The 72,089-nt window shown below is 42.1% G+C and overlaps 2 protein-coding genes across 2 annotated transcripts; one reads left to right on the top strand and one right to left on the bottom strand.

Annotated features, from left to right (window-relative positions):
* The first annotated feature begins 21,570 nt into the window (after positions 1–21,570).
* On the top strand, positions 21,571–47,413 carry LOC147637298 (uncharacterized). The gene is made up of 13 exons (XM_086800939.1): positions 21,571–22,229; positions 22,666–23,041; positions 23,142–23,298; positions 23,380–23,599; positions 23,772–23,825; positions 23,925–24,004; positions 42,458–42,735; positions 42,907–43,287; positions 43,380–43,852; positions 43,960–44,115; positions 44,232–44,333; positions 44,418–44,504; positions 44,579–47,413. Exons 1-13 carry the CDS (start codon positions 22,227–22,229, stop codon positions 46,856–46,858), a joined length of 4,647 nt encoding a protein of 1,548 aa, XP_086657065.1. The 5' UTR covers positions 21,571–22,226; the 3' UTR covers positions 46,859–47,413.
* On the bottom strand, positions 40,567–41,119 carry LOC147637299 (uncharacterized). The gene is made up of 2 exons (XM_086799937.1): positions 41,108–41,119; positions 40,567–41,054 (listed from the first exon to the last, which is right to left on the bottom strand). The coding sequence occupies exons 1-2, from the start codon at positions 41,117–41,119 to the stop codon at positions 40,665–40,667; spliced, it is 402 nt and encodes a 133-aa protein (XP_086656063.1). The 3' UTR covers positions 40,567–40,664.
* Positions 47,414–72,089: the final 24,676 nt, after the last annotated feature.

Genomic DNA, 72,089 nt, shown 5'->3' with positions numbered 1-72,089 from the left:
AAACTGAAGAAATCAGTTCACGGGTTAGAGAACACAGTTTCTCCAGAGATTTTGGTGGACTTGATAGAGCCACCAAAGATACCACATGAACCTGAAAAGATTCTAGAGTATCGAGACAGACAAACCCGACATAAAGTGTACCAAGAGGTACTTGTTAACTGGACAGACAGGGATGAGAAGGTAGCTACCTGCTGGGAACGCCGTAGTGCCATTTCCAAGAGGTTTCCCCAGTTTGTTTTCAAGGACGAAAACTCTTCTTAAGGGGGGGTAATGTCACGTAGGCTGTAACGCCTGTGACCGATGGCAGACCGCATGGCAAAGGATGTAGCCATCCGGGGTTCAGTGGGAGAGGATGCCCATGCGTAGTCATGGGCGGCCAGGCTAGTGTGGAGGGCAGGCCACACACTATATAGCCTGTGACCGATGGCAGACCGGATGGCCAAGGACGTGGCCATCCGCCGGGGGTTCAGTGGGAGAGGACGCCCATGCGTAGTCATGGGCGGCCAGGCTATTGTGGAGGGCAGGCCACACACTATATAGCCTGGGGGATGAGGGGCAATCCTCATTCTTCCTCTATGGCTGGGTGGTGAGCCAGAGGCCATCCCCTCTTGTGGTAACGCCCGTAGTGGTGTTACGAGAATCTAACAATAATGTTGAAACTTTTTAACTGTATAGAGCCTGGCCAACCCTTCTCTTTCCATTGTGGTATAATTTCATTCTGCTTCATTTGATTGGCAATTAGCAAAGCTAACACGAAAATCCTTGTTGTGTTCTCCAGGTTGAACCAGCACGCAACCAATTGTGAAAGCACAGGCGTCTATGTGGACATGACTATGATTTCCCAATTTGGGGATCTCAAAATGGGAGCACTTGCCAATGCTTGAGGGTATCATACACTTGTTGGCACTCCTCTATTAATTCTAAAATCACCAAGAGTCCATAAAGGGGACGAGCTATGTTAGCATACATAAAGATGAAACGTTGATAATAACCTACATGCCCCATGAATCGTTGTACTCCCTTGAAGTTGGTAGGGGGTGGTAGCTTAAGAATGAGTCACACCTTGTTGTCATCTATGGAGATATCGTGTTCTGAGATAATGTGTCCTAGGCTTACTCTATGCCATACCCAAAATTGACATTTCAAAGGGTTAAGAGAGATCCTATAGATCCGACGTCTCTCTAGCACTTTTCTCAGACACCACAAATGTGCTTTCCATGTAGAATTGACACAAAGGTCATCCACAAAGACTTCAAGGAATTTCTATAGATACTCCTTAGGCTATGCACATTAGGCGTTGGAAGGTGCCTGGGGCATTGGTCAAACTAAATGGCATGACACGAAATGTATATGTGCCCCATTTAGTGGCAAAAGTTGTTTTATGTTTATCTTTTAGGTTGATTAGTACTTGGTCGTAGCTGGAAAACCCGTCAAGGAAGCTGTAAGCTTCCTTTCTTGCAACCCACTTGAGCACATATTCTGTGAAGGCAATGGTTAGGGATATCGTATCATGGTAGAATTGACCTTTCTGAGTGAAAAGATGCAGGGGGGAAGAGAGCTTGAACTCTTGCAAGCACACACACACACACTCACAAAACCCTAATAGAGAACACACAACGTGAGAGGCTGAAAATCTTCTTCTTCTTCACTCAACACTCAACACACCATATACAAGAATAAGAGTACTCACAATATGAAAGGTACTCAACCAAATACATACACGGGTTCTCTATAGTGTGAACCCGACTAAATGAGCTGGCACTATAACTATGCCAGTCTCTAGAATGGCTGTCACACAGCCTGTCATCTCACTGGCCGCATATCACCCAAGATCTCACCAACCATGCCAGTGGTGTAAGTGTGGGGCCTATCCCCCAGGCGGGTCATCAGTGTCCACCGCCTCACTAGACGAGCTCGATATCTCAACACTCCCCCTCGTGCTCAACTCCATCTCATGTACACCAAGCGAAGCCCTGAATCTGCGGAGCTTCTCTGTACCCAATGCTTTGGTGAAGATGTCAGCTACCTGATCCTCTGTGCTGACATAAACAAGGTCAAGATCTCCTGCCAAGACCTTCTCTCTAACGAAGTGGTAGTGGACCTCTATGTGCTTCGTACGAGCATGAAAGACTGGGTTCCTGGCCAACTGTATACTGCTAATGTTGTCACAGAAAATGACAACTTGTCTATCCACTGATAGACCCAAATCTGCAAGTAGCTTTCTCAACCAAGCTACCTCACATGCTGCCATAGCAGCTCCTCTGTACTCAACCTCTGTACTGGATAGAGCAACCGTAGGCTGCTTCTTGCTGCTCCAAGTCACAGCAGCACTCCCCAAAGAAAACATGAATCCACTGGTAGATCTTCTATCTGAGATACTACCAGCCCAATCAGCATCTGTGTACCCATGGACACATATCTCTGTCCCAGTCTCATAGAATAGTCCATAATGCAAAGTAGACTTCACATACCTCAGTATGCATCTCACTGCATCCAAATGCGGTTTCCGTGGAACCTGCATAAACTGACTCACCAACCCAACAGCATAGCTCAAATCTGGTCTAGTGATCGTCATGTAGATCAAACTTCCTACTATGCGCCTGTACATAGTAGGATCCTCCAAGATCTCTCCTGAATCTGCACTCAACTTGCCATTCTGATCCAATGGCATAGAAATAGGCTTACAGCCTGTCATACCATACTTGGACAACATGTCCAAGCCATACTATCTCTACAGTAATCCAATACCATGTGGTGACCTAATCACCTCAATGCCCAAGAAATATCTGAACTCCCCTAGATCCTTCATCTCGAACTTCTGTCTAAGCAAGATCTTTACATCAAAGATCTCTGCATCATGGTCCCCCGTAATGATCAAGTCATCTACATAGATGACAACAAGCACAACTCCTCTATCACCATGTCTCACATACAACGAGAAATCTGCATTGGCTACATGAAAGCCAATAGTGACAAGATATTCAGAAATCTTGTCAGACCATGCTCTTGGTGCTTGCTTTAAGCCATACAAGGCTTTCTTCAACCTGCAAACATGCTCGGGGTGACCCACATCCTCATAACCAGGTGGCTGCAACATATACACCTCTTCTTGCAAATCCCCATGCAAGAATGCATTCTTTACATCCATCTGATGTAAAGACCATTGCTTTGACGCAGCCAACTGCTATCACAACTCGCACCGTTGCCATCTTGGCAACGAGGCTGAAAGTTTCCTCATAATCAATCCCATATGTCTGCGCATATCCTTTGGCTACCAATCTAGCCTTGTACCTGTTTATGCTTCCATCACTGTTATGTTTAACTTTGTACACCCACTTGCATCCAATGGCTTTCTTGCCTTCAGGCAATTGCACTAAATCCCAAGTCTCATTTCCATATAGTGCATCCATCTCCTCATCCATAGCTTTCTCCCAACACACATTTCCAACAGCCTCATCAATGCATGTGGGCTCAACAACCTGCACAACCTTTGCCATATATGCATAGTGATGTGCCACATAACCATCATAGGTAAATCTCTGCACAGGATTTTTCACTCTCCCAGATCTTCGCAGCTTTCTATTCATGGCTTCCATAGCCTTCTTTACACCAGGTGTTCTCATAGCTGGGATCCCAAGCTCCTCATCAAGGCTCATATCTGAGCCACTAGACTCTCCATCAACATGAGAATGCCCTGCAGAAATGTCAGGCCTACCAAGGGGCTCAACCACTTTCTCTTTTCCTTTACTACGTGATGTAGTAATCACATTTGCAGGGCTGGTATTATGATGCAGCCTGCCACTCCATGGTCTATCAACAGACCCACTAGATGAGGACTCTCCTGGTCCACTCAAAGACTGTGATTGCTGACCTGCATTCTGTGCAACCACACTTCCACTCACATCAGCCCCAACAGCTTCTTTTTCAACAACATACTAGCTGCTCATCTCATCAAAGACAACATCCCTGCTTACCCTCAACTCACATGTAGCAGGGTTATAACACCTGTATCCCTTTTGCTCAAGGGAGTATCCAATAAACACACATTTTTCAGCTTTTGGATCCAGCTTAGTTCTCAGCTCATCTGGCACATGCACATATGCAATGCATCCAAAGACTTTCAGATGAGACAAACCTGGTTTTCTGCATCTCTCCTCTTAAGTTACATCATGTATGGCTGCAGTTGGAGTCCTATTCATGATGTATACTGCTGTAGAAACAGCCTCAGTCCAATAGCAATGCGGCATATTCTTCTCTTCCATCAATGCTCGCGCAATCTCAGCAATGTGCCTGTTTTTCCGCTCAGCAACTCCATTTTGCTGCGGAGTGTATCTGCATGTAAACTGTCTCCGAATACCATTCTTCTTCAAAAATTCAGAGAACTCATTGGAGAAGTACTCTCCCCCTCCATTTGACCTTAGGCACTTTACATATTTTCCTGTTTGCTTTTCAACCAAAACTCTGAAATTCTGAAAGTGAGTGAACACCTCACTCTTCTCCTTCATGAAATATACCCACACTTTCCTTGTGTGGTCATCAATGAAAGGCACATAATACCTGCAACCTCCCATAGATATGGTCTTCGTAGGACCCCATACATCTGAATGCACAACATCTAGTGCATTTCTGCTCACATATCTGTTACGTGGAAACACATGCTTTGTTTGCTTCCCAAATTGGCATGCTTCACATATTTTCTGCATACCTTCCACTTTAAATTTTGGCAGCCCTGTCACAATTCCTTTTGGCAGCCCTGTCACAATTCCTTTTGTCTGCATAGACTTCAATCTCTGCACATTTACATGTCCAATCCTTTTATGCCAAATGTCTGTGTCTGCAACAATCCCTGAACCATTTGCAAACATCGCAGCACTCATCTCAGGCATGTCTACATCCAACGTAAACATTCTACCCACTCTGTTGCCTTTTGCAACCAACCTGCACTTGTCTTTAAAATCTTCAACATAACATCCATCAAGGTTAACCTGCAAACCCTGCTCAATCATATGGCCAACTGAAACTAGATTCTTTGTTATGTTCGGTACATGAAGTACATCTGCAAGGTACTTCACTTTGCCATCCTGCATAGACAATGGCACATCTCCAACATGGGCAATTGGATGAGCAGTGTCATCCCCTGTTTCCACAAAACCTAGTCTTTCCGGGTTTTTCATCTCCTTGAACCACTCTCCATGACTTGTCATGTGGTTCGAAGCACCTGAATCCACATACCATACATTATCTTTTTGTGCTGCATCAACATTTTCAAACATGGCATTCACGACATGCTGCATAACAAACAACCTTTCATTATCCTCATTATTTCTGCTTGAGGATGCATAGTTGTTTTGCTGCACTTTCCCATTTTGCATGTCAGCCTGCTTCTTATAACATTCTGCCTGCACATGTCCAGGCTTACCACAATAATAGCATTCACGTGCATCATTATATTGCCTTTGCCAATTTCCACGGCCTCTTTGACTCCCCCTGCCTCTGAATTTGTTGCCTCTTCCACCTGCGTGTTGTTGTTGTTGTTGATTTTGGGACTGTTGTTGTTGTTGCTGCTTCTGCTGGCCATAATTCTGATTACCTGTTCGGCCACCTCCTTGACCGCGTCCACGGCCTCCTCTACCTCGTCCTCTTCCTGAACTCGTGTAGAAGGCCTGTTGCTCTGAACTGCTTTTGCTTTGTGAAGACTGTTGGTCTTCACCCAAGCTCTTCTCTTCGATAATCAGCATAGACACCAAATCTGTAAAGTTTGGAATGTTTTCCCCTGTCTGAATGGACGTCTTGAACGCCTTGTATTGTGGCCCGAGACCACGTAGACAGACTTCCACCTTGTCATCATCATCTACTGACACACCAATAGATGCAAGGGATTCCACAATACCCTTTATCTTCAGCGCATAGTCATTCACAGACATGCTCTTTTTCTCCATAGTATGAAGTTCATTCTTCAACTATATCTTTCGTGCCTTGGTATTTGTTTCATAGAGCTTTACCAAGGTGTCCCACGCCTCCTTGGGGGACTTGGCATCCTGAATGTGCCCAATCATGGTGTCATGTATACTAATGGAGAGCCAATACATAACCTTCCTGGCTCCTTGGTTCCAGTCTTTAAACTCTTTCACATCTGCAGCAGTCGGATTTATATCCGGTATCTCCGGTGCCTCTTCATGCTCACCTTCTATGTAGTCCCAATAGCGTTTTCCCATCAGGAAATTCGTCAACCTGAACCTCCAAGCATGGAAGTTATTCTTATCCAGCTTCTCAGCCACAATCTGTGTTATGCCATCATTAGACATCTTGCCAAACACACAATTTTACCAGAAACTGCACTCTGGTTTTTCCTGCACAACTGCTGTATTTTCTGCACAGCGGTACTATAGTACTCTCAAATGTCACAACCAGTGACTTCAATGTGCATACATACACCCAATGGCAACTGTAGACCTCTTTGCAGCACCCACAGTGTCTGCACAGTCAATCTGTCTTCCTGCAGTTCTTAAAAGAGAGTTCTGCAGAGAATCGATGACTTACCCGCAGTGTTCGAAATCGCCTGCTTTCTGAAAAATGGAGGTCCAGATGCGCCCGAAACGCGTTTTCGGCCCAAAAAAATTTTGGTCCAATAGGACAGTTTAGTTGCCCTATAGCTTTACTCCCGCGAAGAAAGCTCCTCAATCAGAGATCGTTTGCCGGTGCCTCCCGTAGAGCTCCCGACAAGGGTGTAGTCACCAACACAAATAGGGAAGAGTAGTTGAAGCTCTTACCCTTGTACCGCTTCCTGTGGTTCTCTTGCTTGCAGCTCAGCCCTTAGCACGAACCAGGCTCTGATACCATGAAAAGATGCAAGGGGGAAGAGAGCTTGAGCTCTTGCAAGCACACACACTCACTCACAAAACCCTAATAGAGAACACACAAGGTGAGAGGCTGAAAATCTTCTTCTTCTTCACTCAACACTCAACACACCATATACAAGAATAAGAGTACTCACAATATGAAAGGTACTCAACCAAATACATACACGGGTTCTCTATAGTGTGAACCCGACTAAATGAGCTGGCGCTATAACTATGCCAGTCTCTAGAATGGCTGTCACACAGCCTGTCATCTCACTGGCCGCATATCACCCAAGATCTCACCAACCATGCCAGTGGTGTAAGTGTGGGGCCTATCCCCCAGGCGGGTCATCAGTGTCCACCGCCTCACTAGACAAGCTCGATATCTCAACACTGAGGTCCACACACACTTACTTTTCCATTCTTTTTGGACACTATCACGATGGGGTGAGATCCATTCGGTGTGCTCTATCTCGTAGATGAATCCGGCATCTATGAGCCAATCAATTTTTATGCTCTCTGCTTAACTTGCCTTGCTCCTTCCACCATGAGGATGGTGTGTTTAACCACTTTAGGGGGTACACCCTTCATATTTGTATATTTCCATGTGAAGAAATCTTGAAATTATGTGAGAAGGTTAGTAAAGTCTCTCTCTTCTTCTACAGAGAGGGCTTCCCCAATGTAGATGGGCCTTGGATCTTCCCCTGGGGCTACCAAGTTGATCTCCTTGACCTTGGTTGGACCATCATAATACATTCTTGGCTTCCCATCATGGGTTCTTTGGGCTTTTTTGTATTGTGCAAAACAGTCTCCTACCTTGTAGGCTCTAAAGTGTTCGAGGACTTGTTTGGTCTCCTCAACTTTTGCGCTTTCCTCATCCATTCTTTTTTTGACTTCCCGCTTGGCTAGTGCCAACTTTTTGTTATTGGGGTATCCTATTGAATAGGAGTGTAATTTTCACGCACAGTATGTCTCTAAGCCCAAACTCGTATTTGGACTCATAAATATTCAATAATTAGTAAATTTCAAGAGAGTTGAAGGGATAGGAACTATAATAACGGATCTAGTTAGTATAGCTTGGGCTGCCCCGACGGTGATTTCTACATTCTCCCTCTCACCTGCAGTTTAGGGAAGAAGTGGGTTATAACAAACGGTTAACCATTTCTCTCATAGTCTGATTCGGGGAATGCCAATCGTTGTAGCAGTACCAACGATTCATGTTATCCCTGCCCCAGAATCCTTTTCTCAGTGGGAAACATATATAGTATGAGATACTCTCCTACCCTGTCTTTGAGAAAGAAATAATCTCTCTCTTTCCCTTCAATCTATGTAGAAATGTTTTCGTTCGGGAGGATCCAGCCACAGAAGTTTCTCCCTGTAAAGTATCCGTTGGTTACTCTTTCTAAATGTATCAATATGGTCATTCTACGAATCTACGAATCTAAATTATTAAAAATGATAGTGCCAACTTTTTGTTTTGTGCTTTACGCGTAGAGTGGCAAAGCTTTTGGGGTTCAGTTTGGGAATTAGCTAACTCTTCTTTTTCTTTTTCTTTTTTGTTAACCACATATTGGTTAACACGTTCCTACGACAACTATATCCGCACACTTATGTAATGGGCGTAGGCACTATATATTGTAAATTCCATCATTTGATGAGGGAAACTCCCTAAAGACACTCCCAAAGTATTGAGCTTTGAAGAACAGACAAGAGAATCTTGGTCAATTGGCCAATCCATGGAGAGAAGCCTACTTACTCCCGGGCCCGAGGGATTCACTCTTAAAAAATTGGCCAATCCCGAGACTATGTTTTGGGTGCCCCAGGCCCGAGGGATTCACTCTTAAAAAAATTTGATATCACATGAATGTACATTAGGGGGGTTTTTTGAAATAAGACATAAGATTATAAGGTATGGGTAAGGCCATTTATTTAGGTGAATACTAAATCTTAAATTTAAGTTAGGGGGAGGGGGAGGGGGAGGGGGATAGCAACATTAAGGATATGTCATAAATACTTTTGATGAACATAGTTGTACAAAATTCTTGCAAAGTTTTGGTAGAATTCCATCAATACTTTTAGCAAATGAAATTCTTTGAGGACATAAGCATTCCAAAAACCATTCATTTGTACTACATTGGGGATTCCAAGTAGTTTAATTAATTATGTTAGCTTGATATAAGAAAGGGGGTGACATAGTCATTTTTTAAGGTATCCTTATAAGCTTAAATAGGGGGGTGTTATCATCTTATAAGGATCATAGTTTTCTTGAGGTTCATACATGCAGGTGACGTCCCCCTTTATTGTGAGTGAATCCCCCAAGCTCTCGGGTGGCCTAGTGAGAAAAGGCTTGGAACTTCTCTTGTTTGTAACTCATTTTTCCATTTGTGCAATAGAAGTGGAGTGTTCTCTCTCTCCCTCTTGCAACTCTAATTTAGCATGTGTGGTATGCTTAGGATTAGGGTTTGGGAGTGATTAGTGCTAATCACTTATTCTCTCATGCTTCCCTCCTTCTTCTCCTCTCCCTCTTTCTTGAGTGACTAGGCTACCAACGCGATCATCTTCCGCGGAGATCCCACACGATCTTCACAAGAGAGGTTGCATCACCTCTCATACTTCCCTCCTCCTTCTCCTCTCCCTATTTCTTGAGTGATTAGGGCTACCAACGCGATCGTCTTCTACGGAGATCCCACACGATCTTCGCGCGAGAGAGGTTACATCACCCGTTAGATTAGAGAAATCGCCTCGGGGTGACAACGAGTGTTGGAGGATGGCGATGATTAGTGGCTACGATGGAGCTCTTGAGCCTAGCTCGAGCTCCATGACACGTTAGGTTAGGGTTTCCTTAACATTGTGGTCACGGTGTTAACTGGAATGGGGAATTCATCGAGCTCTTTATGTAGACCTAGCAAAAGTCAGAATGTGTGTTAATAGCTTCCACATATCTCAGCCAATGTTCTTCAAATTCTATTGGGAGGGTGCAAGCTTCCCTTCCTGTGAAGCTGTTTGCTTTATGGGTCTTGCAGGTAGATTTTTCCCATAATTGTCTTTCCTCTTCGATGCTCACACATTCATGACTCGTAGCATCGGGCATACACGCGACGCTAAGCATGTAGAGGGATATAATCTCTTGCCTATCAGCTGTGGCAAATCTTATACCCATGTGTTTTGGAAGTATGTCCATGGCAAGGATGTGCATCTAGTTTTCAAAGTCTTCCGGCTCTGAGAGGTGCGAATTTCATGCTATCCCATTCATCGTCCAACATTTTATGCCACATTTGGCATAAGTGTATTGCCGTGGATCTCTCAATAGTCCCCACTCATTAGATGGATCTTCCAAGTGCGTAGGCTGACCTTTAGCATTCGGTATCTTTTTCAAATATATAAATGTGATCCATGTCCTAATCATGGACCATCCCGATTATCTCATAAAGGGCCATCCTAAAATGAAATCGTAGGAAATAGGCTACTGGCCAAAGTTCATAACACAAAGGTGTGTTGGAAATTGGTTCCGAGAATCTTAATCTTCAAGGGTCCCACACTCATTTGATGGATCTTCCAAGTGTGTAGGCTGACCTTTAGCATTCGGTCTCTTTTTCGAATGTAAATGTGATCCGTGTCCCAATCATAGATCATCTTCGTTTCTCTCATAAATCATAGATCATCTTCGTTTCTCTCATAAAGGGTCGTCCTAAGATGAAATCATAGGAAACATGCTACTGGCCAAAGATCATTGCCACAAAGGTGTGTCAAAAATTGGTTTCAAGAATCTTAATCTTCAAATCCTGTAGAAGACCTATGGGCTTCATGGTGGCTCCGCAGTAGTTTCATGATCAATGTGGTGCCATCAATAGGAGTTTTTTCCCATTTTTCCCAGCATTGTTTGGTAACAATGCTCACTCCTGTCCCGCCATCTAGGATGGTAGTGACTTAAAGCTTATCAAAAGTTAGGGGCACTGCTGTGTTTAGTTCATCTCCTTCAAAATACTACCCTAACTTGTTTACTTGGACTTTAGGAACGTTGGTAATTCAGTCTAATTCTATCGATCCTTCCTTCATTGGTCTCGTTGGAGCTTCCCCGTTCCGCCTGTTCTTCCATTCCTGCTCCAAGCCTTCCTTCCATCCAATCCTTCAAGTCCTTTCATAGACTTAGGCTACCTTGAAGTAAGGTGCCAATGGGAATCTGGACTTGAAAAGACAAAAAGGAAGAGAGATAGAATGGGCATAGGTTCATGAATCTGGCTCCCCCAATTCATGCTTAGGCTTTTCAAGGTGTAGGGTATAGGGATATGAACTTCAATGTCTGTTCTTCTTGGGTGGTCGTCCCTCAAATTCTTAAGATACGCGACAACGGGGTCTTCCTGGGCTGGTGCAAAATTGTTGTAGCTTTTGGGTCTAACTCTCAGGGGAGATTCTTAGGGAGTGCTTAGGGGTCGGGTGTTCTATTAAGCTCTTGGGTTTCCTCGATTGGTTTTGCGTTTGGCATAGAGTAACTTCCCACAGTTTGAACTCCTTGAGGTTTCTCCTCCAATCGAGCTTAACAGTCCTTAAGCTCTTCAACGGCCTTTAGCCTACCCTTCTCAAAGATTGGGTTTGGATATTCAGCTAACTTCCTAGGAAGCTGATTGGGGTCTATTTGCTCTCTTTCTTGAGGGGCAGATGGTAGTATCTTTTCTTTGTCAGATGAGGAATATGACACATTGGTAGTTGCCCCCTCGTCGGACCCACTTTTTATGATGACACGGCTATCTTGCCGATCTTTGTGGCCTTTTTCTTTCAAGAGTGCCTAGTTGCTTGTGCTTATTCAGGAACCTCATTAGGAGATAAGATCCATGCGTGTCTTAAGGTTTCTTGCTTCTGCAAAGTAGACACTTCCAGCCCAGCAACATAAGCTGTAACTCTCCTTCTACTTTGCATTCGTGTGACTGCATTCACAGGCACTAAGTGGATAAAGCCATCTCATATACTCAGCAAGTTAATATTGGCACTTGGTTTAGCTTCATTTTCCTTCCCCATTACACCCATTCTTAATGGACAATCCTTGTACATATGGTCTATCCCAGAACTTGTGCTGCATAAGGGAGTTTAAGATGGGAGCACTCACAGGAGTACTAGCCATCCCTTTCTTGACTGGACATTTGGTATTCGATAAGGTCTAGCACAGTGATAGCATTGCATTGGCGGTCATTTAGACATACTATTCAAGTCTCGTCCTAGTGGTGTCATGGTGGCTGCCAGGTATACAGGGTACATGTGCTCACCCTCCATCATGTAGTGACTCAAGATTTGTGGGGGTGCACTGCTTAGTTGTTTAAGGGGATCAAAGATGGTGTTCTTGATAGCTTCTCCCTCCTCACCTTCTTCGAAGATTTTAATCAAGATCAACTAATGAGCAACACTCGAGGTAAGGGTGGTTGTGGTGGAAGGACTGGGGGTGGTAAGGGTACTTCAAGTACCCTAAGGATTCCTCTCAGAGCTGCTTCATGGCTAGGTGGAGGTGCATTGTGTGGTGTTGGGGCTGGCAAAGCTAGCGGTTGCCTTGGGTTAGGCAGTAAGGCATGTAGTAGAGCCCTCGATTGAGAAGTCTTTGGTGGTAGCAGTTTGAGCTTTCGTGATTGCCCCACCTTTGGCAATAAGTACATCAAAGAGTGGGTATGGGTCTTGAGTGTGGACATTTTGTACTAGTGTGTTTTGCTCGACAAATTGGGCACCACACTAGTTCTCTCTTGGGGTAGAGATGAGGTTTCCCAACTTGGTCGCCGCTTTGGCCTACTCTCCATTGTTGGGTCATTTGTTGCATTAATGCAGCTAACTACTCCCCATTGTTGGGTCATTTGTTACATTAAGGCAGCTACTAAATAAATACTCTACATGTTGTCCTGAAGAGAATTCTTTTTCCTTTCCTTCTGATTTTGGGCTTGTGATTTTAAGGAAGCTTCAGAGGTGCCCTCATGCAATTCTCGGAAATGAGTTTCCTTGAAATTATCTTCAAAATCCATGGCACTTCTACAACATTGTTCAAAAGAGGTATGCCCCAAAGCATATAGGGAGTTATACATGACTACATCTTCAAGTCCCTCTAGGAATCGACCGATCATTCTTTCATTCAAAGAACTTGTCCCTATTGTTACAACAGCAAGAGTGAAGATATCTCACCCGGTTAATATAGTCCTGGATGGATTCTGTTTTACATTGTGCAACTGTTTAATCAGACTCCATTGAGTTCCTTGTCTTGAATATCCTACTTTGAAAGCCTCTTTCAAGGCATCAAAGGAAGCCTTGTCTTCTACTTTCAATGAGCAAAGCCTCTTTCAAGGCATCAAAGGAAGCCTTGTCTTCTACTTTCAATGAGCAAAGCTTTTCCATCAAGGGTGAGGTTGAAAGCACTCACGTTAACTTGATCATCCATGTGGCCAAATGCCTCAGATCTTGTTAAACATCTCCAGATGAGGTATGTGGTCTTTGGACTCGTCAAACTTATTGAAAAGTTTGGAGATGTGGGTCACTTTCGTTCTTGGCCATTACACTGGTTGTCCAAGTGCTGGTGGTACAATTCCTGAAGCTACCCCCCTCCCTATTTCCATGACTATCCTTAACATTTTTGGTGTCAATCTTGCCTTGGGCCGGGGTTAGTGCAGGTTGGGGAATGATAGATGGGGGAGCTAGGGTTGGAGGATAGTATCTCATATGTGGATCATGCCTGTGCGTAAAGTGGTGTGTGCTTGTAAGGATCCGTATGGTATCTGATATACACTCCGCGAGGCGGGTAGTGGCTGTACATGTGTGCTGTGTATTGCTTGGAGTGTCTTAGGTGGACTCTTTCTCTTTGCTAAGAGGTTTTTGGACCTTGGTGAGCTAGCTCTTGGCTTGGTGTTGGCCTATGGTCTTAGTAAGAATCTGCCGTCTCAGTAGTCAGCATCACTCCCCAAACCATTGGATCGATTTGGATTGGGTTATCTGGGCCTTGCCCCACCTCCGGTCTAGGATCTAGCGGAGGTGTGACAATCCTTTCAAGTTGACAATCCATGCTCGTGTCCCTGGGATAAGGCTCTTTTGATTGTGTGTTTTCTAAGATAAAGTTTCTCAGCCTCAAGGTAAGGCTCCTTTGTGAATGTTCAGGGGATCTTGGGTCTTGCTCTTGAGTCAATAGTCTATCCATGCATTGGGCAGCCAATCCTCCTGTCTCTAAGTCGGGGGTGGTTTGACTCGTGCTTAGATGTTCTTCACTTCCATTAGTGCTATCAAGGATCAACACCATTTGACTCCATGTTGTGTTGACTGAAGGGTCAGATCTAGTAAGCGATTGAGCGTATGATGGTTCAGCATCATCAAATAAGGGGTTGTTTCGCACCAATTTTCCTGAGCATACGTGCATGAATATGTCGAGTGATAGTGCTGAATCACACTTTAAACAGGGAAATTTTGGCCCTCTTAGAGCTTAGGAACGATCGTTCATTCATAGAGGAACGAGCATTCGCTCGTGAAGGTAGGGGCATGGCTTAGTAAAAGTTATGGCCGTATATTACCATAAGTACAATCATGGGTTGAGAATAGGAACAGTCGTTCCTTGGTGGAGGAACAAATGTTTATACGTCAAAAAGGTATGGTTGTGGATAGATAGATCTATGGTCGTTCCTTGGTGGAGGAACGGTCATTCAATTAGAAAAATTACAGCCATGTCTTGAGTCAACAAAAAGATTTTCTAGTGGGGGAATACAGGCGTCCTCTCATGAAAGTATGACCATTCTCAGTGGCAGAGTGAAGGAACAAACATACGTCTGTGAAGGTATGAACTTATGCTCACAGACACTAGCAAGTATCTTAATCGCGCCGAAATGGCATAGCTTTTGCAGCTGCCTTCAAATATTCCCCTGATAGTTCAGCTATACCACTTTTATGCCCTTTTTAATGCACATTACTCACATTTATGAGGCAGATTTGGAAATATTCTACCACAGAAAGTGAACAGGTGTGGCTTACGAAGGTACGACCGTACCTCTGTGAAGTGAATGGCCATTCACTTCTCAGAGATACAACTCAAGATTGAACTACGCCCAGCTTTTTCATGGCCTTTCACTGATTTCTCCCCCTCAATGATGATTTTTTGGGGTTTTCTTTATATGGGTGGTTTAGGGTGGTCCCAAGCGACCCAATGATGCATAGAATGCCTAATTAATCTTAATATCCTAAGATTAATTATAGGATTAAGCTAATATGTAATTTTTAACTACTTGAAGAAAAAAACCAAAATTCATAGAATCAAGAGCACGGTTAGGACACGTACTTGTAGCTCTTTGGTGTAGCCTCTGAAGCTCCTCATGCTCCCAATGGTCCATTGTATGAAGTAAAACAAAATCTAATAAATCAAACAAACATCTCATAACCAACTCCTACCGGTGGATTTGCATTCCATCTAGGCAAATCAAGACTCTAGCTTAGGAATAGAATGGGAACCTTAAGCTAAGTGCTACCCCGGCAGCAGCAGCAGCGGCACCAAAGATGTTGACCCAAATAAGTATATTCCTTGTACAAGAGAGGAATAAGATAAGAAAAAAGAGATAAGGCAAGGGTCAGTTTGGGAACATGCACTTAGCTAACCCTAATGAGGGTAAACTCCTCGATGTGAAGCCGCTAGGGGCTCACTCCACCACTTGTGTCACCTAAGTGAAACTTTCCTTGAGCTAGGTAGGGAGCAATGAGAAAAGGAGCTATATGGAGAGCTCAAATCCTATCTCAATGACTTGGTGTGTGCAAGAATGAAAGAGAGAGAGAGAGAGATCAAGAAGAAGAAGAAGAGGCAAGCAAAGGGAGCATCACATACAAGCACACACATACAATCGAGCAAGCAAGCATGCATACACACAAGCTCACCACCATAGCCACCCACAGAGAGAGAGAGAGAGAGAGAGAGAGAGAGAGAGAGAGAGAGAGAGAGAGAGAGAGAGAGAGACTTAATTATGATAATGGGATTGTATATCCTTTTCATATTTCATAAGTCACTTATATACATCAGCTCTCTTTATACAATGGTCGGCCGCCCATTTAACAATTGGGGGCCCAAAATTGGTTCTCTAGCTCTATGTACACCTAGGCTTATTGCTCATGGCCGGCGTCATAAGCATCATAAGCTCGGTCATCCCATATACCTTTTACTTGAAATGCTTAACATGGTTTTGTATAAAAATGGATTACATGAAGCGTAACCACGGTTAAAATAATGTTAATCATTGTGGTTAACATGCCTTAATGATAAGCTTAAGATCGGCAATAAATTCCTTTTTTTTTCTCTTTCTTTAATTTTCTCGATCACTTGAACCTACAATAAGATATCCTAGAATTTGTCAATGTATGGTTGCACATTTTCTTTCTCACTTGGTGTAGAGAATCCCATCATTTGATGAGCTTTAGAACTTGTATCATGAAGGAAGAAAATGTTTCTTCAAAATCTTTCCATGTACTAGGTTGATGCTTACCCTACTTAATCACATTTAACCATAAAACTACATCACTCTTAATTAAATGATTGTAAACACACTTAATCTTGGAAATTTTCATCTGAAAAAATAAGCATCTAACTGACTATGTTGAGCCATGCAATAAGCACACAATTATCTTTCTTCCCATCATAATTCTCAAAAGTGAGCGCCTTTCGGCTAATTCGTGAATCTTTCTGAGAACTTTGGGCATGCAATGTAGCCTCAATAGTGCATTGAACATGATCACTTTCCTCTTCATTAGAATTGGAAAAATCACATTTATGCTTATAACGTTTAATACGACACGCCTATGATCACGCTAAGTTGTTGTTTTTCTTTGAAGTGCAGTAGTTTTGTCTTGCATTGTTAGTGATGCAGGTAAATCAGCCATGTGGTGCAAATAGATATTAAAATAAAGGTGCTAAAGCACTCCTAATGCACTAAACTAACTTCAATCAACATACACATAAGCTTCCAACCAAGATCAAGCTTTCATATAATCAAAGCAAGCAAGAGAACACAAGAGATGGGAAGAGCTTACAAGCTTGATTCAAAATGGGGAGTGATTATATTACATGATGGCAAAAGTTCTTCAAGGTTGACTTAGAACATGGAATTATTTTCACACTCGCTTGGCTAAGGCTTCCTTGGCTCTCTAGATTACGTCCTTCTATGTTGTGGTTAAAGTCAAATCCCCATTTGTCATTTAAGCTCGATTCTTAGACTACTGTATAATTTATAGCACCATTTTAAAATACAAAAGATATGAGTGGATTACAAAGAGTGTGAGCGTGTGGAGGACTTCAGCAAAGTGGTTAGCATAGATATTTTTTTGATTCGTTATAAGAGAGAGAGAGAGAGAGAGAGAGAGAGAGAGAGAGAGAGAGAGAGAGAGAGAGAGAGAGAGAGAGAGAGAGAGAGAGAGAGAGAGAGAGAGATTATCATCTCTGACTCATGGGTTATAGGTGAGTCATGTAAATAGTAGAGTACATATTTCAAAAAAAAAAAGAGAGAGAGAGAGAGAGAGAGAGAGAGAGAGAGAGAGAGAGAGAGAGAGAGAGAGATGCTTTTTGATATTCCACCTTCTTGAAAAGGTTAACATGATATATTAGCCAAAGGCTAGAAGACAATTCACATAATGTCAAGCTTGTATGATCCTTGTAGTTCACAAAAGGTACATAACTAAAGCATGACTACACCCTTGCTTATCTTTAAAAGATGCCAAGATTGATTCATACAACTAATGGTGATGCAAGTTTCTTTGCCCCTTCTATATATGCAATCAATTAGTTATTATAATATGTTATCTCATATACACACATTTCTTTTATGTGGACAATTTCATGCATTAGAAGGATTCTAAAAGTAAAGTTTATTATTTTTCATAAAGGTGGTAGACTTAACCTGCATAGGTCCTTTTTTTTAAAGTATCATAAGTTGGTACTCTAGAAATAGTTCTTGAAAATTTGCGTAGCTTACATTGTTCTTTACAACCCAACTAGCAAAGTGAATGTGCATTAAAAAATCAATGAGTGAAAGGATGGTTGCAACATTATTAATTAAGACTTTTATTTTTCTTTCTTGAGTCTAATATTACAAGATAACTTATTGGTGTCACTTTGGCAACACAATACCACCAAAGTGACTTATAGCTATACCTACTAACTAGCATTTGAGGTGTGAATGGACTTTCCTTTTAATTGTTTTTTTTTGTGTACCAATACATGCTTTTTTCATTTTGCAATCTAGCAAATTTTTTATTTTGTGGTGCAATATCACCAAATTTGACCTGATGCTCCAAGTTACATTTCCTCCTACGACAACCCATCTAAGAGGGCAAACTCAAATTTGGATGTAGCTTAGTTGTGTTCTAGCTTTCAATTTCAACTAGACATATTAACTTATTAACAAAACTAGCTACCGTTGCTTTTATTTTCACATGGCACACTATTAATGATTGTTACATTCATCTTTTATCTCGTCGGTTACCCACCAACATCATTTTCACCCGTGTTGCACAAGTAATAAACTTTACCACATTCAAAAGTTGTAAAAAGATATTTACACATTTAATGGATGATGTAGAAAGTTTCTTTAGAAATTGTGAAGGTGCATGATCTACATATATATGCTCACATGTAACTTTCGAGATAGAAGAAATGAATTTTCACATTTTGCTTGAGTTTCAATGTCCTTTAGGAAGGTTGTCCACATCAAAGTAGTTTGTAACTTTGAGTTATAATTAACACGAGAACCTCTACCACATTATATGTAATGTAATTAAAGACAAATACTTATTTGCTTCGTTTTCTTGATTTTTTTAAAGGAATCATTTATGAGCATCAAAAAAAGGCTAGGATGTATGCTTAGCCGAGATCCTTCCTAGGTTAGCGACAACGGTTGCCAACTTTTGGACTTAATAAGGAAGAAGCTTTGTTGATTTTCTTTTATAATTTGCATTTCAAGAAACTCCATTGCATGCGTTATAACAAAAGCAAAAGATTTGCTACATTTTATAGCACTCCCATGATGTAACTCTAGCACTTTTGCTTATAATCACAGCACTCAAATATGCTTTTGCAATTGTGCTAGCATTCAAAAAAAAGGGAGATACATTGATGAAAAAATATAAACGGTTAAGCTTAGGATAATTTTAAGCACAACTCTGGTAGCAAGCACATTCCTCACATAAGCAATTGAAGTATTTTTATCTTGTACCTTTTTTTCGTGATTCAAATGGTCAAACTCACAATGTATATATTTTTATAATGTGTGGTGTCTTGGAAACATATTTTGAAATGATAAGAGAGATCTCATCTTGTCGATAGCAACCATGATTTATCAGGGGGTGACAATTAATTAACTTTGAATCATCTAGATATTCACTCTTTCTACACATGACTAACTATAAGCATAATCATGTGTTTGTGTTCAATACATACATGTAGTTGTGTGTTTGTGTTTGTGTGTGTGTGTGTGTGTGTGTGAGAGAGAGAGAGAGAGAGAGAGAGAGAGAGAGAGAGAGAGAGAGAGAGAGAGAGGATTCAGGCCAGAGAGAGAGGATTCAGGCCTGAATCCTCTCTCTCTCTCTCTCATTTTTAAATGGAGAATTTCAAATGATTGCTTGGTTTGCCAAAGGCATAAAAGAATCATGGACATGTGTCTTATAATTGTAGACCATGTACACATGTGCACATGTAATCGTCTAAAATCTTAGTTTGAAGTTCTAATTGAATATGATTTCCTTTGAGGACTTTTTAAATGATCATCAATAACATGCTTTAACTTATTTTATACAAATTTCCAATGCTAGCATGTTACATATCTAGAGTGTCCTTGGGATTTGGACCCTTTCTTATGGCATTGTGCTTGCAATTTTATAAGCGAAACATCCCTTGTTGTGGAAAGTGCCGTTCCAAGGTAAAGTGTGAATCTTGAGGGTCTATTTGAGTGTAGTTTTTTTTTTGGGTGGTTTCATGTTAGGCCATCGACATCAAGATATTGCCCCCTCTTTATAATGCCTTTTGCATGAGTCAAATGAAAGTGTCTAGAGTGGAAGTTGTTGCATATGTCTTTTATGTGCAATTGCACAATGAAAGATTCAAAATACTTCTCGTTTGGTAGTAGTTTGATAGTAGAGTGATAGTAGGTGGGAGGTGGGGTAGAACAAGAGCTATCTTTACCACCATATTGCATTATCGTTTTTTCATACAAGAAAAGATGAGAACTAGCTTAAGATGGATGTTGGTATCATGGGTAAGGCAGTTGGTATGTGGGGTGGTGAGAGGAGAGGGGCCAACTACCATTGTTCTTAATAATCGGAGTAGTTAGAGAGGGGCAAAACATGGTGCAATAATAGGGATAGAGTGTGTTTTTCACGATTGAGGTATGAGATTGGTGGCTTGCCTACAACATTATGATAGAAAGATGTTAACATGATGAATAGATGTTGGATTGATGAAGATTCTTTTTATGAAGGAAAATGAAATCCACCTTTTCATGAGGATAATAGGAGTCTTTAAAAAACCCAAAACATTGAAAATATATAGTAGGCAATGTTTAAGCCTTAATTTGCCAAATAGTAGCAAAAATTCATCTTTAGTGATGGAATTTCTAGGGGTTGAGAAATGTGGTCTATTGCATCTTCAATTGGTCCCACGATTTAGGGTTCTTAAGCCAATGGGAATCACTTCTTTCTATCAACATTATTTTTGTTTTGAGAGCTTTTTTTTTTTTGTTTGATGGGAATGGATAGAGGACTTCATTTTTTGGCTTTATTGGGTTTGTTTTTGCTCACAAGGTGTAGTTGGGCAATAATACATTTGTCCATTGAATATCATTATATATCATATACCTAGATATTGAATAGGTATATCATATATGAGTGCTTGAAAAAACTTGGTTTGTGGTGTATTTTTCCCGATTGATATTAGAGGCTTAATATATTTGAAGCCCCCCCCCTCCTCCCAAAAAAAAATTTCACCTAGAAATTTGTAGGCGGGCAAAACACGATTTTTGTGCTTGTGATGTGTTTGTGCAGGCTAGATGAAAACACGATTTTTGATGTTCCTAGGGGATGGTTTCCCCTTAGAAAATGTTGGTTGAGATTGGCATTTTCAAGGGACAAAAAACATACTACAATTTTCCTATTTTTAGTATTGAAACTTTGAAGCATTGTTTGGTTGGGGGCCTACAATGAGTGAAAAATCAAAATCGATTAATTAATCCGGGGAAGTTGGGATAACCTTTGTTAAGAGTTTTGTAACCATGAAAAGGGTCACCAACGATAGAGGTTTTTTTTTTCTTTGCATGGTTTATTTATTGTACAGGTGGCGAAAAGGTAATAACCATACCCTTTGGAGAAGTTGTGGTGTGCTTTTTGGTTGTGAAACGTGTCGTTTCATGTGATGTGGGGGCCATGCATGGTGGCAAAAGCATTTGTCCGGCCGTGGTTGACTGGTTAGGTCAATGGGCGGAGATGGACGATGGGCAAATGGGTGGGCACCGGCGCCTGGGAGGTGGAAGAGGTGAAACGCACGATGGCATCATGGGTGATGGGGATGGTCATGTGGTTCATTGCCTCGTGCGGGAATGGACTTGGACTTGGAACAAGTAAAAAGTTTTGATCGAGTAGCCTAGCGCCGTTGGATTGGGACCTGGTTTACGGAGGCCGGTCACACGGGCGGCGCTATCACGCTTTTGGAAAGAGTCCGCTGGTTTTTGCCCTCTCTCTCCCCCGTCCCCATCGGTTTCGTCGCACAAACACTCACCGCGGCTGTTTTGGCTTTCTTTTCTCTCTCTTGCTTTCGTCTCTTTCGCTTCTCCGCGTTGCTGCGCCTGCCTGCCCTTCCAAGAGGGGGGCGACGACCAAACCAACGTATTTCTGGTCGTCTTGCCTCCGTTTACACACTTTCAACCAGCCGCCTGCCTGCAGGTAGGGTTATATTCTTCTGTTTGTTTCTCTGCCTCTCCCCTTCTGCCTGTGTATGCGCCATCGACCTCAGTATCCCATCATAAGCGAAGTTCTGCGGAAGGATTGGTGACTGTAGCCGGTAGCATTTCTTCCTTCTTCCCGCCGTTCTTTCCCTTTTGTCCTCCATCGCCTACAGGAAAGATATCTTCACAATGCTGCTTCGCTGATCCCGGAACACGCGGAACGGCAGATCTGGCTTCAAGAAAAACAAGGCCTTTGGGAATTAGACAGGTGGGTTAAGGCGAGAACCAGTTTAAAGCAGGCGCGGAGAGCAGCGTAAGCAGATGAAACCAGGGTGAAAAGGAGGCGACATTAGGATGCGGAAGGCTTTTTGCTTCTTTTTCCAAGGACGGTTGGACCTTGCTCTAGGCAGAAACGGGCCAAGTCGCGACCATTCACGCGGCCTGTTACAGCATCTGGCCTTACAGTGGACTTTCCAGAATGGTAAGTCCTTGTATGTTCGATGCCTCTTTCATGTCTGAAAGACATACAAAATTTATGCTTTGAAGATCAGGTACATGAAGTGCATCAACAAAGCATCGCTTCATCCTTCTTTGGGAAGTTTAGGTCCGCCTTCGTACATTCTTTGAGATGTCCTTTATACCTCTAGAATGTTAAAAGATTGTGCTTTGAGGATCAGGTGAAATTTAGAGAATGTGGTGGTACAGGTGGCACGCATAAATACCTCCTTTGCCCTTCTGGGAAGGACTTTTTTTTTGGGATTCTTTGGTTCAGGTTCATCGATTTTGCCGTCACAATTGATTATCATTGTGTTTGATTTCTTTTCTGCTCCCATTGTGAGTGTGCTTGATTTTCTTTGCTTCTACCATTTTTTGAGTGGCATTGTGCTTGACCTTATTTTATTACCTCCATACGTCAGGTGAAAGGAAGGCTGAGGTTGAGAGGAGAGGATAAGAACGTGCTGGAAGCTCTCAATAAGAAAAACGTTATCATGAAGTACGAGATGAATGTGGATAAGAGGAGCTTTTCTTTATCCTCTTCGGCACGAAGTGGTGGTGATGCTTTGAAGCAACAGGGGCCACTTTTGCAACCTAGAGATGAGAAATCTAGCAAGCTGAAAGATTACTGGAGTGCAAAGAATGAGGCAGTTAAAGTCAAGATTGACAGGCATGGAGCTGGACAGGTAGACTGGATTGATAACATTGCATCATGCCCTGTATATTATCCAACCAAGGAGGAGTTCACAGATCCTCTGCAATACATTCAGAAGATAGCTGCTGATGCCTCCAAATATGGTCAGGCTTTTAGCATCTTTTACAAGCATGGCTTAATTTTTGGAAGTTACCCCTCTTCATTGCAGCGTGCTCTGTCTCATGATGTTTGGGATTTCTGCAGGCATATGCAAGATTGTCTCTCCTGTGGTTGCATCTGTACCAGCAGGAATGGTTTTGACCAAAGAGCAGTCTGGCTTTAAGTTCACCACTAGGGTACAACCAATGAGGCTTTCAAACTGGGATAAGGATGACAGAACTACCTTCCCTATGAGTGGACGGTGAGAAGAACATTCATCTCATGACAGGTCACTACTTTTACGAGGCAGTGATTGAACTGATTGTTTGCCTTATGACTGCAGCCATTACTCCTTGACTGAGTATGAGAAAGTGGCCAACAAAGTTTTTGCTCGCAAATTCTCAACGGCTGCAAGTCTCCCCACCCGATTTGTTGAGGCTGAGTTTTGGAAAGAACTTGTTTTCGGAAAGACACGCACAGTTGAATACGCTTGTGATGTTGAAGGCAGTGCCTTTTCAGGATCTAGCATGGACCCTTTGGGACAAAGCAAGTGGAATTTGAAGGTTTGCCTTTGTTTCTTCTCTCATTAATTTGAGTACTGTCTAGCTGTGGACTGTTGTGTCTGCAAAGGAAAAAAAAACATGTCTGCAGCTAGTTTCCCTTGATGAATGATCTGAAGGTTATGTGTGCTATTAAGTTTGGGATTGACCTTTCTTGTTTGACTGTTTAATACAGGGGATATCTCGACTGGCAAATTCCACTCTGCGCCTTTTGGAAATTGCTATACCAGTATGTCTTCACTATGTTTCAAGGGTTTTTTTTCCAGTGGTTTCCTTTCACATATGTAGGCCAAACAGCTCAAAATATACTGGTTGAAACTTTTTGTAGGGTGTAACAGAACCTATGCTGTACATTGGAATGCTTTTCAGTATGTTCGCATGGCACATCGAAGACCATTATTTGTACAGGTGTACTATTGGAATTTGTGTTTTGAGGACTGCAGTAGGGTCTTTAAGTTGTTTGTTTTTTAGCGTTAAGTTGCAGATTCATTTATTAGTCTATTACACCCTAGATGTGAGAGAGAGCACAAAAGACATGTTGCAAAAAATAAAAGAAAATAAATCTAAACTAACCTTACTCTACACACAAAAATCGACAAAGAGCTACATCTTGGAGAGCTGCATGTAAGTACTTATACACAAGAGGAAGAAAACTTTCTAAATTTATAAAAAACATGTACAATGCTCCTTATAGGAGTTCCATCATGCTAGAAATAGACTAGCATCTAATCTTATCAAAAGTTTCCTAAAAATAAATGCATGAGATCCGACTATCGTTTCAACCATATAATATCCAACTTATCCAACAAGACTTTATTGAAACACAACATTTATCATTGAAAGCGAATGACCATACACAATCTTTGTGAACATTCTGTACAGAGAACGTTTTTTTGGGGAGGAAATTCTAATTTCTCTCAAGGTCTTTGTCAGAACTGGCCTATGTGACTCAAACAAGGTGGTTCCAAATGTAGTGAACGATACGTTTAGTACGTTTGGAAAACGTGTTGAAAAGATTCCAAACATAGTGAACGTTGCCCTCGATATATATATATATATACAAAATTTATAGCTTACTTATAAAATTTTGAAATATGAAGTTTGAAGATTCATCAATGAACATTAAAGCACTTACTAATACTATACAACCTTTAGTTTCAATTTTGTGAGAGAGAGAGAGAGAGAGAGAGAGAGAGAGAGACTTGAGTGCGTGCGGGGGAGAGAGAGAGAGAGAGAGAGAGAGAGAGAGAGTTGAGCGCCGCATAGAGATGCCCGCAGGAGAAGACTTGAGCGCCGCACAGAGGTAGCCACACGCACGTAAGGAAAAGCAAAAAAAAAAAAACGACGTTGACTTGCGTTCGTTTTTTTAACTCTGGATGTAACTATGGACTCAAACATGCAAGTGTTCGTTTAAAATAGGATGTCCTGCACATGTGGGTACTCATGGATGTAGGGCAGCAACTGTAACGGGTGTCATGGGGACAATAGGCAGTATTCGGGCAGGTTGGACATCCAATAGCTGTCCTTTAACCTTACATGCCCAGGAGAGGCACCCAAGGGCCGGGCACATTTTTTGCCTAAATATGAATGCGGTAAATGACTTTTATGAAATTATTTTTGGGCTTGCAAAAGGCTAGCTGACTGGAGGAGTTATGAGCCTACAAAAAGCAGGGCTGGGGTCAGATCTTAGTTGGGTTCAGATCTTAGCATTGAGTCATGGATCTGCAGTGTCAAGTTCCCTTGGAGCAGCCAAGCCTGGATCAACAGTTAGCAGCCCTAGCACAGCAGGCTTTAGCCGTGTACATGTTGGAGCAGCAAGAACAATCAAGTCACATGTTGCAGTAGCTTAGCACAGTGTTCAAGAGTCCAGATCTTAGCAATCATTGTAAATATTCATGCTTTGCTTTTAATAGTTTAGTAGACTATGTGAATCTTCTCTTTGTCTCTCTGTGCGTGAATCAGCGTTAATTACAGCACATAGTCAGCACGCTCTGTCTAGCATGTTATACTTCCCTTTCGTGCGACAAGAAATGGACAGATGTCAACTCATCCCTCAAGGATGGATGTTAGGGAAGTGTGAAGCTGCACATTATGGAGCATACCCTCTTTGAATTAGATTTGCCATGCCATGGCCCGTGCGTATTGCAGATTGTGGACATTGGCAGCCTATGGCTTGCCAAGTTGTACATTCTTTTAGTACTAAATGAATATATTGAAACTCAGCTATCTCTCTCTCTTCTTTCCCATCTCTTGCTTGAGTTTTGCATCTTCATGTTCCAAGGTGTATAGGGCTGAAAAAAGATTCCCAGAGCTTTCGCATGTGATAATTCCTATAATAGAACCTTCAAAAGGTTGTCTTGACTCAGCACCTATGGGCTTCCCTCGTGCTCAGATTTCAGCAATAAACATCAGTTTCCAGCATTTACAGGTCTTGTACCTGGGCCTACATGTGTGTTTTCTATTTGCTTCACTTTCTTTCAAGGGCTGTCCTACAACCTTATGAAAAGGTTAAATTGGGCCTGACGCTCAAGTCTTGGCCACTTGCACACACACTGAGGAGTCGGTTAGGTCTCCTGATTACATAACCACCAAAGGCCACAAAGCAATCCGCTCATTATAGGATGTGTAGCAATTGGTAGATCTATTTGGGCTTTGCATTGATTAAATTTGAAACCATGGTGCTTAACTGTGCTAGGCAACAGGACATGTTGGAAGGTCATGGCCTGGCCGTTTACATACCACATGCATAATAGAAGACTAGGGCCATTATCATCCCTCCACCAGTTTTCGTGGCTTGGAAGGGATTAGAGTGGTGGAGGTTAAGCGCGTAGTGGCGTGAACACTACTGGGATGGGTGGCCTCTCGAGAAGTGGCCCCAAATTTCGAACATGGTATCAGAGCCAGGGAGGGCATGTTGGGATGATGTTAGCGGAGCTGGTTGACTTGCCAATTCCTCTCGGTGGACTTGAACGAAGGCCGAATGCGTGTATGACTAAGAATACGTCATGCTGGTATGCCTGGAGTAATCACTAGCAGGCAGGCATATGCTGGAATAGCCGGGTGACATGTTGCTAAAGAGAATGTGGGGGAGAGGGAGAGCTTTAAACCCTAGCAAGCAAACACACACACACAAGAGAGAGCAAGACATGAGAGATGGATAGCTGAATTTTCTTCTATCTTCTTCTTCTCTACTCAACCAACATAACATAAAGATAAGAGCACACTATATGGGTTAGTACTCAACCACTACAACTGTAACTCGCGACGGGTGCCCGGGGGGCTAGGGCCTTTGACACACTTGTTGATACCGTCAATGCATATTAAAACATTTAAACATGGCCACAGCCGTAACACATATCCATCATCACTTTGCATAAAACATAAAAGCTGGATAAAACATCCACAAATGCTGAAAATGGAGCTTGCACATGTGACACTGCATAGAGGCCGGACTGGGCCGCCCCCCCCCTCCCCCCCCCCCCCCTGAGTATTTTATTACCCAAGGAGAAATATAACATGTACAAGCTTTGAGGGCCTTACTCTCTCCACGGGAGATGCCGGATTATCCATATACAAATGCCATAACACAGCCCAACACGAGGCAACCAAGCCGGAACATAGGCTGTAGAAATGCGAGCCAATAATATAATCCATATACCTCCGTGTGGATACTGATTCTTCCCACGGATCTTCATGCAATAGAGCTGGTACAACAAGTACAACGCTCCATTCAACCGGTATAGCAGGTACAATGGTTGTTACAGTTGGTACAGTGGCTGTTACAGTTGGTACAGTGGCTGGTACAGCAAGTGCAGTGGTTGGTATAGTAGGTACATTGTTGGTACAACAAGTACAAATGACTGGTACAGTAGGTAGTGGCTGGTACAGTAGGTACAGTGGTTGGTATAGCAAGTACAATGGTTGGTACAAGTGGTACAATGGTTGGTACAGTAGGTGCAGTAAGTACAAGGATTGGTACAACAAGTATAGTGGCTAGAAATTATAATAAAATGATTAAATACCCTTGCCTTCAGTATTTCTTCGCGATGAAAGCCTCCAAAACAGTCCCCAATAGCTGGTATTCTTCATGGGCAGCCTTTAAGAAAGAGAGTAGCCATCATTAGGGCAGCCTGTAACGGTGGTAGAGACTAGTGTGCAGCAAGAGAGCCTCCATTAATGAAGAGAGAGGGCTCCAATTTATAGATTTGGGCTCCCATGAGTGAAAATGGAAAGAGAAGGCTATGATGACAAGTGGAGAGCCACACAATAGCTGGAGTGACAAGTGTGAGGCCACTTGTCTCACTTCGATCCACTTTCTAACAAGTGTGAGGCCACCTGTCTCACTTTGATCCACTTTGTTGCCACATGTCCTAATCTAAGAGATGGGTTCTCCCATAATCTTTACTTGCCAACTAGTAGACATTCTGTCATATGCACTTTGCCAACTCTTGGTATCTGCTCAATTCCAGATGTAATGACGTCAGAATTTCCATCGGAGTTGGGCTAAAAATAGGAACTCTCCTAAATTTTAGGAGTGTGGTCCTTTGTATTCTAGGATAATCCCCCATTCCCAAAGCTTGTCCTTTCCAAATATTTAGATATCTTGGAGTCCACCAGACTCTTTTCATACTGGGAAATGTCCAGGCTGGTGACAACAACATACAAGGGTCGGTCCATAATGTGAACCCGACTGAGCTGGCGCTATAACTATGCCAGTCTCTAGTAATCCAAAATGGCTGTCACACAGCCTCTCATTGCACTGGCCGCATATCACCCATAATCTCACCAACCATGCTAGTGGTGTAGATGCGGAAGCTATCACCCAAGCAGGTCATCAATGTCCGCCGTAGCACTAGTTGAGCTCGATATCTCAACACTCCCCCTCGAGGTCAACTCCACACACTGCACTCCAAGTAAGCTCCTAAACCTGTGGAGCTTCTCTGTGCCCAATGCCTTCGTGAAGATGTCAGCTACCTGATCCTCTGTGGTGACATATACCAGATCTACATCTCCTGCAAGAGAACCTTCTCCCTCACAAAGTGATAATGCACCTCAATGTGCTTCGTTCTAGCATGATATACTGGGTTACTGGCCAATAGTATGCTGCTCATGTTGTCACAATATATGACAACTTCCCTATCCACGGGCTCTCCCATGTCACCAAGTAGCTTCTGCAACCAAGTTACCTCACAAGCTGGCATAGCAGCATCCCTGTACTCTGCCTCTGTACTCAACTTCTTGCTGCCCCAACTCACAGCAGCACTTCAAATGAGAACATAAAATGTAACACGCGGAAGCTCTGATAGTCTTCTTTCAGCCCTAAACACTACTGGAAAACATCTGATGCAAAACGCAAATATGGAGAGAGAGTGGAGAGAGAGAGATGTGCTGGAAAATTCAGTATATTTCATATAGTACAAAAAGGGTACTCTAGTTCTACAGCCAGAGGCTGCCTTATAAAAGGTGAACATAACCAAAATCTAGCCTAATACTTGATCCACTCCATAGGGGAGAGAATGATTCTAATAATGAGCACTCTTCCTTTTATAGTAGGCTTGGACACTTTGGTGTACTGGTTGACTGCTGGTCGGCCAATCTTATATGCTTTAAATGCCCTTTTCAATGCTGCCCGACTGGTGGTCTTCTTCGATCCTTAGTCGCCACTGCCGCCTTGTCCTCTGGAGTGCCTGCAGCCGCCTTGCCCCCTCTGGTACAGCCGACAATGTTGGAATTAGGGTTGCAGGAATGCACACACAACTTCAAGAAGATGAGGAAGCTTGAGCACAACACAGTAGTGTATTATGAGTGCCAAAAATGAAAGATTAACAAGCCCTAGAAGATAATGGGCGTATATACAATGCACGGGGGAAAAAACCTCCTAGTGAGGGAAAAAGTGCCCCGGCGGTCCTAAGTGTGTTCACACACATCACTACTATAATATGGTAACAAATCCCCCCTGGAGTGATGCGGTGAACAAGAGCTAGCACTCATGTATAGGGAAGTGTCTAGCTATGTGGACGAATCCACAAAAGGGAGTAAGCCCAAAGCTTTGCGAAAAGCTTCGAACTTCTCACGAGGCAGATCCTTTGTGAAAAGGTCTGCAAGGTTATCCTGTGTTGGCACATAAGCCAAACTGATCTCTCCTGCAGAGAGTCTCTCCCTGACATAATGGTAGTGCACCTCAATGTGCTTCGTACGAGCATGGAACACTGGGTTCCGCGCAACTGCCAATGCGCTCTGACTGTCAGTGAAGATGGTGGTGGCAGATGGCTGCCCAACACCCAAATCAGCCATAAGGCGTCTGAGCCACACACACTCAACCGTAGCTGTGAAAGCTGCCCTGTACTCAGCTTCACAACTAGAAGTGGCCACAGTAGGCTGCTTCTTGCTCAACCATGATATGCATGAGCTTCCAAGCATGAAGCAAAAACCACTCGTGGACACGCGTGTGTCATAACAACCAGCCCAGTCAGAATCTGAAAAAGCATGTAAATCTGGCGGCAATGATCCCCCCTTGGGATAAAACAACCCAAGATGCCGAGTACCACTCAAATAGCGAAAGATACGCTTCACTGCCTGCCAATGCTTAATGCCTGGGCTATGCATAAATCTGCTCACCTGTGAGACTGCAAACTGAATGTCTGGCCTCGTAATGCATACATAAATGAGGCAACCAACAGCTGTCTGATAGAGTGTGACATCAAAGTGATCTCCAGCATCATGAAGACTCAACTTCAAACCTGTCTCCATTGGAGTAGCAATAGGCTTGCAGTCTTCAAGGCCAAATCTCCGCAACAATGTTTCAATATACTTTGTCTGACACAAAGCAATACCTCCATCACACTGCTTAAATTGTATCCCCAAATAATGATGCAAATGCCCCAAATCTGACATCTCAAAAGAGGCATTCAAATCAGCCTTAAAATCAGCAATATGACTCTCATTTGGTCCTGTGAGCAGCATGTCATCGACATAGAGAGCAATGATTAGATGTACACCATCCACACGTTTAACATACAAAGTGCTTTCTGTTGGACTATTCTGAAACCCATGTGCAGTCAAATATGCATGTATTTTTTCATACCAAGCTCCTGGAGCTTGCTTTAAACCATATAAAGCCTTTTTTAACCTGCACACTTTGTTTTCCTGCCCTCTTTGAACAAAACCACGAGGCTGCGATACATACACCTCCTCATGCAAATCTCCATTTAAGAACGCAGTCTTTATGTCCAGCTGATGTACATTCCAACCATTATGAGCTGCTAATGCACAGATGCTACGAACAGTGGTCATACGACATGTGGGAGCAAAAGTCTCATGAAAATCAATGCCCTTCTCTTGAGCATAACCTTTTGCAACAAGCCTAGCCTTATGGCGATCCACTGTGCCATCAGGCTTACGCTTCAATTTGTATACCCACTTAGTGCCAATGGCCTTCTTGCCAGGGGGCAAGTCACATAAAGACCATGTACCATTCTTCATAATAGCATCGTATTCTGCTTGCATAGCAGCCATCCAATTTTCTGAACTTTGTGCCTCATCAAATGAAACAGGCTCACTTTCATCGCACATACTAGAAACAGCCAATGCATAACAATCTGACGCATAAGAGGCACCATGAGAGGCAAAACGAGTGCGACTAGACAAAGGGGCATCCAACTTGCTGTCACGCAAAGTCTGCACCAGCCATCTAGGCATATTCCTAGAGCCCTCAATCTCTTGTCTCTCATCCTCAAGTGCATCATGCACATCTGCATCAGATATAGGCTGATCTGTGCCATCATTTAAAACTTGCATAGGCTGAAAAATTGCCTCATGAGGTATTGCACTTGACTGTGCACCACTGAAAAGAGGCAACAATGTATCATAGACATCACGTGAGCTGATATCTGTCTCCTTAGTACATGAAACCAAGGGCTGAACTGCATCTTCCACAAATACAACATCACGGCTAACCAAAATGCGCTTTGTCTGTGGATGATACAAACGATAGCCTTTGCTCTCAGCACTATATCCAACAAAAATACATTTGACAGCTTTGTCATCCAATTTTCTGCGATGTTGCACAGGCACTAATGCATATGCCAGGCAACCAAAAACACGTAAATGGCCAACAGATGGCTTGCGGCTATGCCAAGCCTCATATGGAGTGACAACCTGTAATGCTTTGGTGGGACACCTGTTTAGTACATAAGTGGCACACATGACAGCCTCAAGCCAAAAACCATGTGGTAGACTTTGACTCTTAACCATACATCTTGCCATTTCCATGAGAGACCTGTTTTTTCTCTCAGCCACACCATTTTGCTGTGGTGTATACGGCACTGTACATTGGTGTTTTATCCCACGCTCAGCCAGAAATGCATTAAATTCTGAAGACATATACTCCCCCCCTCGATCTGAACGGAGGGTGCCCATCTTACTTTCTGACACATTTTCAGCCATAACCAAAAACTGTTTGAAGCACAAAAACACTTCGGACTTTGCCTTCAAAGGATATACCCATGCATGCCTGGTAAAATCATCAATGAAAGTCACGAAGTAAAGGTAGTTTCCAAATGATGGAGTTTGCATGGGACCACAAACATCACTGTGAACAAGCTGCAATCTGCGTTCAGCTCTCACTGATCCATCTTTGGGAAAGGAAGCACGCTGCATTTTACCCAATATGCAGCCCTCACAAACATGCTTGACAGGTGCCTCAAGCTTAGGCAAAGAAGACACCATTTCAGATTTCTGCAGGCGCAGCAAACTTGCAAAATTCAGATGACCAAAACGTGCATGCCACAGTTTTGCATTTGAAATAGCCTGCGTATCCATAATAGCACATGCTGAATCCTCTACACATTTGCCATCCATATTGAGCTTATACAGCCCTCGACATAGTGAACCAGATGCTACAATGATGTCACCACAAGAGAGATCATGAACAGTACATCTGTCATCCACAAATTTTACAACCAAACCTGTTTTGGCAAATGCGGAGACTGACAGCAGATTCTTTTTGATCCCTGGCACATACAATGCATCAAAAAGTGTAAAGGTGTTGCAATTTGCAACATTCAGCACAATCTGTCCAACTCCTTTAACGGGATAAGAGGAGTTATTGGCACAAGTGACAGTATTCTCTGTGGGAGCAGACTCAAGGAAAGTGAATAAACTGCGCTGCGAGGTGATATGCTTAGTGGCACCACTGTCAAAGTACCATACATCTGAATCTACTGCAGACATACATGTGTCATGCAAAGATGGGTCATAACTGCACTGCGCATTGAATGCCCATTCTGTATCTTGAACAACATTAGCAGATTCATTGTTAGAAGGAGAGGCATCTGCAACAGCCATACCAGCCTCTTTCTTCTTAGCCTCTTTCGCAGCCAGCTTAGGACACGCTTTGATGACATGATCATTTCCCTTACAGTACTTGCAAAATGTCTTCTGTTTGTCACCCTTCTTCTCATCTTTGTCTTCCTTCTTTGGTTGCGCAGCATTTGCAGATTTCTGCTTACTAGAAGAAAAGACATCTTTACCTTTCCCGCTTCTCTGACTAGCAACGAAAGCTTGATCTGCGACACGCATAATATTCCTGTTTTGCCTTGACTGGTCTTCTTGCAGCAAAACAGAAACTAACTCCTCAAATGATAAGGCATTGGGATTGCCTTTCATCATCAAGCGAAGAGTGGAAGCAAAACCCTGATAAGAATCGGGTAGACCATTCAAAACAGTCTGCACAAGTGAACTGTCTGACAGGATTTCATCTGCAGAAATGAGCTGCTCTTTGAAATCCTTGATCTTTGTCAAAAAGCTATCCATAGAATCACCTTCGTTCATATGCTCACTCTCCAACTGTTTTCGGAGGTAAGCAACACGAGCCTCATTTCTTGCCTGATACAATGTGGCAAGTACATCCCAAGCATCCTTAGAAGTCCTGCAGGAGCGAATATGTGGGATAATGGTACGTTTGACAGACAGCGCAATCAAGGCATGAGCCTGCGCATCTCTACCATCCCAACGAATCTGCTCTGCTGAAAGTGGTGGTTCTCGAACAGCTGCTACAGCACTTGTGCCTGCACCATCATCAACAGTACCTGTTTCTGATGTGTTTGCAGCATTCCCAGCCACAATAGGACGTGCATCAATACCCTGCACAATGTTCCATAACCCCTTTGCTACCAATACATGTCGCATCATATATGCCCACAATGGATAGTTGGTGCCATCCAACTTATCCTCAGCAGCCAACATGCGGAATACATCATTGTTGTCAGCCATGGCCAATGACTGTACTACTAGATGTAAATGCTGTCTGTAAGAGGTAAACCTGTATAAAATCGACCTGTGCTATGCAGCACAGCCCAAAACAGACGAATGGGCACCTGTCCTGCAGATTTTAATCTTGACAGAAAATCTGCACAGTAGGACGATTTTGCCTGCGCAGTACTTGGAATGCAAAAACGGAGGGCGAAATGACTTCAGATCAAAATTCTGAAACGAACGAGCCCCACGGGCTCTCCCACGGCATATACTAACCTGCAGACGCTCGTGAAACCTCGTCGCAATCGGAGGAGATGAAGCGGCAGGTGCCGGTGATGCTGCCCGGGAGGAGGAAGCCTGCTCTGATACCAATTGTTGGAATTAGGGTTGCAGGAATGCACACACAACTTCAAGAAGATGAGGAAGCTTGAGCACAACACAGTAGTGTATTATGAGTGCCAAAAATGAAAGATTAACAAGCCCTAGAAGATAATGGGCGTATATACAATGCACGGGGGAAAAAACCTCCTAGTGAGGGAAAAAGTGCCCCGGCGGTCCTAAGTGTGTTCACACACATCACTACTATAATATGGTAACAGACAACACCAAGTCATGCAGCCGACAGGGTTTTTTCCCTTGCTCATCATGTGCCGGCTCCTGCCTTCCTCTGGTTCAGCCGATCCCATGTCCTGGCTTCTAACGCATGGTTATGAAGCTCCTCCAGGCCTTGCTCTGAATGCCTCTTGTGCTCCTATCTGGTTCATAGTCTTTATCTGGCTGCCTTTTCTGGATCAGCGTCTGAAGTTTGTCCATGGCATTGATCATGCACATGACATAAAACCACTGGTAGATCACCTGTCTGCAATACTACCAGCCTAATCAGCATCTGTGTACCCATGCAACTGCATCGCTGTACCGGTCTCATAGAAAAGTCCATAATCAACTGTGGACTTAATGTAGTTGAGGATCCGTCTAGCTGCATCCAAGTGTGGCTTCCTAGGGGCCTGCATAAACTGACTCACAAGTCCAACAACATAGTTCAAGTCTGGCCTTGTAATGTCATGTAGATCAAACTATCCACTATGCGCCTGTATGTAGTGGGGTCCTCCAAAAGCTCACCTATATCTGCGGAAAGCTTTGTGTTCTGCTCCAATGGCACTGAAATAGGCTTACAACTTGTCATATCATACTTGGACAATATGTCCATGATGGGGAGAAAACAGAATTAGGGTTTAGAGTTCATTCATGGGAGACATACACAGAGAAGCAAGGGAGAGAGAGAGAGAGAGAGTTGTGGGGATAAGTCAACTCATGAAGCATGAGTGTGTGACTCCCCTATCACACATGTATATTGCACTAGTACACATAGTGCACTTAGTACATTAAAAGTACTAAGTGTACTATGTACTATAACTTATGGGCTTGTACACACTATAAGGGTGGGCATAACGCCTTTACCCCAACAACCTCCCACTTAAAGGCAAAGTGCCCTTAAGTAAAGGAAAAGAAAAAATCAGCATGTACATGATAATATACAAGGCCATATCAAGGCTGAAAATGGCCTCATCCAATGCCCATCAAGTGTCTGCAATGAGCAAACCGCTCCGGAGGCAAACTCTTCGTCAACAGATCAGCCGGGTTGTCATCCGTATGAATCTTAACAAGCTGAATTTGCTTGTTCTCTATCACCTCTCTGATGAAGTGATACTTCACATCCACATGCTTCGTCTTTGCATGAAAGACAGGGTTCTTTGCCAACTGGATGGCACTCTGACTATCACAATGCAACAATGGAATATTCCCTGTATAGCCCAAATCAACCACTAACCGAGATAGCCATAATGCCTCCTTGCAAGCCTCTGTGGCTGCAATGTACTCGGCCTCTGTAGTAGATAAGGCAGTGCACTTCTGCATCCTGGATATCCATGACACAGCACCTCCTGTGAATGTAAATACATAACCGGTAGTAGACTTCCGGTTATCTGGATGACCGGCATAATCCGAATCCGTGTAACCATGCACTAATGCATCCTGTTTGCCAAAACATATGCACATATCCTGTGTGCCCTTCAGGTATCTCATGACACCTTTCACTGCTTCCCAATGCTTCTTGCCAGGGTTGGCCATGTATCTAGAAACCACTCCCACTGCAAATGCAATGTCCGGCCTAGTAGCAACCATGGCATACATGAGACTGCCACAAGCTGAAGCATACGGAATCTTGGCCATATCAGCCCTGTCACTATCCGACTATGGGCTGTCCATAGCACTGAGTTTCACATATGGAGGCAAAGGAGTACTAGCTTTCTTCCCCCCGTCCATATTGAACCTCTGCAAGACTTTGCCAATGTATTCCTTCTGAGACAAATACAACACATGCTGATTTCTGTCCCGAAGTATCCGCATACCCAAGATGTGATTTGCATCACCCAAATCCTTCATATCAAAGGTTTGATGCAGCCTCTGCTTCAAGGCATCCATCTCTTTACGAGATTTCCCGGCAATCAACATATCATCAACATACAAGATGAGGATCAATAGACTGCCATCCAAAGCTTTCTTGGTGTACAAGCAGTGATCTATGTCACTTCTCCTGAATTTCTGAGATTTCATGAATGTATCAAATTTATGATACCATTCTCTTGGTGCCTGTTTGAGCCCATAAAGACTCTTTTTCAGCTTACATACAAGCTTCTCCTTTCCACTTACTGCATAACCCTCTGGCTGCTGCATATATATCTCCTCATGGAGATCACCGTGAAGAAAAGCAGTCTTCACATCCATCTGAATCAAGTCCAGATCATCATGTGCAACCAAAGCCAACACAGCTCTAAGTGTGGTCATTTTGACCACTGGAGAGAAGATCTCATCAAAGTCCACACCATATTCCTGCTTGAAGCCCTTAGCCACTAACCTGGCTTTGTATCTTGGCTTTGCATCTGATGCAACTTTGAGCCTGTATACCCACTTGCATGGCAAAACCTTCTTGCCTGCAGGCAAATGCACCAACTTCCATGTTTCATTTTTATGCAGAGAATCCATCTCTGACTTCATGGCACGCTCCCATAGAGCTTTGTCTGCCCTCTGTAAAGCCTCCTTATAACATGAGGGCTCCCCACAGTCAGTGAGCATCAAGTAGTCAACCCCTGGAACAAACCTGTCAGGGGCTCTGGAGGGTCTAGTGGACCTCCGTACCCAATGACCATCATTTGCAGGTTGCTGTCCAGCCTGCATATCACCCATTGGTGGCTCCTGTTCCATGCCATAAGGCTGAAAAATCATGCCCGGTATCTCCTCCAACTGTGGTATATCCATAGGGATAACTTCTGCCATCTCTGGCTGTCCATTTGGACCATTTTCAGCACCATTTAAGGGCTGGTTTTCCTGCTGTAATGGCTGATTTACAGCCCTTTGTTGTTGTCCATGATGTCCATCATCATCAAAGATGACTCTGCCAGGCTCCTGTTGCCTTGCAGGCTCCTTATACATGCATGTTTCATCAAAAATGACATCATTGCTGCGTATGATCTTTCTATTCATGGGATCCCAAAGTCTATACCCCATTTCACCTCTGTCACCATATCCTAGGAATATGCATTTGTGAGACTTAGGATCAAGTTTGGTGCGCATTTCCCTGCGTATGTGCACGTACGCAACGCAACCAAACACTCTCAAGTGCTTGTATGACGGAGGCTTCCCTGTCCATACTTCTTCTGGCACTTTCCCACCAAGCCTCGTGTTAGGTGACCTGTTTATAAGGTGAACGGCTGTCATAACAGCTTCAGCCCAAAAACCATGAGGTAATGCAGCATGTGACAACATAGAACGGACCTTCTCCTGTATGGTCCTGTTCATGTCCTGAAACTGTTTGGACGTATACTCTCCACCATTGTCGGAACGCAAAGCCTTCAGTGTTTTGCCAGTTTGATTCTCAACAAGAGCAACAAACTTCTGAAACACTGAGAATGTATCACTCTTCAAACGAAGAGGATAAACCCACATCTTGCGTGTGGCATCATCTATAAAAGACACAAAATATTTTGCCCCTCCCAAAGAAAGCTGAGGCATCTCACATACATCTGTATGCACAAGCTCTAACTGAGCATCTTTCTGACCAAGAGCTTTCTTGTGGGGGGACTGTAGTTGCCTACCATATATACAATGCTCACAAAACTGAAAACTTGAAAACTTTAGAGAAGGCAAGTAACCCAAACGAGACAATTGCTCCATTCCTTTGACACTCATGTGTCCCAGCCGGCTATGCCACATAGAAATTTCCGGCAGCTCGGTTGCATTTACATTAGCATGGTGACAAACACCTGCATGCATGAAATAAAGAGTGTCCACCTTAGAGCCTCTGGCAACAACCAGTGAGCCCTTACTAATTTTCCACTTTCCACTACCAAATGTGGTAACATAATCAGCATCATCAAGCTGTCCAGTAGAAAGCAGATTCTTCTTGATCTCAGGCACATGCCTGACATCATGGAGCATAAGCTGTGAGCCATCTGAAAATACAAGCCTCACATCACCTCTGCCAAGTATCTTGCATGCATGGTTATCACCCAAATAAACCACTCCTTCATTGCCAACAGTGTACCTGACAAACAAGTCTCTGCAACCTGTGACATGAAAGGAGGCACCTGAATCAATGATCCATGAGTGCATACCATGACCACCTGTAAGAAGTGAATGGGCATCAAGTGAAGAAGTAAATAGGACCTCATCCTCACTGCCACCTGCATGTGACACATTGATTTCTTCAATCTTGACTCCACTTTTGCCCTTTGGCTTTACATCTTTGGCTTCATCCTTCTCTTTGTCTTTGCCTTTTCCCTTTTCTTTTTGATCATTTTTCCATTTGTAGCATTGCTTTTTAATGTGTCCCTTCTTGCCACAATAATGGCATTCCAAATCCTTTTTGGAGCAAGACTTGCTCCTTCCCCTTTCTTGGCTTTTCCCCCTTTGCTGGGATCTCCCACGTGCATTCATTGCATTGGACTTTCCAACAGAGTTGTTCTTCCTGTTCATCTCTTCTTGAAGAAGAGCACCCTCAACATCTGCATATGACAGCATAGCATTCGAATTGCTAGTGGCTGTCCTGAATGTGTCCCAACTCTCTGGCAAAGTGCATAACAAAAAAGTGGCTTTGAACTCATCGTCCATTGCCAACTTTTGATTAATGACTTGGCTGACAATACCATTAAACTCATTGAGATGGGCTGTCATAGATGCCCCTTCCTTCATCTGAAGACCTATGAGTTTCTTCAACCAATACACTTTGCTTGAGGCACTTTGTTGGGCATACAAGTCCTGCAATCTCTGCCACATTCCCCAAGCTGTCTTCTCTTCACGAATGCTGAAAAGTAATGAGTCTGACACAGACAACATGATAGTAGATCTTGCCAGCTCATCCATATCTTCCCACTCTTCAGCAGTAAGAGAAGCGGGCATCACACCCCTTTCTTTGATAGGCTTATGCTGCTTTTTCTGGAGCAACACATTGTAGCACTGGGTTTGCCAAATATCATAGTTATGCGATCCTTCAAGCTTCTTGATGTGAAGCAATGAAGAGCTCTCACCTGTGGTTGCCATAGCAAAATGCAACCTGTCAATGCCTGACTCCCTGCAAATGTGCAAACACTGCACCAAAAGCACACAAAGTGCTCACAGTTTTTTTTTTCTCCCAAAGTTTATCTCCCACTGCGGAAGCAAGAATGCAACTTTTCTCCCACTTTTTGTGATGAAATCACCAAAATCTGGTTGCTGCAGATTTTGGACAGCACTTTAAATGTGCTCTTTTGCCCTTCCAAAGTACTGTACAGCAGTACCAAGTGCTCACCAATGATGTACCAAACCTGTCCCGGCAAGTACAGCAGTTGAAATTGAACCTTTTGGTCACTCAAAACAGTGTACAGCCATGCCAAAACTTGCACAAAGCTGTGCCAAATCTGTACCAGCAGGTACAGTAGCAATAAATGCTCTCCTGGCTGTCCAAATGAGTGAAAATCAGATTTTTACAGTCCTGTACACTGCATAAAACAGTCCCGAACAGAAATTGGGCAAAAGCTCCTTGACTGCAAGCTGATTTTTGAGGATTCAAGGCATAAATGTCTTGCCTGCTGCTTTGCCAAGCTCAACAAGCATGAAAACTTGAAAAGCCCCTTGATTTAAGATCAATTTCTGATCATACATGGTACATTGACGCACATGAAGGCATCCAGAGTGTTCACGATGCTTCCCCCTGGCCACATATACATCCAATACATGAAAGCCCCTTGATTTACAGGCACATTGAGTGCTTGTAAGGCATCAGCACATTATCCACAGCATCAAATGCGATTGCCTGCATGCAAATCAACCAAATCGGCACAAAAGCCCCTTGATTTGCACTTCAATGTGCTGCAATTTTGCTAAAATGTGCGATTTTTCACATCATACAGCATGTATGAGTGCTTAATTGCACAATTACATCAAAAGCCCCAAATTTCAACATCCAATTTCCTGCAAATTGATCCTGATTGTGACCAATTTCCTGCAAATTGATCCTGATTGTGACCAATGTCACCCAATTTTGCCAATTTTGCTCAAAATTGAGCAATTCGACACCTGTATCTGCTCAATTGTTGATTGTACTTGCTCAATTGCAAATCCCAAAAAAAATTTGAGGAAAATACCTTGTAATTTTTTGATTTTTTTCTCTGATTTGCAGGCGAATTTGGTGCTGTAGTTCGCTTCTGGCCTCTTCACACACAGGCTAATGGAGAGTCGAGATGCTGCCTGCCTGTGTCAGAGATTCGAAGGACACCTGCTCTCATGTCTTGGCCTTGAGGGAGTTGTTCTCCTTAACTCTCCTGCGGTTGTCCAGCTTGACAAAGCGCTGGAGCTCCTGCATGGTCATGACCTCGGGGTTACGACGCTCGAGCTCGCTGAGGGGTAGAGGACGGTGGAGAAGGGTGAAGAGCCAAGCAAGATAGTCAGCGTCGGGGCGGATGGAAGGGTCGGCACCCTCCTTCAAAATGTTGGCGCCCAGCACGGCCTTGGCCCGGATCTCCTTGTCCACGGTCGGGCCCACGGGGGTCTCTGCTTTGACCTTCTTGGACTTGGCAGGGGAGGCCTTGGTGGCGGCCTTGCCACCGCCGGCTACCCTCAGGCGCAGGCTGGACTGTACCACCCTGCCGCGAACTCCTCCGCCTAGACCTCGCTACACGTGTTTGTTACCACACTCGCCTGACAGCTTCGCTTGCGTATCTTTACGCCATCGCTCATAGCGCCACTCGCCTAGGTGTGCGCTTATGTTCTCTCCAACGCCCGCCACTTCTGTTTCGGCTCACCTGCCTGCACTTCACGCCAGGTGCTATAGTCTGAGTATAGACCCAGCAGCCTTCGCTTCTACTCCAGTTGGCCAGGCGTCTAGCGTTCAACGCTCAGCCAGACAGCACACGCCTGTTGTTGGTGCGCTTCGTTCACATCCACAAAGCTGAGAAGAGAAGAACTACGTGCCTGATTGCTGCCTATTGCGCCTGACTCCTTGCTCTGATACCAGTTGATGGGGAGAAAACAGAATTAGGGTTTAGAGTTCATTCATGGGAGACATACACAGAGAAGCAAGGGAGAGAGAGAGAGAGAGAGTTGTGGGGATAAGTCAACTCATGAAGCATGAGTGTGTGACTCCCCTATCACACATGTATATTGCACTAGTACACATAGTGCACTTAGTACATTAAAAGTACTAAGTGTACTATGTACTATAACTTATGGGCTTGTACACACTATAAGGGTGGGCATAACGCCTTTACCCCAACAGTCCAAGCCATCCTCTGCAATAGAAAAATGCCATGAGGTGATCCCACCACCTCTATGCCCAAGAAATACCGCAGCTCATCTAAATCCTTCATCTCAAACTTCTGCTTCAAAAGCGTCCTGACATCATGTATGGCTGCATCACTATCACCAATGATAATCAAGTCATCCACATAGAAGACTAATAGCATGATCTCTCTATCTGTCTTTTTTACATATAGTGAAAAATCTGCATTGAAAATCTGAAATGCAATGGTAACAAGATACTTCCCGATCTTGTTTGACCATGCTTTGGGTGCCTGCTTTAAGCCATACAAGGCTTTGCGTAACCTGGACACAAAATCTGGATGTGCATCACTCTCATAACCTGGTGGCTGCATCATGTACACTTCTTCTTGCAAATCACCATGCAAGAAAGCATTCTTTACATCCATTTGATGTAAAGAACACGTGTAATCACATTGAGATCAGGCCTCTCAACTAGATACGTTGGTACAAATACGGAACTTCATGTAGTGGGATAGTAGGAGGAGGGGATGCTATTTTCAAGTTTGCTAACGTTTTTATTGAGTTAAAACTATAGACTCTATTTATAAAAGTAGGTTGCTTTCATCAAACTTGCTTTCTTGGTTTTGCCTTGCATGCTGTCATAAAACAAGGGGCAGCTTTAGCGTTTGGCCGTTTTCTTGAGCACAAAGGGGTTTTAAACATTATTTGATGACCTACTCGATCGTGTTTGCTAGTCAGGTCATACTTTTTTCTTCTTTGACTATGTTTTAATTAGGTTCTTATTGATTTCTTCAGCATCAATTATCATCACTGTGGTGCACCAAAGACTTGGTATGGTGTCCCTGGAACTTCTGCTCCGGATTTTGAAAAGGTTGTGCAAGAGCACGTGTATGATTTGGAAATGCTGAAGGATGAAGGAAAAGGTGCAGAATTTGATCTTCTTTTAGGAAAGACGACAATGTTTGCTCCAAAGCTTCTTTCAGAGCATGGTGTGCCTGTTTTTAGAGCTGTACAAAATCCAGGGGAATTTGTCATCACTTTTCCCCGGGCCTATCATGCAGGATTTAGTCATGGTATGGAATCACCTTGAATTTTCTTAAATCAATGATTAGTAATCAAATGCCCGGCTACTCCCCCCACTTGATTCAGCAGGCATTGAAATTTTTGACAGCAGATGTTATATGCTTTACAAAAGTTTGTTCTTAGTGTAATCATTATTGAAAACTGGGTGGGTTGCATTTCAGGCTTCAATTGTGGAGAGGCTGTCAATTTTGCAATGGCAGATTGGTTTCCTTTTGGAGCTGCAGCTTGCTTGCGGTATGAGTTTCTTAATCGTGTCCCTCTGCTGCCCCATGAAGAGCTTCTTTGCAAAGAAGCCATGAGCATATATCAGACAGGCAGATGTTCTCATGAAGATCGAAATTGTGAACAACAAAATTGTGTGAAAGTGGCTTTTGTGGCTTTGATGCGGTCCCAGATTCAAGTTCAATTGTTTCTTAGGCAGCGAGGAGCTAAAATAACCACCTCAAATTTTATCAATGTGCTTTGTGACCTTTGCAAGCATACTTGCTATGTTGCTTATACCACTTGCAAGTGTTTTCCTGAACCTACATGTTTCAATCACGGTAATATTTCTTGGACATGGCATTAGTCAATGGTGTTTCGGGGAATGTGCTAATAGTACATAACTGTAATATTTCTGTGCTTGTTTTTACAGGCAGAGTTTTTAGTAGTTGTACTTGCGGAGATGACCGTTCTATATTCATACGAGATGACTTGGCAGACCTTGAAGCAGCAGCGCAGAAGTATGAGTGCGAGGATGGAATAATGAGTCAAGTGCTTAAGGGACCTTCTATCAGTGATTCTTTTGTGGTGGATGATTGCAGCCCTGTATTCAGTGAGGATTGTGAAGGAATGCACTCGGAAAGATCCTCATCAACACAACCAAAAGCCTCAAATGGTCTATGTAAGATCCCATTGCAGGGAGAAAAAAGGCGGAACTTGTGCTATGAAAGTAGTTTTGTCCAATCAGAATCTTGTGGTGGAGCAGCATCCTCAGATTGCAAACAAGGCCAAGAAGAAGAGGAGTCCGATTCAGAGGCTTTTAGAGTGAAGCGAAGGAGGGTGTTGCCTCTACGCAGCAAACGGTTCCAAGTTGATGAACAAGGAATTACACCGAAGAAATCTTCGGTATGGACAGCTTTTTTTAAACTGTAGTTCAGAGTAAGATACATTTTGGTCATGTCTTTGATGGGTTTTTTACAGTCTTTGAGCTAATTAAGCGTTCAATCAAACAGATTGTGGTCTTGGATAGTGAGAAGAAGCTCCCGATTGACCATGTTAGTGTACACAGAGATGGAAACGGAAAAACACCTGCTTCTATGATCAAAGGGTACCAAGTTCTAGTTCACAATGTGATTAGTGAACTTGATATTAAAGGTTCCACTGAAGAAGTAAGCCAACCTTCTTTTTTTTGGTCCGTGTTCATGCACATTAGTTTAGCTGTGCCGCGTTGCTCTGCAATGTTGATGTCTCTTCTCTTTTTTGGTCTGTTTTGAATGTATTACAGGTGATTGGCCGGTGGCAGCGTGATGCTAGGAGCCTAGGCATGACCTTGAAGACTAAACAGGTCACATTAGCAGGCAAAAATGTGGAGGCCTTATCATTGAAGGTAAGGTTTTGTGGTAGACAACTTGCAGGGCAGATTCCTTTCTTGGCAGATTTTGAGTGTTTGTGACAATTTATCTTTTTGCAGAGTTGTAAGTGTTTGAAACAACTCTTGTCAGAAGAAGAGGCAGGGAAACTTGAGATGCTGATGCAACGAAACAGTGGATTTTCCAAGGTACTTATGGTGATTGAAAGCAAAGATGTAGTGGGGAACATATCTTGGATTCTGAATTTATTTAATTGTTCCAGGTGGATCCTAGCTGCAGTAACCAGGGAAACTTTGTTGTTGAGCGAACTTCCTCCAAGCCAGACCAACCAACTGTAACTAGTGCTGACGAGCATGCATCGGGTTCAGTTGCATACAAAGAGAAGTTAGTTTGGGCTAGTCAAAATGATGCCAATCAAAGGATTGATAGAAGCAAGGAAAGAGGATTGCCCAAAAAAAGGCAAAAATTACAGGGTGCATTTTCAGAAACTAATGTTTTGGACTCCTGTGATGTACTAAAAAGAGAAAAGGCTACCTCCAACATGGAACAATGTTCCCCACCTGAGTCGTCAGAAATTAACAAGGAAAAGAAGCTGGTTGTAAAAAACAAAAACACAGATTTTGGAACCTCATCCAAGCCAATGTTGGGCTCAGCAATGTCCAGTGGAGAAGCTATGAATGATACTGAAAGCCAAGACAGGAAGCAAGATCAGAAAGTTAGTCGCTTGAAAGTGAAAGGTCCTTCACCACCTGTCTCGACTGATGGGATTGTACCCATGGTGAAGGAGGCAAGGCAAACTGCAGACCACGGACCTTCAAATAAGGATGATTTGTTTAAGGTTGAAAGTAATGCAGAGCTGAATACACCTACAACTACATGTGCTGACAAAGGGATAGTCCGGTCTGTGAATGGTGATTTCTCCAAGCAACTTCTTGGTGAAGCGGTAAAGACCGAAACAGACCTTGCAGTTAAGAATAGAAGAGACTTTCCATTAGGCCCAACAGCTGACACAAAGCCATTGCAAGCCCATGGTAAACCAAGGACAGACAGTACCTTGGAATCAGAGCCAAAGAAGGTACTTGTCATTCATCTTAACCGAAAGGTTGAGCAATCGAAGAGAAAAATGGTTGCATGCAGTGTAGACAATTTGCATGATAAAGAGGAGGAGAATAGCATTCTAGGAAACATATTGGATCAGGCAGAGATACGTGAAGCAAAACCAGTAACTTGGCATTTGAATCAGGAAGCGGAAAGTTCCTGTGTTGGTCAGGGTGGGGATGGTAGGTGTTCTCCTGTGGAGCACTATGCAGTCGATGGATCATGTTTATATGGTGTCTCGGTGCAAAATGGTTCAAAGCATACAGCTATGGCTGAATACTGTTGGAAAGAATCTGATCTACCACCTGAAGGCCTGTTAGAAGAGGGAGAGCTGAGAGAGGGGCAGAGAGGAACTGGAAATTCCGTGGGTTCACAGTATGGTGATGGTTTTCTGTTAAATGAGGTTGGTCATGAAGTTAGCAAGTTTTCTTCAAATCTTGAATCGGAAAGTTATGGGATGAACAGTCAGAAATCTATGGAAAGGAGCTTACATGCAGATTGTTTCCTTGCAGCGCCTGTAGACTGTTCAGGCTTGAATGGCCATTCTCCTTTTGCCACTAAGGGGGAGAATGAACACTGGCCTTGTGAAAGCTTGGAGGCTATGTCACAACAATTTGATGCTGCTAAAACATGCTCTCCTCATGCAGAAATGGAAAATTACCGTGCGGGATGGTGTTACCGGCAAAAAAGTGAGCTTTCTCTGCAGGTAAGGGATGGATCGTTTAGAGGATTGCCTCCTACAGATGCAGGTCTGTCTAGAGAGTATGCAGATCCTGTTTTTGAGAAAGATTTTTACAGTGCTGGATCAGGTGGCTGTCTAGTTTACCCAAGTGATAGCCCATCTAGTAATTTTTTAGATGAATCGCTATATGAGGCAGAAGATCAAACAGGCGCTAAGGATGAACTGCATTTAGGCCAGGATATCAAGTGGAGTAATTCTGGTCAGGGACGAGATTTTCCTTCACCGTATTCTACTAATGTTATTGACAAGACTGGACCAGCAGCTACTCTGAGCAAAAGCCACAGGTTCGGACCCATGTCAAGGCTTGCTTCAAGGAGCATGCCATCGTTCAAACCCAAGTCTTTCCATCAAAATCATCATCCCCACATGGATAGTTTTAGGTCTTTCAAGTATTCTCGTTTCTCTCAAGGGAAGGAGAAAACGCCATATAACTACGTTGGAAGCAGGCCACAGAGGTCCTATACCCATGGTTGGAGGAATGATGACTTTAAAATTGAAGGAAGTTTTCCTGCCAACAATCTTAGAATTAAGGGAGCGTTTGACAGATCACTGATAGGATTTGTAGCAAGCAATCCGGCAGGATCATGCTATGATGAGGCTTATGACCCTGCAGAGTGGGAAATATCTCCTGTGCAAAACCGTCGGCAGTATTCTGCTGCTCGAAATTATGTTCCTTCTGCACGGTCTGGAAGGAGGCTTTGAGGTCTCTGGTAGCATCCATGTGACTTCGGCTAATTATTCTGACTTTAAAAGGTAGCATGCCTGTATATTTCTTGAACACAGATAGAAACAGAAGCTAACACTAACCACAATTCTTCAGAGGTCTTTTCATGCAGGATATGGCTACAGTATCAAGAGTGCCTTTTGTTGGTCTAACCTCCGTTCCCCATTGTTAGAAAGTCCCTGGGATAAATATCCTCTTATACTTGGGTCATTCTTGAGAAAAAGAATTCTTTGTTTTTTCCGCAGTGCTTAAGCACTTGTATCTGAATAAGTGCATGACAATCATGCACAATGTTCGTGGATTCATTCCATGCTCCAAATGGAACATGTTGCTCACTAGAAGTTTGCAGATTGCTGTTGATGATGAACACTTCATTGTATGATGATTATGAACGAAGATGATGAGGGCACCATTACCATTTGACATGGAAAGAAAAACTGGTTCTTCCCATTCAGGGTGACAAATTGGTTCAAGTTGTAATTGTTTCCTCATACACAATCGATTTCAATATTCAAGATCATTCTTAAAAGAAATTGAGATCAGTAGTACACGCTTTTTAAATGCTTACATGTTCTCTTGATCATTCTTACACCCGCTTGGATGCCTGTGTATGTGTGAAGCTGAAGTTCAGTAGCTTTACATTTACTTATGTAAGAAGCTTTTTTTCAGATTTTCAACCTCATGTCATGAAGCTCGCTTTTTGTTAAGTTTCTTGCAATATAGCTGATATTTTGAAAACGTTATGCTGAAGGTAAGCTATAACATTCTCATGTTGAGTAGAGATGGGGAATTGTTGTGATGGTCAACTGTAGTTTCTGGGTTATAGAGGAATGTCTGGTGACACCGATGAGGGGAAAAGAGGTATATTCATGGACTTGCAAGGTTTTGTCACGGAGGAGGGATCTCAGGTTGCTACTCGGTTTTGGTGTGCCACGCATGAAGCTCTTTGGCAAGCTTCCCATGAGGTAATGGCACTCCATGGGCAAGTCACTAGATGGGTTAGAATTCAACACTGATATTTGATGGGGTAAAGTAGGATCTCCAACTATATTTGGATTATACATTGATGATGTGAGAGCATTTATTGAGAGTTGGGGAGGGGGGGTCCGGCTCTCTGGTAGGCCATGCTATTATATCCATCCTCTTGTATGGGGATAACATAAGCATGCCTTGAGACACCTTCCTTGTGGAGTCCTCGGCATAACCTCCAGATATTTGGCTGCAGCTAGATGCCCAGACTTGTTTGAAGACATCTCTTCACAACATTGGAACATACCCATGATTACCTAAACGAGACCATAGAGAGTGCATAAGGAGATTATGGCCATGTTTTGTTGACACAGAGGGATCACCATCTCATCCATTAGAAGATGAAGCTCTGGACGTCCTTTGTAGCTCATTCACCAAGAGTCACATTGAAGGCTCTAGCATACGCGCTCTCTCAGAAAGTCGATTGCTGTTTTGTGGTCTTAGTGGGCTTCAAGAGTCAAATGATCTTCCCGAGGTGATAATGGCTTTCTATGACTATGCTCTTGGACGCACGCATCTGATGAAATTAGAAGCAACATTAGTATGACGCAAGGTTTTCCACTATCTCCAGGGTATATACAGGCAGGCAGAGATTGATTCTTCAGTGGAAAAGGAGACTAGGTCTCCTTTGCAGTGGTGTGCCATCTTTAATGATGGGATTCTCGTGGCCTTCAGTTTTTGAGAGAGAGAGAGAGAGAGAGAGAGAGAGAGAGAGAGAGAGACTTCTTTTGGCACCCGTGCCATTATATTTATCTGCTTGTACCCTAGGGACTTCTCAGCATATTCTCAAGTCATTTAGATGCATCTAGATGCATATAGACTTGTTTGAGGATATCCAGTGGAGACCATAGATAAGGGGACTATGATGCATATAGACTTGTTTGAGGATATCCAGTGGAGACCATAGATAAGGGGACTATGATGTTTCGAGGACACATGGAGGGCTCATCCTATGATGTTTCGAGGACACACATCATCTCATTGATTGAAAAGTGAAGTTAGCTGCCTTTGTAGCCTCATTAGAGATCAAGGGGGATGTTGAAATTTGATCTTGCAATCTTATATAAATAAAGGGAGAGCATAACTCTTTGTGTGTGGTTGGAAACTCAAAGGTCATTTGCTAGACTGGTGAATGAAAAGGAAAGTCACATGGGTTGGACACATATTATGTGCTAGTCACATGGGTATTCTATGTTTATTCCCAAACTCATTTACTAATGAGGCATGGTACTTCTCTTTTGAGTTTGGCAACGAGTCCATCATGTCGTCCAAGCATAGAGCTATCACCATCTGTAGCTATTCCAATTAGTCGTTGCTTGTTAAGGCCAATTTGGGTCATCACTTCCATAATGGCATCAAATTTTGTTTGTGCAGTCCCATCAGAAACAACAACGAGCTTTCCAAACTCAATGTTGCGTACACCCATTCCTTTCGATGAAAGAAAAGAAATATAGATGATCAAGTGTTTCTCTAAAGCTCTATCAGTAGATTCATCTACCATTAAAGCATAAAAAGGACTCTCCAATAGTTCTTCAAGTTGTACTTTGTGAAGATATTGTGATATAGAGAATAAAAATTCCTTTCCAGCCATCATATTTGTGTAAGATGAGTAATCGTGTTGAAGAGGCATACCTTCCACCTTTAAAGTATAAGCTAGTTGGCACACCTTTTCAAACTTTCTGATTGCAAGATCTTCGTCACTTGTGAAATACATCAGCTTCATGCAAGTGATCACCCTTTCTTTGTTTCTATCTTTAGTTACCATAGCATGCTGTGGAAGTGTAGTCCCCTTTGTTTCATGATAGTTTCGCATTGCAGCCCATTTGTGCTCCCGTGATCGCATGTGCTTTCTTATTGCATTCCTCTTCATAGTCTTGCACCCTTGGCCAACACCTTGGCCAACACCTTGGCCAACACCCCATGGCAAGTCCTTAACTCTAAACTTTTCACACCATTCACACTTCATGAATTCTCGTTCACCTTTAACAAGTCAAATGAGAAACGGATACTTTGATTTCCACTCTGTACGAAACTTTCTCCGCCTCACTTGTTTCTTCTTCTTACTTGTTGAGGGATCTTCATTATTGGCTGGCAAATCATCTTGGGGCATACCCGAAAGGTCCATGTCTTCAACAACTTCGTCTTCACTTGATTCACTCTCTGAGTCCTCATTAGACTCACTTTCGGAGCCAAATATATTGTGCAAGGTTTCTTCTCATTCTCTCTCTTTATCTTGCTTACTTTGAAGCACTTCAAGGAGACTACGTTGGCGGGCCATCTAATTAAAAATAATTTTCTATTATAGTACATTGTTTTGTATTTCATCTTAGCTTGAATTAATGTTAATCTCTTTCATTTTATAGACATTAATGTCATGCTACAACCATATAAATTATAGATTCAAAAGAAAGATAGGGACATGCATGAGAATCATACATTTCTTTTAGCTATTCATATGAGTGTAAATAAGCACCAAAGATGCACGAGAATCATGCATTTCTTTTAGCTATTCAGATGAGCGTAAATAAGCACCAAAGATGCATGAAAATAAGAATACAATGATTGTAAATAAAAGTTTTGGTACCTGGAATGTGAAGCTTGGAGTCACTAACTTGAAATCCAAGATGGCACACAAGCAAGACGATGTAGGAAATTTAGGGCTCTTGTGTTCTAAAACCATAGAAAGATTACGAAGTTAGACATGAACATGCATGAATTGATCTCAACAACTAGATACTCATAAACCTAAATATACACTTAACATGAAATAAAACTTGATGTGATTATTACTATTAGATATTACCTAGTAAAAGACTAAGAACCAAGAAGCTTGAGGAGTTTAGATTGCTTCAGACCATGTGAAAGCGTTGTGTTCAAAGTGGTAGAGGTCTCTCATTATATAGCATGCTCATCAACCTTTGAAATACCCTTGGAAGTTCAAAGGTAGAGGTCTTTCAGAGACTCTTGAGCCCTTTAATGCCCAATTTCAATTTATTTTAATGACTCAGAAAAAAACCATCACGCCTAAAGGGAGGAAGCAAACTTCTATGTCAAACAAAGAGAGAAAGAGGGAAAGGAAGGCATGCCTGACGATCGTGCATAGCTCCGAGGCTGCTCGCAATCATGTATAGCTCCTTGATGCTCCCGAGCTTGATGCAGGGGGCTGGCCACTGCTCGCAATCGTCCATAGCTGCTGGCAGCTGCTCTCGAGCCTCGCTTCTTGTCATGCACAAAGATACAAGCAGCCGCGCGCGCTCTTTGCCTGTTTAAACTTTGCGTAGCTTAATTCTTTTTGCCCTATGTATATTATACAGTTGGCCTTTTCATATTAGTCCTGCTCCAGCTTGTGTATAATATTTGGCCTTTCCATATTTATTATGTATTGTGTACTATATTATATATATTTACTATATTATATATAGTATATAGGATATATACCCATGGTCACTTAGACCCCTAAGGCTAGGTGCCATTGGGCAGTTCCCTTGTTTTTTCAAAGTGCCACGTTGGCACTTTTACTAGAAAACGGAGGTGCCATTTGGCACTTGAAATTGTGAAAGGCTCCCGTATGGGTGCCAAATTTAAAGCCTGGTCAAGTGTATGGTATAGTTGGTGATTCCTATTGCTTTTCTATGCATTGTTTATGAATGTGTGTGTGTGTGTCCAAGCACAAGATCTCAAGGTTGTCTCAGTTGGTATAAGAGCCAAGGCTTGCATAAAAAACAAAATAGAAATTTGACGTGTACGTGTTAGTTCTACGATGAAGATGACGTACGATTTTTAATGATTTGCAAGGAAGTGATTAATTTCTTTAGGCCTTAAAAAGTAGAGGAGACATTTTAACTCTCGATTTATTAAAAACGTAAGCAAACGGATTTCTTTTTCCAAAGAATTGAGTCAGAGTTTGTATTGGTGTTCAAAATCACGTGCAAGAACCACCCGCCGCCCCCCCCCTCCCCCCCAAAAAGAAAAAAAGAAAAGAGAAAAGAAAAAAGGACAGAAAGCCTACCTTGTGTGACATCAAATACATTGCATAGACCATGAGATGTCCCATTCTACATTTTCTTGCTTTCCGTGTTGTTCTCACCTTGCCAAGTTTTCCACACCTGTACCTTTATGCTACTGGAGGATTGCGAGAGTCAAAAATCCATCAAATCCATGCGGGTGCATTGCCTTAAGGATGGTATAACGATGTTTCTTTATAGGACAAGTTAGACAAAGCCAAGCCGATAGTCAAAGTGGAAATTCTTTGGTAACTACTAACAATTCAACGAAGAAGCAATAATGCGATTGTCACTTATTGCACCTAATCGAAGAAAATTAGTATTCTTAAACAATAAAAGAAAAAACTCTTAGGACAACCCAAATATGTTCCATAAATGTTGTTTTCGTCATTCAATAATTAATTATCGTCATTCATTCAAAATTGTCATTCATTCAAAATTAAACACAGGGAGGAGCTTAGGCAAATAATGGTGAGAGTGGACGCATGTCAGCATGATCCTGACATGTGTTTGGTTCATGCATTTTTTACACGTGTCACGACATGCAGTGCATGAGGTTACATTGTATTATATTCGTGCTGTCAGATTTCTCTTGATGCTCGGAGGAGGCATGCATGTTGTTCGCATGTCGCCGGGATTCCTGTTTCCGGATGCCCTTCGTGTCTCTTCGTGTGCATGGCAGGTATATGCATGCGGTCGGACTTCTCTGGATGCCTGGAGCAGGCGTGCATGGTCGTTGCATCTCCTCGGGATTCCTGCTGTCGATGCACTTTCTGGTCCTGTTAATTTAGAGAAAGAAGATACAGGACTTGTCCGTTTCCTGTACAGGTCGTCCGGCCGATGGTCCTCCTCCCTGTCCGAAGTTCCAGACTCATGGGAATCTCAAGATGCTCGAGGTGTCTGTGACCATTGGCATCGGCAACACGGACGTCGACACTTCCTTGTGGGAGAACCTAGTCGAGTTCTCTCGATAGCAGTGCACACAAGAACTTTTCTCCCTTGAAAGAGGCGGAACACTTCACCATTTGCACTTCCAGATGGTTGCTCGCATCATCCTCTCTACTTCTATCATTGCTATTGGGCAAGTGTGTGAAGCAGCACCTCATGTGGAATGTTAGCAAGCCGGTAGGAGCAATTGTCATGTGCCGTGCGCTTCGCCAGATAAAAATGCACACTTGTGAGGGAATGGTGGGTTACTGTTTGAAGGACCTGCACAAACGTCACTTTTGTTTTCATGCTCATAACGTGTCTGTAAATGAGATGTCCAGAGGAAGGACACTCTATGCACAGTTCGATCGCCAGGGAGACCTCAAAAACCGTGTATGCCTCACACCCGTCATCAATGTCTTTGAACGAGCTTTCGTGTACATGGAGAACTATATTCTCAATAAATGGTACGTAACTCTCAGCGTCACGCTCTTGAAGATGATGAGAAGTGGAAAATACTTCCCTAGTGCACAGTGGATAATTCCTGAAATGGACAAATCACGAAACCCAAGAATGCTTCCATTGCATTAGATATCTAAGGGAACAAGGAATGAAGCAACCTACGAGCTGCTTGAGCTAGAGTTGTTTGGAAGTGTCAAAACTCCATATTTGGCTGACATCTCTGATATCAAGAAAGTCTTCTTCCGCTGATCACTACATAGAGGGGGAAGCAGTCAGGTACTTTGTGAATGAAAATCAAGACAAATAGGAGCAAGCTGACCATGGAGATGAGCATTTGCAGCACAGCAGGCGACCTACTGACATCTCTAGCGAGGAGCCTGGTGCTCTGGCCAATCCTATCTTTCTTGAAGAAAGTCCACCTAACGTTGACCCCAACGAGCCCTACATCAACTCATCTGAGGAAAGGGCCGCAGAATTCCTCAAAGCTGTGAGCGAAGGGGAAGAATTCATATCCGTTCCTCCACGGCATGATCTCAGTGGCGAGGCTTTTCTATAATGCAGTCGTTTTACCGCTGTGTTGTAAATAAAAAATCTGTGTGCTATGTACAAAAGTTTTTCTCCATCAATAAAACTTCTTGTACTTCCCTACTTTTTCTTTGCGTACCTTATAGTCAATTTCCGTAATAAAATGTCGAAAAAAGTTTTCTTTCATATGCAATAATTTAATCAACAGTACCATGCAATAATTAATAATCGTGTTGCTATACTTTCCCCGCCTTCAATTTCCTTAATCCTGACATCTTGATGCTATGCACACTTGATGATTTCACACTTACAAATTAATATGCACACTTACAGATTTTCTTAATATGCACACTTACAGATTAGCCAAAGTTCAAGTAGCCCCGACAGAGAAGGAAAGTGGACGTCTTTTGTAAAGGGAGAGCCTTTATTTCTTTTGGGTTCTTTTTAGATAAGGTATTTTTTGATGCCAATATAGATTTCCCTTTGGGTTGCTTATCTTCGCCTTTTCTTTTTAAGAGTAGAATTTCTGGCATACTCTTGAGAAAGATGGCATAGGCTTTCAATTGTCATATACGATAAGGTCTCACACAAAGTATCTCGTGGGCTTTACTTTTTGATTTCTCATCTAATTTTAACATGTTAAGAGAAACAAAGACTCAATGATATGTAAAAACTTTGAAGGCTTAAGGAGGGAGGAAAATAATGATAAGGAGTATGAGAAAAAAAGGAAAAAAGAGTGGGGAAAGAAAAAAAAACATAGGAAAGATAGGAAGGTATATTAGAAAACAAGGTCAAGGGGAAAAAAAAATATTGAGGAGAAGAGGGAATTAGCAAGTTTATAGATGAGGCTAAACAGATGGATAGCTAGGCTAAGGTGGTCACAGATAAGGGGAAAAACACAAAAAATCAAGGGACAGGCTGGGGGTGAGGTACAGATTTAGTAAGCTAGCCTTTGGAAAATTCCATCTAGATGTCACAATTAAGGAAGGATCTGAGATCTCTCTTTAACTCTTTTGGAGTACTTAGGGAAGAGGGTAGTGATGACTCTTTACTAGAAAAATTTAAATGGCATGGCAGATCATGGAAGGAAAAATGGTGGCTCATGCCTATAAAATACTAGAAACTACTAAGAAGCTCGAGGATGTGCCAGAGGTGGAAATGGATCCATCCACAACATTGGAATGATAAGTGGAGTGGACTCGATAAAAGGCCTTTCTTGGAATGTGAAGGGCCTAGAAGAAAAGTGCTGCTTTCTGGAGCCTAGTAAATGAATGGAATCCTCACTTCATGGTTGTTCAAGAGCATAATCTCTTTGGTCCAAAATGTTTGAGAAAGAGAAGATTTAGGAAGTGGGAAGTTTTCTATGGGGGTGTTGCGAGTGGATTCATTGGAGTAATGTCTATAGTATATAAGAAATTAATTCATGCCATCATATCTAACCACCCCAATGGTAGGATCCTATTGTTTAGAAGTCTAGATAGAGCAAGATAAGGTGTGGGTTATTAATGTCTACAGGGCTCACAAGCATAAGGTGTTAACACCATTTTGGGTTAACTTAGCATCTCTCCATTACATAGGAGAGATATCACAACAAGTGTCATGAAATGATACTATAAACATTGTAATTATGAGAATGGTTGGCAATGCCAGAAAACTATGTGACTTGTAAGCTTTTAGTTCATCTTTCATTAAGTTTTGTGTGCCCAAGTGTGAATTTAAGGGCCAATTGTATAAATAACAACATCCTCATAATGAAAGACACAATCCGCCTTTGTGCCAATTGAGTCTAGTCTCATCTCCTTGCTCTCTTGTGTCTATGGTGTGTGAGAGAGAGTTGAGAGGAAAGAGAGCTACATTCTTGCTGCATGTTGCTCTTATGCTTATGTTCTTGAGTGTGAGCGTGGAGAGGAGTGAGCGTCCTTATATGGAGAAAGGTAAGCTCATGGTGACAGCTTGAAGAGGAGGCAAGAGAGTGGAGCTAGCTACCACTATCATAGCTTGGAGTCTACAAAAATACGAGCTTGGATGCCACCAAGTACCCCATGACAAGTTAAGGTAAGCATTGTCCATTGCACTAGGAGAGGGATGGTGTAGCTTGTAACATTTGTGGCGCCGCTGGGGCTGAGGAACCACTGATCTTTTTCTACTCTATTTGCACTCCCTGTCATCTTCTTACAAGTCTCTTTTCCCTTAATATGGCTGTTTGAAGTGTGTGATCGGTAGAGAAGAGAATAAGATGTGGATAAGGTTGTGACGAAAGAGGAAAAAAGAGATAAAGAAGGGTTGCTTTTCACGGTTTTAGTATTTGCATTGTTTGAGAGTTAGGAAAGCAAGAAAACAAGCATTTGCATCACTACTTGCATGGTGAGAACTCCATGCGCACGACCGTGATTATGTAGGGAACACCCATTTGCTGCATTTTTTCAAAATCTTGAAAAAAATAAAATAAAATAAAGAGCCATTTATTCCATTGTTTGATATCATTTGAACATTCATGTCGCAAAGGAACAATTTGGAAAACTTGAACTGGAAAAATTAAGATTTTTGGTCGAAACTTGCAGAATCATGCCATTATGATTCTGTAGTCTGCAAAATCACGCTTGTGATTCTCTGATAAATCGAGTTATCCCACCTACCCCAAGATTACACATTAAAATCAGCTTATCTTTGAAAAAATTCACCTTATCCATTCATGATCACGGATCATGCATGTGGTTGTTGATTATGACCGTGATTGTTGCCATGCCACCAATCACGGTGAATGAACTTAACAAATTGATAAGATAGACATCTGAACCAGTTAGGTGTAGGGAACTCATTTGAACAAACATTAAAGTTGTTTGGGTGAAGACCATTACCCTAATTTTGCAGAGGATCACGGCCGTAACTTTGAGCCCTGGAAAATCACGTCAATTGATATCTTGAGAATCAACAAGAGAAGTGCTTAGGGATGTTTTTAGGGGATTCTTGACACTTAGGGAAGCTCTCATAAGTACTTGAGAATAAACAACAATATTGATGTGATTTTTATCGTGATCACGTCCGTGATTTTTGATCACACTCGTGATTCTGTAAAAATATCTTAATTATAGACTTGATAATTCCAAGTGTGTGCAAATCCAAAATTTTAGCCAGTTAAAAACCATTTCATGCACTTAAGGTTGGGAAGGCTTGTTGGTGATGTCAAGCATTGTGCTCGTAGAGATGAACTACTTTCTTTTCATCAACATCAAAGGATTTGAAATGGCTTGGAACCTTTTGCAAGTCCGGCTCCTTGTCATTCTCCTCCTTTCTTGCCAAAGCTTTTTTTGCTTCCCACTCAGCTTATCAGCCAAGGCTTTGTTTTGCTTCCTTCTTAACTAATCTTGTGAGCTTAGGAGGGTCTTGGATCACTTTTGGCTCTTGCAATGTTTGCAACATTACCCGACGAAGAGGAAAATACACGATGTTCTCTTCCTCTCTGATGCTTCTATGAGTTGCACATAGTTGCACCAAGAAGGTGGTTATGTCTATTGTTTTTGAATAATTTCCAGACAACCCCCCATCCATGGGATGCGTCTTCCAAGTTTGCACGTCTACTTTTAGGATTTGTGAATCCTGCTGTAGTAGGTAAATGTGATCTGTGGCCCAATCATGTATCAACTTGGCACTTCTCATCTTCCAAGAATCACATATATGAATCCACGTATATAGTAAAATTCACGACTGTAAATATATGGGAATACAGAAATGAGAAGACTTTCATCTTCAAGTTCTGTAGAACTCCCATAGGTCGCAACATGGTACCGTTAATCATTTTTACAATGAGGTTTGTGGGCTTCCTCCATTTTTCCCAACATTGCTTTACTTACACCGGCTGCACCATCAAGGATTGCAAGAGCTTGATAACCCTTATGCACCAATGGAAGTGTTGCATTCGTGTTGTCACTCTTGTAATACTTTCCCATCTGATTAATCAGAATTTGGATGAGTTCGGGTAGGTCATCCCTTCCTCCGTCCATGTCTACATCCTCCTTGAGAGGCAAAGGTATTCCCTTGTTGGTTGGTGGATCGGCTTGCATTCTTCCCTCCATCTAGTCCTTTAAATTAGTCCACAGTTAGGGATTTGCTCTTAGCTAGGTTCCAATTGGCATCTTGATCTTTGCGGAGAGAAATGCTGTTAGTCCCCGACCACATCTTTGGGCACTCGATTTTGACCAACATCATTATTGTATGATTCTAGAATAGGATTTTTCGAGTCATACACAGAGGATATTCTCCTCCTTTCTCAAACATCCTTGAGAGTAAATATTTCTTTCCTTATTCTTCTGAGTCAGTCTCAACTTCATTATGTTCTGACACAAGCTCCAACACATTCAGCCGTTTGGCTTCCCTTATGGTTTTTTGCCCATGATAGATTGTCACTTCTTCTTTTCTACTTGTCAATACATTTTTCTGGCTTGACTTAGGGGTAGCAATATTGATCGTTCCTCTTCCAAACCATCCTCAATCACTACTGCAAAGTCTCCTCATCCCACCTTCTTCACTCTTCTTTTCCTTCCCATCGTACGCATAGAAGGTTTAGCTAATAGCTCTCCATTGATCCCCGGGGTCTTTAATGCTTGCACACAAGTTATGACATTGAGTGGTGTTGCTACTGCCCTTCGATCACACCCCAATCATTTGGAGTCTCGTGATTGGATTAGTGGTGGGTGGGTGTTAAAGGCTCTCTAGTGCCTCTATAAGGACAATCCTTGATTAGATGGTTAATTCCTCACTTGACACAACTAAATCCTGGGTATGTGATGAATTGGATAGTTTGCAGACTCGTGTTGATCTTATGGGGACACAACCACACGGTTATTAAGATATTGAGCTCAACTAGTTCTACGGCGGACATTGATGACCCGCTTGGGTGATAGCTTTCACACTCATGCCACCAGCATAGTTGGTGAGATTATGGTTAATATGCCGCCATTGGATGACATGCTGTGAGATAGCCACTTTGGTGTATTAGAGCTATGGGTATAGTGCTAGCTCATATAGTTGGGTTCACACTATGGACCGACCATTTTGTATGTTATTGTAGGAGAGTACTTTCCCTTTATGTATGTACTATTATCTTTTAGCTATATGGTTGAAGAGAAGAGAGGAAGATAGAAGAAAATTCAACCATCCATCTCTTTCTTGTGTCTTGCACTCTCTTGTGTGTGTGTGTGTGTGTGTGTGTTTGCTTCCAAGGAACTCAAGCTCTCCCTCTCCCTTGGATTCTCTTTATGGTATAAGAGCTCCGATTCGTGTCAGAGCTAGGGAGGCAAGCAGAAGGCAAGAAGAAGCAAACAAGGAAGAGGTACATGGGTAATTGCATCATCGTCTCTTCCTCTTCTTGTTTAGGTACAACACCCCCTTGGTAGCTCCGGGAGGATACGTATAGGATGCCAACACTCCAACAGTTGCATGGCAGAATCAGGTGTAGATGTTCTAAACCAATACAAATGCAAGGAAACAATAGCTAAAACAAGAGTTTCATATTGAGGAAAAGACAAGCATGTCTATCAATGAGTATGCTTTAAAGATTAAGGGCATTGTTGAATCCCTTGGGTCTATCAATGTATCAGTTAGATGATGATTTAGCGAGTGTCTGTTTGAATAGGATTGGCAAGGAGTACAAGCCATTCAAGACCTCCATTATTGTAGCCAGAGAATGTTCCTAACTTTCGGGACTTGGTGTCTATGTTGATATAGAAGAAAAGTCTCTAGGTGAGGACTCTTCTTCACAAATCAAGTACACATTAGAATAGGTCTTCTACTCTAATTCAGGTAGAGGCAAACGTAGAAGTCATGGTTGAGGCCAAGGTGGTGCCAGATAAGGAAACCAAAATTCTGGACAACAACAATCCAATGATTTGCAAACAACAGAGTAGAGCAATCATACATAGGTGGAAGAGGCCATTCTAGTGGTGGCAGGGGGAGCCAAAGAGGCCGAGGTGGTTGGCAAGGAAATTAGAGTGCAAATAGCAGAGAGTGCTATTATTGTGAAAAACTAAGGCACATGGCAAAGGACTGCTATAAAAAGCTGAATGACATTAAAAGTGTAAAGTTGCAGCAAGGCAACTTAGCATTATCTAGTAAATAGGGTGGTGATGACAAAAGTGAGCAGTTATTTCTAATGCAGCACATGCTTAGTTCTACAACAGAAGATGTGTCAAGATCTCAAGATATAATGGATGTGGATTCTAGCACTTTAAGCACATGACCAGTCATGGTGAGTGGTTTAGAGACATGCAAAAAATGGAAAAACCAGGTTATGTAGAAACAGGTGATGATACTGCACATCCCATTGTGCCTGTTGGTAAAGTGCCATTGTCTATAGATAATGGCAAAATAAATTACTTGGTAGATGTACTTCATGTTCCAAATATTACAAAGAACCTAGTTTCTATTGGATAGATGGTTGAGCAGGGTCTGCAAAAGTGAGGTTTAATTCTCAAGGATGTTTTGTGGAAGACTTTAAAAATCAGTGTCGCTTTGGTTGCAGAGGGTAAGAGAAATGGCAGGATGTTTACTTTGCATGTGAACATGCCGCCTGAATTAAAGAAAGCCATGTTTGCACACAAAACAAGTGTCATTGAAACTATTGACATATGGCACAAGCACATTGGTCATGTGATTAACACTAAGATAATGCTAATGACAAAAGTGAAGCATAATGAATAACGAGACAAGGCAAGAGGTTTAGCTCAAAAGCTTATATGTTTGATCCACTAGATAGAGTGCCTTTTTATAGGCTTGAGTATATCTCCATTAGCCATTAATCATGGCCCATAAGCTTGCTTAAGCATCCCCTAGTCTTTTCTAGACTCAAGCCACGAGTCTCCCTTGAAGTGAGCACCCATGAAGCATCTCTTCCCACTTGTTCTAGGTGCCTGCTTCTTTTGGCCTCCACATGGGATGGCCATTCAAAATTTTCCTCATTTTTCTTCCTCAATCAAGGCTTGGTAGGTAGGTTCTTCAAGGTAGCCACCAATGGGCTAAAAGCTTCCAAGGTCATGCTACTGAGAAGGATTGCTATGGCATTCTCCTCTTCCACTAGAGACCTAACACAAGGTACATCTCCTGACATCATTTCTTATGTCAAAGTATACAAAAATCTAGACATTATTATAACCCTTCTAAGAGGTTTTTCACACACACACACACACACACACACACACACACACACTTTTCTTCTCAAAAATCCCTTTTATTAAATATTCCTTGAATTTTTTTTTTCAATAAACTCTCATATTGAGTTCTTTTTGTTTTTTTAAGAAATAAACTCTGAACTAAAGGGGAGATGACTTATTTACTGCCCTGATGGTGAGGGGTCTCTTTTATAGTTGGCAATATGAGCACCATTTTGGGAGGATTGTCATTTATTATTTGACTGCTAGTGGTTCTGTTTCTCTCTTGTTTGGAGTCGGGATCCCGTATTTGGTTTTTCTACAAATACCCTATCCTGGGTGGGGCTCTGCTTGTGTTTAGAACTTCATGGCTTGGAGGTTGAGGCTCTGGATTTGCTGATCTAACCTGTTTTGTGGTGGTTGTGGTGTAGCGCATTTAGTAGATACATGCTACCATACATTCTGGAGGGAAACCTTTCAAAGAACATCTCCTATATAAGTTAAGGTGAGTGATCTATTCACTCACTTAGTCTGCATTCGGCTTGCTGTCATGACTCTACTCCTTGCATGCGGTGGGAGACCTTCCAACCAGGTGCTTTTTTCTGCGGTGGGAGACCTTCCAACCAGGTGCTTTTTTTTGTTCTCATGTAACTTGGCTTACATTTTTAAATGGTTCATTGCAAGTTGATGCAATATTATGCAGATGCTAATGATCTGTTGGGTCTGATAGAAGCATGATGGATATTGGTTGTTAGGATATTTAGTGCATGGGCTTGATGCATGGTTGAGATTTTGCAGTTCTCTAAGCTCTATTTTTGTCTGGGTCACCTTCTGATCATCAATGGTTTTCATTTGCTGCCTATAGATTTGTAAAATGTGAAGTAAATGGTTCTTGGTGTAAGGTATTATGCTTTGCTTAGGTTTCTACATCTACTGTAGGTTTCTTAACTAATAAATTTGGAAGGTATGGAATGCCTACCCTTCTGATACAAACCTGAATTATACTAGTCTTGGGAGAACACATCATGGCTTTTTCTAACTAATTGTATTGGAAACATTTCCTTTATTGTTTTCACCTAGTCTTGGCAATGTTTGGGAAGTAGATTCACTTCTCCTCTACTCTTTCTATCTGTGAGATTCTGAGTCTCCTCTCCAACTTAACTGACGTATTGCTTAATCTGCCAAAAACTATCTATTCAATATATACGGCAGATATCACTCAATGCTATGAAAATATACCACTAAACTAGTGATTCAAGATTGATTAATATTTTAAATAATGTATGTGATTTAGTGTTTGAAAGAAGAGAAAACCTTGGTTTTTCAAAAATCACTGTCTAGAAATGCAAAATGGGTGAAAAGATCTATTTTACCTTTTCCCCAATCTATGGATAATTATGAGTTTCAAGATGTCTTGTGCTTGTTGTTTAACCATAACATTGTTTAGCTAGGAGACCAAGCTTTCAAACAAATGAAAGGTATCCCCATGGGATTCTCTTGCTCTCCAGTAATGTGCAATTAATATTTTACCTTTTTTGAGTATAACTTTTTTGTTAAGCATGCTTCTATGCAACATAAGGATATACTGCAAAAGCTTAAGCATTCTTTTAGATATATGGATGATATTTTGCGAATAAACTGTGTTGAATTTGAGCATCTTTTGAAAGATATTTACCCCTTGGATATTATATCCATAGAAACTACGTATCTACAGTTTTTGGATTTTGGAGATTCCAAATTCATCACAAAAACTACATATCAAAATTTAGAAATAATCTTAGATCCTCCTTTTCTCGGAGAGTATTCTACTAAATACTCATGGAAATGGGATAAATTACTTGTGATCCCAGCAGAGTTTGTCAAGAGAAAAAGTAATAGACCTTTCATACAAGCCAGGAATACTATCCTGGGACCATTTCACTTGGTTGTGTATTCATGTTCAGAAGTATTTACTACCTTTGAAGATGTTTCCAAACTATAAGTTTTGTTCAAATGGGTTTCAGCAGGCTGACATAATTAATTTGCTGACTAACAGTTTAGCTTCGAATGATTGGCCAGGGCTCAGATTCAACCCGGCAACTCTCCTTTCTCTCTTGAGGTAGTAGGCCCATACTCTTGGGGCCTACTGCCTTAGATAGAGTATGGTGCTGCCTGGGTAAGTGTGGACACACACACACACACACACACACACACACACACACACACACACACACACACACACACACACACACACCTCTCTTCTAAAAAATCCTTTTTATTAAATATTCCCTGATTTTTTTTCAATAAACTCATATTTTTTTAAGAAATAAACTTTGAACTAAGGGGGAGATGACTTATTAAGTTCCTTGATGGAGAGGTCTATTATAGTTGGCAATATGAACACCATTTTGGGATTGTCATTTATTATCTGACTGCTAGTGGTTCTGTTTCTCTCTTGTTTGGAGTCGGGATCCCGTATCTGGTTTTTCTACAAATACCTTGTCCTGGGTGGGGCTCTGCTTGGTGTTTATCACTTCATGGCTTGGAGGTTGAGGCTATGGATTTGCTGATCTGGCTTGTTTTGTGGTGGTTGTGGACTGGCGCATTTAGTAGATATATGCTACCATACATTCTAGAGGGAAACCTTTCAAAGAACTTCATCTCCTATATAAGTTAAGGTGAGTGATCTATTCACTCACTTAGTCTGCATTTGGCTTGCTGTCATGACTCTACTCCTTGCATGCGGTGGGAGACCTTCCAACCAGGTGCTTTTTTCTGTTCTCATGTAACTTGGCTCACATTTTTAAATGGTTCACTGCAAGTTGATGCAGTATTATGCAGATGCTAATGATCTGTTGGGTTTGATAGAAGCATGATGGATATTGGTTGTTAGGATATTTAGTGCATGGGCTTGCTGCCTGCTTGAGATTTTGCAGTTCTCTAAGCTCTATTTTTTTATGGGTCACTTTCTGATCATTAATGGTTTTCATTTGCTGCCTATAGATTTGTAAAATGTGAAGTAAATGGTTCTTGGTGTAATGTATTATGCTTTGCTTAGGTTTCTACATCTACTGTAGGTTTCTTAACTAATAAATTTGGAAGGTATGGAATGCCTACCCTTTTGATCAAAACTTGAATTATACTCATCTTGGGAGAACACATCATGGCTTTTTCTGACTAATTGTATTGGAAAAATTTCCTTTATTGTTTTCACGTAGTCTTGGCAACGTTTGGGAAGTAGATTCACTTCTCCTCTGCTCTGTCTATCTGTGAGATTCTGAGTCTCCTCTCCAACTTTTGTATTGGTTAGGTATGGATGCCTTTTGTCCTCTGTTTAGTTTTCGAGGTATTTATTGCATTTTTGGGTTCCACCTCCACTTGGGACCTGATTGCTTTTTGGCATGTAGTTTTGGAGTGGTCTTTTTACAAGACCTGGTATCCTTTTGAGATAACAGTGTTACCTGGTGTTTGTATACACTAGTAGAAATGTTGAGTTCTTGAATGAAGGGTTTTCTTGAACTAATTTACAGGCTAGAAAAAGGTTATGACTTGAAACTATGCACCACAAAAGGTTCTGACTTGAAACTATGCACCACAAATGATGTTTTTTTGGTCTATTTTTTGTTACATTGTTGCAAGGACAACACTTGTTAGGTATGGCCTCAGGGCTTCTTGCCTCTATCTGGTTTGACCTTCATAGGGAGGTTTTCATCTAAACCCTCAGATTTTCTCCTTGGATTCTACCCATGCTCAGTTTTTTCCTTGTTGGTGATCATCTTGAGTAAATGCTATCCATACAGTGGGCATTACCTTGTGTTTTTCTACTGGTACAGAAGATTTTAGCTTTTTTCTGAAAATTTCCATATTGGGCTATGACATGTGATGAGACTTTTTACCTAATCATATTTCTTTTTACTGACACAGCAGAGGCATCCCTTGACTGGTTTGATTATGGGTAGTTTTTGCCTACACATAGGCTCTACATGCTTTAATCTAAGGGTTAATGTGATGTTCTTTGTAGTACTGATTTTGGGATATAATGAAGGAATGAAAAAACATGAATCGAGTATTCTGATTATAACTCATAGACATTTGTTGAGTTCACGTATAATGGTCTGAATTTGCATATTTGGATCTGGATCCTTCTGGTGAAGTATACAGTGTAACTTTGAAAAAACTAAAGTAATTGTGCCTCAATTGGCAGATTTTTGCATAGAGTATAAAAATTCTTTTTCATTAACAAAAATGAAGCATGTGTGTACTTTACAGTTACACCTTTGGTATTCATTGGTCCATACACCATTATAAATCATTTGAAATTAAAAGATAAGTCATCATATCTAGGCTTGACCTAGCATGATAATAAAGAAGTTGTAAATTTTTGATGGGATATTCTCTCAACTCCCTGATTAGATAATTGGCTACCCAGATTTGGTATAGCTTACCTCTTGATATAATTTCTGTTAGTGATTTTTTACTACATAAGAGACCTATGACATGTGTAATGTTGAGTGACATCGATGTCAAGTGGATGAGTCCCCTGACACCTATAAGGCATATCCAAACTAACACATTTGTTTGTTTGTTTGTATGGATGTAGGTAACAGGACTCACCTTCTTTGGATTGCTGCATGTGTGAAAAAGGGTTTCTCTGCTGAGGATCTGCCTTGGTTTGTTGTGTTTTTTTCCATCACTAGATCTAAATTTCATCTTGAAGTTTTACTTGAGACTCAGTGCTCCAAAAACATGATGTATTACTACACGGATGATGAAATATATCATGTTTCCATTCATATCTTGAGTATAGAGTGTCTTTTGAATTTGGTATTCGACTGTAGGGTATTGTATTATGTTTAAAACGAAAACACACACTCTAAATATGAGGGCTACTCTATTCGGAGATAGTCCAGATACTCATACTCAAACTCTTTATACCTCAGCCGTATACAAACTTTCAAGATATGAATAGGCCCCAGAAGGAGGTGTATAGGTTAGTGATTTTTTACTACATAAGAGACCTATGACATGTGTACTGTTGAGTGACATCGATGTCAAGTGGATGAGTCCCCTGACACCTATAAGGCATATCCAAACTAACACATTTGTTTGTTTGTTTGTATGGATGCAGGTAATAGGACTCACCTTCTCTGGATTGCATGTGTGAAAAAGGGTTTCTCTGCTGAGGATCTGCCTTGGTTCGTTGTGTTTTTTTCCATCACTAGATCTAAATTTCATTTTGAAGTTTTACTTGAGACTCAGTGCTCCAAAAACATGATGTATTCCTACACGGATGATGAAATATATCATGTTTCCATTCACATCTTGAGTAGAGAGTGATACGGCTGAGGTATAAAGAGTTTGAGTATGAGTATCTAGACTTTCAAGTTTTACTTGAGACTCAGTGCTCCAAAAACGTGATGTATTACTACACGGATGATGAAATATATCATGTTTCCATTCATATCTTGAGTAGAGAGTGATACGGTTGAGGTATAAAGAGTTTGAGTATGAGTATCTGGACTTTCAAGTTTGTGCTTCTTGTGATCCAGAAGGAGGTGTATGGGCCCCAAACTTTCTAGATTAGACTGATTTTATGTGGATGAGTGGGCTTGTGGATGAGGTGGCATGGTTGGTATTCTAGAGAATTGGTCAGTTTACCGATGGAAAGTGGGTTCTATTTGTGCATGCGGCTGACCCACCAAGTGTTCTAGGTGTTAGCAATGTTAACATACTCTAGGTGGAGTACTGTAATACCTTTGGAGAATTCACTGGTGGAGATATAATAAGGCATAAATGCCTCTTTATGTCTTCTTTGTAATTACTATATATACAAGCACCAAGCACTCATTATATACTAGAGATTTATACAAGGCATAAACACCACTTTAGATCTTCTTTTGATCTTCTTTGTAATTACTATATATACAAGCGCCAAGCACTCATTATATACCAGAGATCCATACAACAGATTCATTGTAATTCAGACAATTAACATTAATATGTCTCGGCGTTACTCTGTGTAATTTGTTATGTCTCCATTCTTTGTGTAAAACTCAGTATAAGTAGTTGACCTCCAACAATGTGCTTGTCTAATCTTGTGTATGTGTGTTTATAAGAACCTTAAGTTCATCCTCTTCCCCACATTCTTCTCATGGTATTAGAGCACTTGTTTGTGTGAAGAGCTTAAGGAGGAAATCAAAGGAAGTGGTATATGGGTAAGGATAACTTCATCTCTTTCCTATTGATTTGGAAGAAAATCTCTATACAGGTAGCTGCTAGGCAAGCACACCTCAAGGTGCAATATCACAACTTGAGGTGCCCTTCATGAGGTGAAGGGCACTATCCTTAAGAACCTTAAGTTCATAAGAACCTTAAGAACCTTAAGGTCATCCTTAAGGTTCATCCTCTTCCCCACATTCTTCTCATGGTATATAAGAACCTTAAGTTCATCCTCTTCCCCACATTCTTCTCATGGTATTAGAGCACTAGTTCGTGTGAAGAGCTTAAGGAGGCAATCAAAGGAAGTGGTATATGGGTAAGGATAACTTCATCTCTTTCCTATTGATTTGGAAGAAAATCTCTATACAGGTAGCTGCTAGGCAAGCACACCTCAAGGTGCAATATCACAACTTGAGGTGCCCTTCATGAGGTGAAGGGCAATATCACATCTTGAGGTGCCCTTCATGAGGTGAAGGGCACTATCACATCTTGAGGTGCCCTTCATGTGGTGAAGCAAAGGGGCATTATATTATACATGTGAGATGTATACATGACTTCCATAATTTTAAAATTTGGATTTGAGTCCATTTTGGTCCCTATTTTGACTTGGTTCTATAAGTTTTCTATAGATACTTTATAAAAGTGTCGATTTTGACTATGTATGCCCAATTTTTGGTTTGGTGTAAAGTGCAGTAGAAACTTGGTTCTAGGATAGTTTGTGTAGAGAATCTGAGATTTGTAAATTGTTGGTGGTAGATGTATGTTTGTGTGACTTTTACAAAATATAATAGGTTTTTAGAGTACCACTATGTTGGAGAATACAGTCTTATGTGTAAGTGCATAAGCTTTTTCAAGCACTATTTGGTCAGTTTTACTGAGGTAAAGATGTCTGACAGCTTGTCATAAATTGTGAGCAAGAAGCTATAGATAATAATAATTTCTAGGCTTGAGATGACCAATTTCATTATGGGAAAAGGATATTTGGAGTTCAACATAGGTGATGAAAAGGAGTTAAAAATTGCTGAAGAAAATCCCACCCCCAAAGTAGGTGCATGCATATAAAGCATGGCATGAAAAAGTAAAAAAGGTGATGTACTGCTTATCTGTAAAAGTGTGACAGAATCTATGATTGTGCACATACACGATGCATAAATTCTTAAGGAGGCTTGGGACGCCTTGGTGAAGCAAACACTCAAGCTCAAAAGATACAGCTAAAGTAGGGTAGCTAAAGCAAGAGCTACATAATGTGACGTGAGAGAAGTTGAGTATAAATGATTACTCAGTGAAGGTGAAAGTGCTTGTTGATTCCCTTGCTTTTATTGGATATCACTAGATGATGATGACATGGTATCTGGTGACCTTCAATGGTCTTTGCAAGGAATAGTTTCACTCAAACCTCCATTGGAGTTTGAGAGAACTTTCTTAATTTTTAAGAACTGATTACTCTCCTTATCCATGAGGAGATAAATCTTGGGGGAGGTTCATCCTCCGAAAAATCACATGAACAAGTCTTTTACTTAGATATAGGTAGAGATAGAGTTAGATCGTCATCTAGAGGATGCGATGATGGTCAATTTGGAAATCAAAACTAGAAACAATAACAATAAAAAAATCAATCTCATACATGTGGGGAAGAGGCCACTCTAGAGAGGCAAAGTGAGCTAGATCAAGGCCAAGGTGGTTGGCAAAGAAATTAAAATGCAAATAGCATGGAGTGCAATTATTGTGACCAACCAAGGAACATTACAAAGGACTGCTATAAAAGCAGAACGATATCAAAAGTGAAAAGTTACAATAAGGCAACCATGTATCATTAAGCAAAGAGCGTGATGTATAAGTGAGTAGTCATTTTTATGATGCAACACATGTTCATTTCCATAATAATAGGAGATGTGTCAAGATTGGGAGATATTTAGTATGTGGATTTTGGCACCTCTGACCACATGACCAGTCATGTGGTGAGTGGTTTGTTAGGTATGTAAAAAATGGAAAAACCAAGGTATGCAAGAATAGGTTTGGTGAGTGGTTTAATAGATACGCAAAAAACAGGTTTGGTGAGTGGTATGCAAAAATAGGATTGGTGAGTGGTTTAATAGATATGCAAAAAAATGGAAAAACCAAGGTATGTGAAAATAGGTAATAATATTGCACACCCCATTGTGTATGTTGGTAAAGTACCCATGTCTATGTGTAGGATGGAAAAATGAAAAACCTAGTAGATATACTTCATGTTTCTAACATTATGAAAAACCTAGTTTCTATTGGATAGATGGTTGAGTAGGGTCTACAAGTGAGGTTCAATCCTCAAGGGTGGCTTTGTAGAAGACTTCAAAAATCAATCTCGCTTGGTTGCAAAAGGGTAAAAGATGTTTACTTTAGATGTTAACATACATGAGGTGAAAGTATCCATGGGATAAATGAAGGTAGACATGTTTGTGCATGGGACAAATGAAGGCAACCATGGGATAGATGTCATCGTAGATATTAACATATGGCACAAGCACATTGGTCATGTGAATATAAGCGTAACGGTGGACTAAAGTCTATATAAATGCAAAATATTGGTGCAAGTTTGCCGAAGTTTAAGGTTAATGGTATGTACAAAGTATGTGAAGCACGCTAACTTAAGCTGGCCAAACATGCTTTCCCACATGAAAAGCACATCAATGTAAGGCCATTGGATATTATACATTGTTAACCACTTTGATTAACATGACCTTTTGCATGGCTACCACACTACTTTTGTAATCCATCTTTTTTGTATAACCACTAAGCGCCAATTGTAAATGAGACAAGGGATGATCGAGCTTACGTCTTGTGTAATTCCGGTCATAAGGAATTAATGTATATAGAGCTAGTTAAACTAGGAAGACTAGTTTTGGGCCCCCATTTGTAATTGGGCAGCCGGCCATTGTAAAAAGTGAGCTCATTTTATGGAATATGAAAAAGGGACAATCCCATTTGTCTCAATTGAGTCTTGCCTTCTCTCCCTCTCACTCTCTCTTGAGCTTATGGTAGTTTTCTTGCTTGTGATGCTTGCATGCTTGTGATTGTTGGTGTATGTGAATAGGCATGGTGTTGGTCTCCCTTCTCTCCTTCTCTCCCTTCTCATTGCTCTCCACCATGTCTTATTTGCATACGATTGGCATGAGGTAGAGGTTGAGCTCTCCATATCTCCTTCCCTCTTGCTCCTACCTAGCTTACTTGGATCTCTCTTTGAGTGTTACAAAGAGAGAGTGTAGAGTGAGCCCCTAGCGGCCTCACATCGAGGAGTTAAACCTCATAGGGTTGGCCAAGTGCAAATCACCGGATTCAAACCTTGCAAGCAGTCTCTTCTTCTTCTCTCTTGTGTTTGTTCCACATTGGAAATAATCCCTTGGAAGGGAAGTTTTATGTGATGCGTGCAGGAACTATGAGTGAAGAGATCATCCTCGATATAGGGGATGGATGGGCCATAACATATGCAACATCGATTGGGATGCATGGACAGCCACCATACAATTGGCTTCTGGCCACGTTACTGTTCTAATGATAGATGAAGAACCAATTCTCATTACTCCCCCATGCCATGCTCACATTCCCACCACCCACAAATACCCCAACACCTCACCCATATCACTCCGTTCCCCCAAAAAGAGGTCTCTCAACATGCCATCCACACCAACACCTCTCTCACCCACACAACCACCGCACAAAGTGGCAACGTGCTCTCATGGCCAAATCACAAGCAGATGCCACACCACGTCATGGTAACCAAACTAACACTGCTAACCATAACTTCACAGGGTTTGATATCTCACCACCACTGGGTTGCAGGACAAGGCTACTATGAGGGAACATCTCCATTGTGGATCCCCAAAAGGACCCACCATGGACATAAAGCGTTTCTCGTCCCCAGAGTAGGCCTCCAATTCACCAACCTCAAGCCTACAAGGTACAAGATCAACACAAATCTACGCGCCCTCCTAGGAGCTCAGACCCTCAACCAAACCCTAAACCCAAGCACTCAACCCTTCGGTGGTTCCCAAAATCTCTTCTCCTCGCTCAACATTACTATGAAGGCAATCATACCCTATGGATCCCCAAACCTCTCCAACCTAAGCTTCTACCTCATGCCACACCTCAGTCACCTACCTTTCAATGAGAACCCAAGGTAACATCTACAGTCAAGATTACTCAAGACAAAGGGAAGCAAAAAGTCCTATGTGACACAGTCACCCCAAGCCACCACTGCTGACAAACTTCATTACAGATATACCTTTAACATCAGCAATTCCTCTACCTATCACATTCAGAGGCTTGACAAGACCGTAAAACTCCCTTCAACTCCCTCAGCCCCCCAGCTACTTCCTTGCCACTCACATCAGAATCTCTTCAGGAAGTGCTACCCCCTACTTTACCATTACCTAATTGGCATAAACACCTTTCTTTGGCAAATTGGACACATGGTCAGTACAAAACCCGCAATGGGGTGTTGGCAGCATAGCCTCTATGTACAAAACCTGACAGGGTACAAAAAAAACAAACAAAGTGCCACGGCCGTTCCTTCCTCAAACACAAAGCCCGCGACCGTTCGAAGTTTCGCACGGCCGTTCCCTTCTCAAAGCTTGACTTGCTAGGCATTCCCAATTTGGAACGGCCATTCCCTCTCCTGTACATTGCCACGACTGTGCTGCCGACTCTCTATTTAAAAGCCTATGGCTGTTCCAACCAGTCCCATGAGCTCGTGGGCCATTCTATCATCTTGCTGCGGTCGTTCACAATCATCCTGCCACACCCGTTCGCTTGTAGCCTGACTTGCCATGCCCGTACGCTTACAGTTGGTGCCCGTTCCCTTGAACTTGCCACGGTCGTGTCTTCTTCATAGAGCTATAAATATGGGCCCCCTCCTCCCATTTTCTCAATTTTCACTCTCAGCCTAG

The sequence above is a fragment of the Cibotium barometz genome, chromosome 7, assembly GCF_041138505.1.
Source record: "Cibotium barometz isolate CiBa-2024 chromosome 7, ASM4113850v1, whole genome shotgun sequence".
NCBI lineage: Eukaryota > Viridiplantae > Streptophyta > Polypodiopsida > Cyatheales > Cibotiaceae > Cibotium > Cibotium barometz.
Note: the sequence above shows the minus strand (reverse complement) of the source record. Positions and strands in the feature narration are given on the sequence as shown.

Excerpts from the sequence above, each read along its gene's own strand:
- LOC147637298 (XM_086800939.1), top strand. Across the intron at positions 23,042-23,141 it reads TGCTGATGCCTCCAAATATG|GCATATGCAAGATTGTCTCT; the intron begins GTCAGGCTTTTA and ends GGATTTCTGCAG. Across the intron at positions 23,299-23,379 it reads ACCTTCCCTATGAGTGGACG|CCATTACTCCTTGACTGAGT; the intron begins GTGAGAAGAACA and ends TTATGACTGCAG.